Source organism: Apium graveolens, chromosome 10, assembly GCF_009905375.1.
Source record: "Apium graveolens cultivar Ventura chromosome 10, ASM990537v1, whole genome shotgun sequence".
Taxonomy (NCBI): domain Eukaryota; kingdom Viridiplantae; phylum Streptophyta; class Magnoliopsida; order Apiales; family Apiaceae; genus Apium; species Apium graveolens.
Window position 1 is genome coordinate 232706059 of NC_133656.1, and position 72089 is coordinate 232778147.

General features: G+C 35.5%; 3 protein-coding genes across 6 annotated transcripts; 2 read left to right on the top strand and 1 right to left on the bottom strand.

Moving 5' to 3' along the window:
• The first annotated feature begins 31859 nt into the window (after positions 1 to 31859).
• Positions 31860 to 43283, top strand: LOC141693864 (uncharacterized). Of its 4 annotated transcripts, XM_074499050.1 has the most exons (15): positions 31861 to 32407; positions 33490 to 33623; positions 33723 to 33872; positions 33970 to 34081; positions 34203 to 34321; positions 34415 to 34509; positions 39497 to 39710; positions 39828 to 39917; positions 40012 to 40267; positions 40372 to 40484; positions 41982 to 42080; positions 42153 to 42200; positions 42501 to 42611; positions 42685 to 42775; positions 42866 to 43283. In XM_074499050.1, exons 1-15 carry the CDS (start codon positions 32131 to 32133, stop codon positions 42964 to 42966), a joined length of 2010 nt encoding a protein of 669 aa, XP_074355151.1. In that variant the 5' UTR covers positions 31861 to 32130; the 3' UTR covers positions 42967 to 43283. The 4 variants fall into 4 exon arrangements, 2 of the variants coding, with proteins under 2 accessions (XP_074355151.1, XP_074355150.1); XM_074499049.1 differs by having other exon boundaries at positions 34203 to 34509; XR_012563293.1 differs by lacking the exons at positions 42501 to 42611; positions 42685 to 42775; positions 42866 to 43283 and adding an exon at positions 41313 to 41398 and having other exon boundaries at positions 31860 to 32407; positions 34203 to 34509; positions 42153 to 42187.
• Positions 43284 to 43953: 670 nt separating this feature from the next.
• On the top strand, positions 43954 to 44794 carry LOC141693865 (21 kDa protein-like). The gene has a single exon (XM_074499052.1). The coding sequence runs from the start codon at positions 44006 to 44008 to the stop codon at positions 44594 to 44596; it is 591 nt and encodes a 196-aa protein (XP_074355153.1). The 5' UTR covers positions 43954 to 44005; the 3' UTR covers positions 44597 to 44794.
• Positions 44795 to 45790: 996 nt separating this feature from the next.
• LOC141693813 (pectinesterase inhibitor 4-like) lies at positions 45791 to 46619 on the bottom strand. The gene has a single exon (XM_074498983.1). The coding sequence runs from the start codon at positions 46558 to 46560 to the stop codon at positions 45961 to 45963; it is 600 nt and encodes a 199-aa protein (XP_074355084.1). The 5' UTR covers positions 46561 to 46619; the 3' UTR covers positions 45791 to 45960.
• Positions 46620 to 72089: the final 25470 nt, after the last annotated feature.

Sequence of the window (72089 nt, forward strand, 5' to 3'; positions counted from 1 at the left end):
TAGATGATTTGTTGGATCATCAGCCAATTCTTTCAGATGTAGTTGAAGAATCTGTGTTACCTCACTTAAAATCAATTCCCACAGATTCAACAATTATGTCACTTTCTATATCTACATCTTTTCCTTCTTCAACAGATATCTCTCATCCGTTGACAAGTGGTTGTTCTTCAACGGATAAGCTTAACAGCAGTTATCCGTTGATACCATCAGTTTCCACTTCAACGGATACTCCCTATCCGTTGATGGTCTCTACACATATAACAGAAACAATACCAACTGTAGAGGACATGGCAACTGTACAATCACTTTTAGGTTTGAGGGAAGGGAGTGATCTTTTGAGTGAGAGGCTGGGTTGCTCCCAGGCAAAAGGAGAGGTTGAGAGTCACCATATGCATGCTATTTCTTCCAGCATGGCAAAAGTGAGTGAGGGGAGTGCCACCTTAGAAGGTGAGGGTGAGGATGTGAGGGTGTGTGTGAGCCAGGGGGAGCCCCTGATGCAAGAAAATAGAGAAAAAAAGAGAAAGGCAGGTACAGAAGCTATAAGGGTGGATCCAGCCATTGCTAGTGAGTCAATGAAAGTGGATGATGCAGAAAAGGAAAGACAATTTTAGCAACATTTCAAAGCTGCAATTGATAACATTTCCTTGGATGCTGACACTTTTACTCATCCTGTTTCAGCCTATCAATTATTGGCTGCTCAGGGCAATATAGAGGCAGAACAGACATTACACATTGTACACACTTCAGAATCTCTTCTCAGAGACAAAGCTGCTGTTAACAGGCTGCCTTCTCAAGCTGGTGAGCCATCTGAAGAATTTGGAGTGCATTCTAATGATGATGACTCTAATTCTTTGAATGAGAGCATGAACTTAGGGGGAGTAGCAGGCCCAAGTTCTGTTCCTGATCTTCCTGAATGGGCATGGGCAAAAGCCTCAACACCAAGAGAGTTTAGTGTCACTTTGATTAGACAAGTCATGAAAATTCAGCAGGCCCTTCAGGAGACTACAGATGCTGGTACCAAGGCAATTCTTCAAGCTCATCTGGAATCTCTGCATCTCTTGCAGTTGCAGCATTTCCAACAAAATCTAAGTATGGATGAGCTCAAACAGGACATTGCTGATCTGAAATCCTACAATGCTGAGAAGTTGGATTCAGTCATACCTTATGGTACTAAGCAAGATTTGTTGGGGAGACTGAGGAAAGAATCTGATGCTGACAAGAGACTGGCCAGATTGGAAAACAGGGTTCAAATCATTGAAGATTCTATGGTCACAATTCTTCAGAATCAACAAACTCAAACAAATCTACTCATGCAGCTGGCCAATGCACAAGGCTTGACTCCTACCCTTGATGATAACAAAAAGGGGGAGAATAAAGGGAAAGGGGAAGGAGAGCCATCAACAACAATTCAAATTTCTCAAGTGCTAGTTCCTGTCATCACCACTTCTCCAATTATTCAACTCAAAAGAAAGCTTGATGGAATTGATCTAATCCAGATAGCAGCAGCTGAATTGCAAGTCAAAGAGCAAAGGAAGAAGATTGATGAAAAGATGCAACAAATATTTGGTTCTACAACTTCTCAATCACAATCTGTGAAGCACAACACAAAAGTGGAATCAATTATTATGGAACTCAAGCCAGTAGGGAGGAATAAGGTTGGAGAGACTTCTTCCAAGGATTTGAAACCTATGGTCCTCAAGCCCAACAACAGATCCAATAAGGACTCTACAAAGAATCCTCTGAAAGAAGTGGATTTTCCTCTTCCAAAGGCTGATGAGGACAAGTTTTTGGGTAGCAGTATCTCATATCTCAAAGAGACCATGGATGTGGCTGTAAGGAGAAACATGGCTATTAACTTCAGAGAGGGAAAGAGCATATGTGTGATGCAAGGACATCCCGAATTCTCAATAGCCAAGAGGGAAGAAACCAGAAGGTTGAAGGAAGAATCCAAACAGTTAAAGGCTGAAAAAGAGCACAAGCAAAGCTTGGAAAACAGCTAAAGTCAAGTCAGGCTGAAGAACAGAAAGAAATTGAAGACAAAAGTGAAGATGAAGCTATGGGGGACATGGTTGGTACTGAGATGGAGGAAAGAAGTAAGGGAAGAGAAGAATGGCAGAAAGAGAACAGAAAGAAGGTCAATGCAAAGAGAAAAATGGTAGATAAGACTGAAGAAACCCAATCAATATCCAAACCACTACCCTCTATTTCTGAGCCCATTGTGCCTGACCCCTTCATGAACATTCATGGTAAAACAATCAGTCCCAAGGAGGAACCAATTGATTGGGACACCATCAAATTGCCCACCTTCCTAACCTCTTCTCCACCATCAAAGAAGCAGAAAAGAAGAATCAAATCAGCACCCTCTAGAGCCTCAATCAAATTCACACAGAAGCCTAAGCCTAAACCTCAAGCCTCTAAAGATGATTATGTTCACATCTGTGACATAAAAGAATTTTCAGACATTGAACTCTATCTGGATGAGCTGGAGGAAGTAAGGGGAATAGCTGCCTACAGACAGCTACCAGAAAGACTAGTGTTCAAATACAAAGGAGATGGGGAAAAAACCTGACCTCTTTACAGAATTCTGAATGAAGGCTACTCTACCTTGATTAGAGTCTACTCAGCCATACAAAGGGATCCTGGCTTTACCAGGACTGCCAAGACTGAGATTCTCAACAAGATTGCCAACATAAGGAAAACTTGGAGGGAGCCCAATGCTTTGCCTAGAACTTTACTCATTCAAGAAAGAGGAATTACAATTCACAAATCACCTCATTGGTTTATGGATTTCAGAGACAACAAAGGAGTCAGAAGATTTTTCAGAATTGAAGATCAGCTCAAGATTGCCAGTAATGAAACTCTCAAGGATATGCAATCTAAATTAGACATCAATGAAGAAGATGAAGCTGAATTCTACAGACAACTTCAACTTCAAATAGAGGAGAATGACAGGAGGCTAGGAAAGAAAACAAGGAATCAAAGAAAAAGAAACTAATCTGCTCAGGCTAAAGGAGCACCCTTGGAAATAATGTAATTCTTCAATACCATCTCAGCATATACATTTTTGTAGCACTTTTTGAATTTCTGCTTTATTACAGTTTATATATTTGTCAAGTGTTTTGTTATCATCAAGCTAAACCCAAATTTATGCCTACAGTTCTAGTAGACATAAACAGGGGGAGATTGTTAGGAATATGTGTATTAGTTTGATGATAAGTTAAACAAAACACTTAAGTAGAAATCTAGTATTTGTAGCCTCAACGGATAAGACCATCTTGGCTATCCGTTGAAGGAGTAGCTTTACTTAGCAATAAGTTTAGTATTGTAGCACATTTCATTCTCTGGTTTCAAGTTGTAATTCTTAGATATTGTAGGAAATTATCAGTCATGTTGACTACTAATGGATATACAAATAGGAGGGCTAATTGTAAATATTTCATGCCTTGTAATTTTGTATGAGTGAAGAAGTATCAACGGATATTGAAGACCTTCAACGGATAAGAAACAAAGCTTCAACGGATGTCTCTAATGCTTCAACGGATAATATCCATCAACGGATAAGTGCTTCAACGGATAAAGACTTCAACTGATAATGCATCAACGGATAAAGCTTCAATGGATAAAGCCTCAATGGATAAGGCATCAACGGATGAAAGCTTCAACGGATGCTTGGTTCATTAGCAGTTGATAGTGACAATTCACAAGCTGACAGAGGCACATGGGTTGACAGAGATAAACTGGAATGTGGAAGCCTCTAGGAGGAATCAAGAAAATGCAGCATTCTCATTCTGATGCAAACAAGGAAGTATTCAAAGATTCACAGATTATCCTAGATTGCATTAGATAGAGAAATGAAGAAGAAACATGTGAAGAATCCTTTCAATTGTATTTTACAGTTTTGTCTTCACTTGTAAACTTGGTGATATATAAACCAAGTAGCAGCTAGTAATTAGAAGAGAATTTTCCAGAGCTGTTTAGAAATATCAAGAGAGAAAATCATTTAGTTTGTACTAGGAAGCAGCTGTGATTTAATTCTTTGAATCACAGATTTTCTGAAATAACACATCTCTGGTGGAACAACAAATCCACCAGAAAAGTTTTTAAGTTCTTTGTGTTCTTTACATTTGTGTTTGAATATATATCTGTCTGTATCAGCTTCAAGCAATTCACACACATTTGTTCACTTAAACACTTAGCCTTAGAAACTGCTCAAAACTTGAAAAAGTTTTGAGATTTATATTCAACCCCCCTTCTGTAAATCTCATTGTTAGTCCACTGGGAATAACAGTCAACCTCTAACAAATTCTCGTGAGAGCACTGGAGAGCACGAACATTAACTAGAGAATCTGATTCGATGAAAACTGAAGTATAGCGAAGAGAGGATAGCCAAGACAGATCTGCATGAATGGCTACAACCTCTGCTTCAAGTACCGTAGAAATCATCGGATACGACAAAGATTTAGCAGCTACAAAAGCACCGTCATGATCACGAATCACCAACCCTACATAGAAAGAAGAAGCTCCAACTCGAAATGTTGCATCCACATTGAGTTTAAATGACCCAACATCTGGCTTCTTCCATCGGATAGAGTATTGAGAACTCGACTTTTGGAGCTGGTTTAACTGAGGAGCTCGAGACTCTTTAACACGTTTCCAATCTGCAATACATTTGACGCTCCAATCCATTGCCAGAGATGCTGTAACTAACTTATTTTCCCACACCTTATTCTGGAAAAACCAGATGCCCCGTAACACCTTGACAACAGTACTAATCTGAGCCATATCCATTGACGAGAGTCGAGCAAGAAGCCAAGATGGGATAGATTCATCGACCCCTACATCGACAGATAAACCTGCATAGTGCGAGCAACTTAAAAAAAGTTAAAGTAATCGGCATATTTTGTTAGTACTCCTGTTGAATCACATGGATGAATGAATACATTGTTTAATAGCTCTCACAATATTTTGTAGGCTTGTTGCTAAAGTTTATGGAGACACATGTTCTAAAATTTGAAAATTGGATCACTCGGTTATATATCAAAATTTTGGGTAATTAACTGATTTTTTGAATACTCGTTTTCAGTATTATAGTGATCGGCCGATACTCGCTTAAATTTTTAAAAAAAATTAAGTTCAATTTCCGACTACTCGAGTTGACCATTATAAAACAATTTCCTCAATTTGTTGTAGACTTTAGTATAAAATTTTAAATCTACATCATCTCGGCTCTAATCAATTCGTCTCTATTCAATGTTTGGGAAAAAATTTGAAATTTATAATACGATTTTGAAATTTTGAAATTTAAAAGTTTGTTCAACTTAGCAGTGTTAGAGTTATCAAATTAAGGTACCAAAATTTGATCATAAATGACATGATATTTCTGAGTTGACAATTCAAATTACGTGAAATTTGAAATTTATTTTGGATACTAATTTCGTACCTTTAGAATTATTATTTTAATTATACTAGCAATAATACGTTTTTAAATTTTAATAATTATAAATTTAATCTGATTGTATATAATCAATAATATAATCATTTTCAAATGTAAATAATAAATTTAAATTTTGATAAAAATATTATATAAAATATAGCCATACATGTATCTTTACATATATAATATATATTGGTCTAAAATCCGTGCGATGCACAATTGTTTTTAATATTATATAATTTTTTGAATTTAATTTGATGTAAAACCTTTAGGAAATTTATCAAAAATACAATTTTTTATCAAATTATTTGCGACTTTACCAACTTCTGAAAATATTTGCAAAAATATTATTTTACTCTTAAAATATTTGCAAAAATACGGTGTTGCATAATATGTTGAAATTCAGTTTAAATTGTGTAACTGTTTTAGATTGCATTTTTGGTGGCATCTCATGTTGCATTTTAGGTTGTAATTTATGGGAGCATATTTTTGCAAATTTTTTTATAAATTCAAGTTGCAAACGTGGTTGCGAAAATGGTTGAACGTATTTTTGTAAATATTCTTAAAAAGTGATAGTATTTTTTTAAGAAAATATTTGAAAAATTTGATTATTATGAAAAAAACCCCAATTTATGTTATAAAAGTTATTTATTTGAAGTATTTAAATATATGATTTGATAATAGTTATAAATATACACATAGATGTATAAGTGATTGATATTTTAGTTTTAAAAAATGAAATGATTGAAAATTGTAACTTTATTGATATTTTTATGTGTATTTGCAAAAGATAATTATATTTTAATTAAAAGATAATTTTTAGGAAATTTGCCAAAAATATCACTTTTAACAAAATATTAGCAAAAATACAGACGCGGGTTGCATATGAGGTTGCAACGGTTGCATATGTGGTTGCATATAAGGTTGATCCGTATTTTTGCAAATATTTTCTGCAATTTGAATATTTATAAAAAAATCCCTAAATTTTAATTCAGACGAGTAGTATATACAAATTATCTTTAGTTTGTTATATCGAGCAAAACCAAATATTTACATTTTATTTATTTTAATTTAATTCGTTTAAGTCCGACATAATGGTAAAAAAAATATTAATGGTAAAAAAAAAAATTAGCTCGGGCAAAAATACCTATTATTTTATTTTAACTAGTCTAATTATTTTCTTATTTTTATTTTAATTTATCATGAATCAATTTTATAATTTTTTTAGCTCGGATAAATTGTATATATTGATTTATTTTAGTTTTTAGCTATTATACTGATCATCTCTATTTTCGTTTATTAAAGTAGTATGAATATTACTAAAACTGAAAATATCCATAATTATATAACCCAAATATTTTACATACAAATCTATTATCAAACTTTTAATATTTTTGCTGCTATTAGGCTTAGATGCAAGTTATCTCACTTTTCTAAAACTACACTTATACATATTAACTAATTAGATAGAATTTAATTTTATTTTAACCTCATCAATGATATAAGAATTATTTTTATTTCGGATTTAAACCTTATTTTAACGTAAATCAATAATATATATTATATTGTTTTAGCCACATGCCCGTTACATTGTTTGTTTTTAATTTTATTTTAGACTTGGGTGAATATTTTTTTTGTTTAAAATAAATAAATAATATTTATTTTATTTCAGCCTCATGACATCATATCGACCAACGAATTATCTTTCAAATATTTAATTTGTGTAAGTCCGGTTCAATAATGTATTTTTTGTCAAATAAATCAATAGTATTTATAATTTTGTTTTAATACGAGACAGTTAGGCCCGTTATATCAACCAAGTTCAGCTAATTATATTTAGTTTTTTGTTTAATTTAATTTAGCACGGGTGAATATTACTTTGTTTTAGAGCGAACGAATATTATATTATTTTGTTTTATCATAAAGACATTATACCGTCCAAACGAATTTTCTTTCAATTTTTTATATTATTTTAGCCCAATCCAATAATATTAATGTTTTTAACGGAATCAATAGTTTTTTTATTTTGTTTTAGCATGAGAGTGTAAATTCATCTAATTTTATGTAGTTTAATATTATATTTTATTTAAGATTAGATCGATAATATAATTTTTTTTATCCCGACTTGGCTGAATATTATATAGTTTAAAATAAGACCATTAGACATATATTTAATTTTATTTGTATTTATATAATACTACAGGTGAAAGTCCTTTTTACTCATATTTGGACCCGACCATACTAAAATATGCCCGCGGGATACGCCTTGTTCAACGGCGTATCGTCCTTTCACGCCAACAGAGACACCAATGTAGGACTCCAAAATTCATCCCTATACCAGATTGATTGGGGATCATTTTTTATATCTGATAACCCTAAAGAGGGAAGGCACACAGATATATAAATCATAAAACATGATTTTATAATTTCTCTACAATCCATAACAATTTACACATAACAGTTATTTCTACATATTTAAGCATCCTATCATATTAATCGTATTCCAAATAAGCAAAAACCATTTAAACAATTATAAAGTTGATGAATCAAGAACAGCTCACCGGAGTCCCTGGTGAATGTTATGCCCTATTTCGACTTCCCCGTCATCTTGGGCTCTGCAATTTCAGGCATCTCAACGGACTATCTACCGTTCCTTGCTTCTTCATCTTTATAATTATTATAATAGTAGATGTTTATTAGGTATTTGATCTATATGAAATTCAGTTTAAATATATATATAAATTGTATGTTATCTTGTTATAGATTGCAGATGTGAGGTTTTTAACTTGCCATTAATGTATAAAGAAAAGAAATTTGTATATGAAAACTAAGAGAAAATAGCTCAGCAAGTAATGGATTTTTTTAAACTCATAAAAACACTGATAATCTTTTTGTTCCAATCCCCCTCTTTTATAGAGGGAGAGATTTCTCTTAGATAATATGCTTTCCCGACATAATATTCCTTTTCTTTCCTTTGATCCATTCCTTTTTCTTTTCTTTGTCTTCTTTTTCAACGTTTGTCTTCTTTTTCAACGTTTGCCACTTTTTCTTTTGTCTTCTTTTTCTTTTCTTCTGTCTTCTTTTGTCTTCTGTCTTCTTTTTCTTTTCTTATGCCTTCTTTTTCAACTTTTTCCGCTTTTTCTTCTGTCTTCTTTTTTCTTCTGCCTTCTTTTTCAATGTTTGCCACTTTTTCTTTTGTCTTCTTTTTCTTCTGCCTTCTTTTTCAACGTTTGCCACTTTTTCTTTTGTCTTCTTTTTTTTCTGTCTTCTTTTTCTTCCTGCTTTCTCTTTTTATTTCGTCCACTCCTTTTGATGCCAGCTGTCTTTTGTCTTTGTCTAGAATTCCAAGCTGTTTTTTGTCTTTGTCTAGAATTCCATAATTTTTTGGTTGTTTTTATTACAGTCACCAATTTTCATTGGGCCGTAGGATCATATATTACAGTCACCAATTTTCATTGGGCCATAGAATCATATATTACAGTCACCAATTTTCATTGGGCCGTAGAATCATATATTAAAGTCACCAATTTTCATTGGGACGTAGAATCATATATTACAGTCACCAATTTTCATTGGGCCGTAAAAACATTTTCTAATATGTTATGGTCACCAAACTTTATTTGGGCCATAAGATTACTATAATATTACATGTTGAAATAATAGGAGTTATTACAATCTTACTCGAAAGGATTAGAACATGCTCCTTCCTTTACTAAGGGTTTTAAAACTACTACAGTCTTCTTTCTTTGTCCTGTAATAATATCCTTGAAAAACTCCTTGGTTTTTGGTGCATAATTGTAACTTCCACCTGTTATCCTGTTATGCATACTTGCTAAATCACTTGTATCTGTTTTCAAAATATCATTATTATAATATAATGTTAGTATTTCTTCTACGTCTCCCTTCGTACTTGTTCCTAATACGCATGCCTTCCTTCCTTTTATAAGATCTTCAAGTTTGGATTTTAGAACTGATAATCCCATTGCTCTTTTATTTGACATCCATTCTTGAAAGCCTTCTATTGTGCATGGCATAGAGGACTTGAGACTAGTATTATCGCCTTCTATAGTAGTATTCCTTCCATACTTGAATATCTGACATATTATTATTGGTTTTCCTACAAAGTCGGTACAAGCATCAAATACCTGCACTCCATATATTCCTCCTGGTCCATATGATTGCATCATTGCACTAACGCTTTCAACTATTAGTGGTGAAAGTTTTGATATACTTCTTAATGTTTCATCAACCATGATTTTATCAATAAATCCCAACATTAATAAGCTTTCTACCACTTTAGGATCAGCGTCTTCTTTGCAAATATACCTTGAATATTTACTAAACTTTCCAGTTCTGAGGATGGTATTATTGGACTTGTAGTCATAAAATTTTGTTATCTTTTCAAAGGCTTCTATATACTCTTTTGGATATTTAATTCTGTCTGATATAGAAACTTGAGGTTTTGGTTGTTCTGGTTTGGATATTTCTGTTTGGGTAAGGGTTGATATTGTACGAGTTGTAGCTAGTCTTGATACAAAAGTTTGGGGTGTAATATTTTTGGTAAGCTTTATATCTCCTTCAAGATTTTTTATAAGGTTATTGACTTCTTGGGTCAAGGTTGCAATTTGTTCATTCTTCCTCTTGATTTCTTCTAGTATCATTTCCATCGGTTGAATATTCTTGTTATCCATGTCCATTTTCTCTACTAAGAAAATCTGCAAGAATATTTTTAGTACCTGATATATTTTTAATAATAAAATCATAACAAGTAAAGAATGCTTGCCAATTTCTTCTCTTATTTAATTCTGGTAAAGGGTCAATTTTATTGAATATAAATGATCTTACTTGAGTGTTATATGTTCTTACAACAAATTTTACAGGTAGTAAATGATAATGAAATCTTTTAATTCCTAATTTTACCGCTAATAATTCATTTTCATTAATATGATAATTCTTTTCATTGGGTTTCCAAGTTCCAGCTGCATATCCACATATTAAAGAATTTTCTTTATCAATATCATCTTTTTTAAAAGCTACTAATACTGCTCCCCATCCTATATCACTAGCATCTGTAAATAATTCTAATTGATCAGTATATTTGGGTAATCGTAGTTTAGGTAAATTTTCTACCTTTGTTTTTAGTACTCTTATTGCATTTGTATGATTTTCTTTCCACTCAAAAGTTTTATTTTTCTTTATTAAGTCTTGTAAATGTTTACTTAATTTTGGTAAGTCTTTTATATAATCTGAAGCGTAATTTACTATTCATAAGAATTAATGTACTTCTTTTTTATTTTCTAAAGTTTCTTTAAAATTCTTTATTTTTGTTGATATGTGTTCTTGTAATTGAATTCCTTCAGAATCTATAATATGTCCTAAATATTCTATTTTGTGTTTAAATATTTCTGATTTTTTTTCTGATAATAGGATTCCATGTTTTCTAATAGTCTGAATAAATATATCTAGATATTTTGAATGATCTGTTAAATTGTCACTAAATATTAATATATCATCTATATATACTAGGATAAAATCATTCATTTCTCTAAATATTTTATCCATTCTTCTTTGGAATATTTGTGGGGCTGTTCTTAATCCAAATGGTAGTACTATCCATTCGTAATGTCCTTGTGGAAAGCTAAACGCTGTTAAACATCTAGATTCCTTAGTTAATTTTATTTGCCAATATCCGCTTTTACAATCAAATTTACTAAACCATTTTTTATTACTTGTTTGGTTTATTAAATTTCTTTTATATGGTAAAAAATATCCATCAAATTTAGTCTTTTTATTTAGTTCTCGATAATCTATTACTATTCTAGTTTTTCCTCTTTTTACTTCATTATGATTTCTTACTAAAAACGTCGTGCTACTATGTGGACTTTTACTTTCTTGTATTAGTTCTAAATTTAATAATTCTTTTATTTGAACTTCTAACTCCTTTTGATCTGTTGGACTATATCTTATTGGTCTGTTTCTAATTATATCATTAGGATTTATCAGTTTTATTTCAGCGTATATTTTTTCTTTTTCCCATATCTTCATTGGATGTTCTCCAAAATTTATTTCTAAGGCTTTTAAATATTTTTGTTTTAATAGTTCTAAATTAGTTTTTCTTTCTACTTTAATATTACTTATTTCTATTGATTTTACAGGTACTATTCTTTTTAATACTATCCATTTTTTGCAAGGTGTTAACAAACTTATCCTATCTTGTTTTATTATTTGAGTTTTAAAAGAATCTAAAAAGTTATTTCCTAGTAACATTTGTTGTTTCATATTATTTTCTTGGTATATTATAGGTAACCTAAACCTTATTTTTCCTAATATAAATCTTAAATTTTCTGCTATTATATCTATCTCTTTTTTATGGTTATTGAATCCTATTACTATTATTCTATTATTAGTACGTTTCCATTTGTGTTGAGTAAATACTTCTTCTTTAGCTAAACAAATATCTGCTCCGCTATCTATAAATATCTTTTATTTTATATATTTAGTAGGTTTATATTCTACATGTGCTTCAATATATATAGCTACCATTTTATTATATTCAGTAGTTAAACTTTCATCATTACTATCATTTTCATTTATATAATTTATTTCTTCTGGTTCTGTTTCACTTATATAGAATACTTCTTCATCATACCAGTTATTATTATCTTCTCTTATGTATTCTAATTTCATTATTAATTCGGTAGTATCTATGTATTTTACTCCTTTTTGTTGTAATTTAGGACACTTATTTGCATAATGTCCTTTTTCATTACAATTCCAACATTTACAATCTACTATTTTTGTTTTATTTTTTTTTCTAAATTTTCTCTTATATCTAAATCTCTTTCTATTTCAGGAGTAATTCTATATTTTTTAAATTTTCTTCTTTTAAATCTTCGATTAAATGGTTTATAAGGTCTATAGGTTTTATTTTGTTTTTTATAATATTCGTTTTGATTATTATAATCTGTTTTTCTATATTTCCTATATTTCTTTCTAGTTTTATAATTTTGATTATCACATCCAAATATTAATTTTTTCTCTGTAAAATTACAGATTTCTCTTAATCCTTGTTTTTTATCCTTTTTAATTCTCTGTTGAATTCTATATTCCTCACATTTTTGAGTAAAATATGCTCTTAATAATCTAATTCTCTCTCCTAATGTATTTTCCTTAGGTTCTAGATTATTATATTCTTTAGTTATTTCGGTATTATAAGGTGAAGGTAAATGATCATAATGCAGTTGTTGATATACTAAGCTTTCATTAGGTAAAAACTTAGCTTCATAAAAGAATTTAGTAAAACTTATAGTATATTCTGGTAATTTACTAATCCTACAACATTTCATATTATTTAGATACATTGTTATCTCTAATTTTCTTTCTACTGTTATATTTTCTTGAGCTACAAACCATCTTTCTCCTAGAAATTCTCTTTTTAATAATATATCAAATGCGTTTAACGTATCTTTCCAGCTTCTAGCATACGTTCTTACTTGTCCTTTTAATTCATAAATAATATTTTCTAACCAAAATGCTGTTTTTCCTACAATTGTTTTTGATATTAATTCAAAAACATAATCCAGATCTTCTATATTTTTTGAATTCATTAAGGCTATATACATCCCTAAATTCCAATCTTTTATTCTTCTGCTTATTTCTTGATCGTCGTAGACATTATCTAAATCTAGAAAATATCCATTTATATTTATTCCTTGGTTTATTGATCCTATGAAATCTTGTACTTCATTTTGTTGTCCTATAGGTATATTTTCTAGCATTTTAATATTATTTTTAGTTATTATATGATCTTCTATTTCTTCTTCTGGGTATGCATCATTATCCATTATATTATCTGATTCAGTTTCATAATTTGTTTGTTTATGCGAAGTTTCTCTTCCTTCTATATCACTTTCATCGCTTTTTTCTTCATTTGTTATGATTGCATTTACGGTTTTTCCAAGGGCTTCTAATATTTCTTTATTTTCTTTTATTATCATTTCCTTTTCCTCATTATCTGATTCTTCTAAGTAATTTAATCATTCTTCTCCTATATTACTATCTGATTCACTTGTATTACTACTCTCACCTTGTTCTTTATTCGTTTCTGGATCACTATCGTCAGACTTAATAATTTCCTTTCCTTGTAATTCTATCTTTAATTGATTAATCTCATTTTTTAAATTATCTATTTCTTTTAATACATTTATTACTTCTAACATTATTTCTTTTAATTCTTTCTTTTGGGTTTTATATTTTTTTTTATAAAATTTATATTTATTTAACCATTCTATATTGGTTTTAGTTTTTAATATAGCATTTTCTTTTCTTAATTCTTCTAATTCATCTTTTCTTATTTCTTGTTTATAGGTTCATATTTTTGTCTTTCTTTTTCCATTTACTCTTTTCCATATTTTTTAAGAAATGTTATAGCACTATGTTCTGTTATAGACATTCTTCTAGAATTTTCCTGATTTATGAAGTTCTGCTAAACCATTTATTGCTCTTTTAACCCCTATAGTCATTTTAGGTTTCGATTTGCTTATATCCATTAATATAGGTTCTTTAGTTCTTCCTATTACCGTTATAGGTACTTTTTCCGGTTCTTCTGTTTCGTCTTTAGTTATTTTCTTTTCTTTATTTTGTTCTAAACTATTTTGTATAATGGTTAACTTATCTAATATTTGTTTAAATATTGGGATTTCTAACATATTCCATAACACTGTTATTTCTTCCTTAATTATTTTTCTATTAATTTCTTGATTTTCTTCCATCTTTTTCAATATAGCGTTTAAACTTTCTTTTATAAATATTTCATTTCAAATATCTTTTATTTGGTTTTCAGTATTATTCATATTTATAAACTCGTTTTCTCCGTTCTCCTTCAATTATCCATGTTTTTCTTTTCTTACTTTTTATTTTCTCTAATCTTTTTACTTCTTCCTCTAGTTTTTCTTTTTCTTTTAAGTATTGTAGTTATTTTTCTTGAGACATAATTAATGTTTCTTTTATTATCTTATTAATAGTTTCTATTTCATCTTTATTCTCGTTTATCTCCTTTTCAGGGTTCATATTCTGTCTATAAATCTTAATTTATTCTGATCATTTATTTCTATTCCTTCATTTGTTATATTATATTTTATTTCATTTAAGAAATCCATTCCTAATAAAAGTTGATAACTAATGTCATTTTCTATCACTTCTAGACTTATATTATATTCTAAGTCTAAAATTTTTAATCTTAATTTTATACCTTTTGTTATTATTGTTTCTCTCGAACTATTTGTTTCAGTTATTATTTGAGGTTTTATTTCCCCACATTTGTTTGAGTCAACTTCAGTTATATGTATTTGACTTTTTGTTACTCCAGTATTTATTTCTGTTATGACTTCTTTGGCAAATATTCCATTAAATATTATTATTTTTATTCTTAATTTATCTGATTCATAACACGGTAATTTTATTAAATCTAATTTTCTACTGGTCATACTTATTGATCTAACTAATTTTATAGGGTTTTGTTCTCTTCTAAAACTTAATCTAGATCCTTCCAATATTGGTTTAATTCTTTGTGTTGGAATTATTTGTCTATTACTAAAGTCTATTGTAAATTCTTCTGGGATTGTTATTTGAGATTCTTTTTTATGTTCAATTTTTTCTAATATATCATTGTATAATTTTGGTACTATTATTCCTAATTCCGTTTGTTTCTTTACATGATGGTTTCCAGTCATAGCATAAACTATTTTAGTTTCTATACTAATTACTTTACTGCCCTTTTGCATTTTTATTCCATCTAATTTATAATATAATGTTAAAGATCTTTCTTTATTTTCATCTCTTAATGATATGCTAAAATCAAGTTGTATTATAAATTTTAATTTCTGATATATCAAGTTTCCTTTTACTACTGCTATTAATGAATCTTATATATTTCCTATTATTCTATCATCTAGTACATATATCAGTATAGGAGTATCAATATTTTTCTGAAAATATGCTTTTATTATAAATTCTATTGCTCCAAAATAAATATTTTTTAGTTTATTTGCTTCCTTTTGTTTTAATTTGGATAGTTATCCATCTGTTATTAAATTTATTTTTGCTTTTCCATTTATCGTATATATATCTATTATATTTTCATGTTTTTGAGCTATATATCTAACTTCTTTATTTTTTTCAAAATATGAAGTTTTGAATATCTTTTTTATTGTTAGTTCTTCTATTTCACTTTGAATTTGATTATATATATCCGGTTTAAAACTTAGAGTTTGTGATGTTCCTTCTTCGTATTCATCCATTTGATAATATACATCTTGTTTTTCACTTGATTTTTCCAATGACATTTTTTCGAACTGTATTATTATCCAGTTATATTACTTGATAAAATTATTCTTTTAAGTCCTTGTATTCTTAGTTTATTATTTCTAAATGTTATTATCATATTTCCAAGTTGTTGATAACATCTTATTATTTCATCCCTATTTTCTCTTGTCCATTCAATTTCATTTTTTCTTTCTTGCAATTTATCTAGTTCTATTTATAGTTTTTCTTGATTTTTTTATTTATTTTTCATTTTTCTATTATTTCTAGTTATTGCATTTGGATCTATCCAATTCATTTTTTAATATTTTGCCTTAAATCATTTATTAATTTATATTGTTCAGTTAATATTTCTTTTAAGTCTTTTATTTGAATTTCTAAATTAGTTTCTTTAATAAATTTTTCTCGTTTTATGAAAAGATTTTCTTCTTCCGGTCTTCTAATTTTTTCATCTCTTTCTTCCAACATTGTTCGTAACCTAGCTATAATATCTAAGTTTTCATTTATTATTTGCATACTTATTTTACAACTTTCAATATGTTGATTTATATCTTTATTAAAAGTAAAGTTTTTATCTGCTATTGTTATTCCCAGTGGACTAACAATGAGATTTACAGAAGGGGGGTTGAATGTAAATCTCAAAACTTTTTCAAGTTTTGAGCAGTTTCTAAGGCTAAGTGTTTTTGAGAACAAGTGTGTGAATTGCTTGAAGCTAATACAGACAGATATATATTCAAACACAAATGTAAAGAACACAAAGAACTTAAAAACTTTTTTGGTGGATTTGTTGTTCCACCAGAGATGTGTTATTTCAGAAAATCTGTGATTTTAAAGAATTAAATCACAGCTGCTTCCTAGTACAAACTAGATGATTTTCTCTCTGGATATTTCTAAACAGCTCAGGAAAATTCTTATCTAATTACTAGCTGCTACTTGGTTTATATATCACCAAGTTTACAAGTGAAGACAAAACTGTAAAATACAATTAAAAAGATTCTTCACATGTTTCTTCTTCATTTCTCTATCAAATGCAATTTAGGCTTGGCTGTAGATCTTTGAATACTTCCTTGTTTGCATCAGAATGGAAATGCTGCATTTTCTTGATTCCTCCTAGAGGTTTCCACATTCCAGTTTGTCTCTGTCAACCCATGTGCCTCTGTCAGCTTGTGAATTGTCACTATCAACTGCTAATGAACTAAGCATCCGTTGAAGCTTTCATCCGTTGATGCCTTATCCGTTGAGGCTTTATCCGTTAAAGCTTTATCCGTTGATGCATTATCAGTTGAAGTCTTTATCCGTTGAAGCACTTATCCGTTGATGGATATTATCCGTTGAAGCATCAGAGACATCCGTTGAAGCTTTGTTTCTTATCCGTTGAAGGTCTTCAATATCCGTTGATATTTCTTCACTTATACAAAATTACAAGGCATGAAATATTTACAATTAGCCCTCCTATTTGCATATCCACTAGTAGTCAACATGACTGATAATTTCCTACAACATCTAAGAATTACAACTTGAATCCAGAGAATGAAATGTGCTACAATACTAAACTTATTGCTAAGTAAAGCTACTCCTTCAACGGATAGCCAAGATGGTCTTATCCGTTGAGGCTATAAACACTAGATTTCTACTTAAGTGTTTTGTTTAACTTATCATCAAACTAATACACATATTCCTAACAATCTCCCCCTATTTATGTCTACTAGAACTGTAGGCATAAATTTGGGTTTAGCTTGATGATAACAAAACACTTGACAAATATATAAACTCTAATAAAGCAGAAATTCAAAAGTGCTATAAAAATGTGTATGCTGAGATGGAATTGAAGAATTACATTATTTCCAAGGGTGCTCCTTTAGCCTGAGCAGATTAGTTTCTTTTCCTTTGGTTCCTTGTTTTCTTTTCTAGCCTCCTGCTTCATCTTCTTTATTGATGTCCAACTTAGATTGCATATCCTTGAGAGTTTCATTACTGGCAATCTTGAGCTGATCTTCAATTCTGAAAAATCTTCTGACTCCTTTGTTGTCTTTGAACTCCATCAATAGATGAGGTGATTTGTGAACTGTAATTCCTCTTTCTTGAATGAGTAATGTTCTAGGCAAGGCATTGGGCTCCCTCCAAGTTTTCCTTATGTTGGCAATCTTGTTGAGAATCTCAGTCTTGGCAGTCCTGGTAAAGCCAGAATCCCTTTGTATGGCTGAGGAGATTCTAATCAAGGTAGAGTAGCCTTCATTCAGAATCCTGTATAGAGGCCAAGTTCTTTCCCCACTTCCTTTGTATTTGAACACTAGTCTTTCTGGTAGCTGTCTGTAGGCAGCTATTCCCCTTACTTCCTCCAGCTCATCCAGATAGAGTTCAATGTCTGAAAATTCTTTTATGTCACAGATGTGAACATAATCATCCTTAGAGGCTTGAGGCTTAGGCTTAGGCTTCTGTGTGAATTTGATTGAGGCTTTAGAGGGTGTTGATTTGATTCTTCTTTTCTGCTTCTTTGATGGTGGAGAAGAGGTTAAGAAGGTGGGCAATTTGATGGTGTCCCAATCAATTGGTTCCTTCTTAGGAATGATTGTTTCACCATGAATGTTCATGAAGGGGTCAGGCACAATGGGTTCAGGAATAGAGGGTAGTGGTTTGGATATTGATTGAGTTTCTTCAGTCTCATCTACCATCTTTCTCTTTGCATTGGCCTTCTTTCTGTTCCCTTTCTGCCATTCGTCTATTTCCTTACTTCTTTCCTCAATATCAGTATCAACCATGTCCCCCATAGCTTCATCTTCACTTTTGTCTTCAATTTCTTTCTGTTCTTCAGCCTGACTTGACTTTAGCTGTTTTTCAAGCTTTGTTTGTGCTCTTTTGTCAGCCTTTAGCTGTTTGGCTTCTTCCTTCAACCTTCTGGTTTCTTCCCTCTTGGCTATTGAGAATTTGGGATGTCCTTGCATCACACATATGCTCTTTCCCTCTCTGAAGATAATAGCCATGTTCCTCCTTACAGCCACATCCATGGTCTCTTTGAGCTTTGTGATACTTCTACCCAAAAGCTTGTCCTCATCAGCCTTTGGAAGAGGAAAATCCACTTCTTTCAGAGGATTCTTTGTAGAGTCCTTAATGGATCTGTTGTTGGGCTTGAGAACCATAGGTTTCAGATCCTTGGAAGAAGTGTCTCCAACCTTATTCCTCCCTACTGGCTTGAGCTCCATAATAATTGATTCCACTTTTGTGCTATGCTTCACAGATTGTGATTGAGAAGTTGTAGAACCAAAAATTTGTTGCATCTTTTCATCAATCTTCTTCCTTTGCTCTTTGACTTGCAATTCAGCTGCTGCTATCTGGATTAGATCAATTCCATCAAGCTTTCCTTTGATTTAAATAATTGGAGAAGTGGTGATGGCAGGAACTAGCACTTGAGTTATTTGAACTGTTGTTGATGGCTCTCCTTCCCCTTCCCCTTTATTTTCCCCCTTTTTGTTATCATCAAGGGTAGGGGTCAAGCCTTGTGCTTTTGCCAGCTGCATGAGTAGATTTGTTTGAGTTTGTTGATTCGGAAGAATGGTGACCATAGAGTCTTCAATGATCTGAACTCTGGTTTCCAATCTGGCCAGCCTCTTATCAGCATCAGATTCTTTCCTCAGTCTCCCCAACAAATATTGCATGGTACCATAAGGTATGACTGAATCCAACTTCTCAGCATTGTAGGATTTCAGATCAGCAATGTCCTGTTTGAGCTCCACACTTAGATTCTGTCTGAAGTGCTGCAGCTGTAAGAGATGCAGAGATTCCAGATGAACTTGAAGAATTGCCTTGGTACCAGCATCTGTAGTCTCCTGAAGGGCCTTCTGAATTGTCATGACTTGTCTGACCAAAGTGACACCAGACTCTCCTGGTGTTGATTCTTTTGCCCATGCCCATTCAGGAAGATCTGGAACAGAACTTGGTCCTGCTACTCCCCCTAAGTTCATGCTCTCATCCAAAGAATCAGAGTCATCATCATTAGAATTTACTCCAAATTCTTCAGATGGCTCACCAGCTTGAGAAGACAGCCTGTTAACAGCAGCTTTGTCTCTGAGAAGAGATTCTGAAGTGTGTACAATGTTTAATGTCTGTTCTGCCTCCACATTGCCCTGAGCAGCCAATAATTGATAGGCTGAAACAGGATGAGTAAAAGTGTCAGCATCCAAGGAAATGTTATCAATTACAACTTTGTAATGTTGCTGAAATTGTCTTTCCTTTTCTGCATCATCCACTTTCATTGACTCACTAGCAATGGCTGGATCCACCCTTATAGCTTCTGTACCTGCCTTTCTCTCTTTTTCTCTATTTTCTTGCATCAGGGGCTCCCCCTGGCTCACACACAACCTCACACCCTCACCCTCACCTTCTAAGGTGGCACTCCCCTCACTCACTTTTGCCATGCTGGAAGAAATAGCATGCATATGGTGACTCTCAACCTCTCCTTTTGCCTGGGAGCAACCCAGCCTCTCACTCAAAAGATCACCCCCTTCCCTCAAACCTAAAAGTGATTGTACAGTAACCATGTCCTCTAAAGTTGGAATTATTTATGTTATGTGTGTAGAGACCATCAACGGATAGGGAGTATCCGTTGAAGTGGAAACTGATGGTATCAACGGATAACTGCTGTTAAGCTTATCCGTTGAAGAACAACCACTTGTCAACGGATGAGAGATATCCGTTGAAGAAGGAAAAGATGTAGATATAGAAAGTGACATAATTGTTGAATCTGTGTGAATTGATTTTAAGTATGGTGACACAGATTCTTCAACTACATCTGAAAGAATTGGCTGATGATCCAACAAATCATCTAAAAGATGATGATCATCAGGTTTTGAGTGGGGCTCCTCCCTGAGTTTTAATGAGGGAGAATCAGGAATTGATGTGAATATCATATCCACATCCAGAGAGGGTGATGGAGAGTTTGATGATTGGTGTATTTCTATTATGAGAGAATGGGGCTGTGACTCCACATTTACTGGAATCACATCAAGCTGAATTTGAGAAGGCTCAGATACAGGTGGATGTATCTGTGCTGTGTGTGCCCCTTGTGTGGAAACTAGGGTCTTGGCCTTCTTCTTCCTTGAAAAGGCTTTAATTGGTGAATGTGTGGCTTCAGTGTCCCTCCCCTTTTTGTTCTGTGTCCCTGGTTGGGGACTATTTTCAATAGTTACATCCTTTTGGGAGGATACAACTAGGGATGTGTTAGACTCCTTTTGAACCACCACAGTCTTTTGAGAGACTGTGGCTTGGCTGGCTTGGGTACCACTCACATCTCCCACCTTATCCTGGGGGGTTTCTTGATGTTCACCCCTCCCCGCACCACTCACACCCTGTTCACTCCCTTCAGGGTTTATGGTAGTTGTTTCAACTGTTGTCTTTTGAGAAACAACAGAGGTAGTTTTCTTTGACTTGAGTTTTGAAACTTTAGTTTTGGTGGCTTTGGTAGGAACCTGTTTGGACAAAGACACAGATTCCATGGCCACACTAGAAGGCAAAGAAACAATGGGGTTGGAAATAGTAGGAGTTATAGAAGTGTTTACCTCACTTACCTGTGGTGCATTCATGATTGGCAAATATACCAATGATACCTGGCTGTTGAGGTTCATTCTCACAAGGTCTGCAAGGACCCTTTTCTCTTGTGCCCAACATTTGAGTTTATTATTCTTATTTGATATGACCAATCCTTCAGCAACATGGTTAGCCAATAACATAAAGAATCTAGCATAGTAGATGTTATGTGGTCTATTAGCTTTGTTACCTAATCTGGAACCTAATTCTAGCATGACACAGTTGCTAAAATTAAAGTACCTATCAGAAACTAGCATATAGAGCATATTAACAAGAGATGAAGTTATGGCATCAAAATTGCTAATCTTCCCAGAGAAAACCTTGATAAAGGCATCTCCAAGAAAATTCCATTCTTTCCTAAGGCCTTTCCTTCTAATACTACCTAAACTAGCAGAATCAAAAACATAGCCTATGGAATCTAACATAGCAGATACATCTTTATTAGTGTGTGGTGTCATGACATTATTCTCAGGCAACTTAAAGCAAAACTGTATATCATCACATTTAATGCAATAAACCTTACCTTTGAGAGAGAAGGCAATAGTCATCTCTGTGGAGTTGAACTCTGCAGTTGTCCAAATCACCTCACAATAGATGGTTGGGGCTTCCAGCATTGCATAGCTTAGTTTGCAGTTTTTGATGAAGTCCATCATCTTGTGATAATCAGAATGGGCTTCATTCTTTTCAACCAAGGCTACGAAATTATTCTTTTCATAAACAAATCCTGTTTGAGACATAATTTTGACTACCGGTGCCATTGTTGTGAGTAGAGGTTGCAGAGAAAAACTTGAGAATTTTGGAGAGAAGGAGAATAAAAATTGCAAGAAAGCGTAAAGTGAAAATAAGAGTTCAATGGGCTTTTATACTTTCTTGAATTAAAACGTAAATAAAATGATTAAATGATACTTTTAAGTAAATTACAGTCGTTCAAGAATAAATAAAACTGTAGAAATTCTGAAACTGCCTTTAATACAAATACATACAACAGTGTATATCTGTATCAACGGTTAAGTAAAGAAATCAACGGCTGTGACTCACTTAAAGTAACTGATGTGACACTTCAACGAATAAGGTAAATAGTTATCCGTTGATGATCAACACTATTTTATCCGTTGAGGGATAAAATTACCAGAAATGTATTTGTCTTTCAATGGATAATGAACATCTGTTGATAGAACAATTTTGGCTTTCAACGGATAGGGAATATCCGTTGATAGGATAAGTCTTACTTAAAGCCAACTTTGTTCTTGCAGCAAATTCATTTCAGGCTTCAAGACAGATTATATAGAGGACATAAATTTATGAATAATTAAGCATACCTAGCTCACTTACTAATCTTGTGAATGATGATTCATCAAGTGGCTTGGTAAATATGTCTGCAATCTGCTTTTCACTTGGAACAAAATGAAGTTCCACTGTACCTTTCATCACATGTTCCCTAATGAAATGGTACTTGATGTCAATGTGCTTGGTTCTTGAGTGCTGCACTGGATTTTCAGTAATGGCAATGGCACTTGTGTTGTCACAGAATATAGGAATTTTGTCAACAGTCAAACCATAGTCAAATAGTTGATTCCTCATCCATAGTATCTGTACACAACAACTACCAGCAGCAATGTAATCAGCTTCAGCTGTTGATGTAGAAACAGAAGTTTGCTTCTTGCTGAACCATGACACAAGCTTGTTCCCTAGAAATTGACAGGTGCCAGTTGTGCTTTTCCTGTCTATTTTACAGCCTGCATAATCTGCATCTGAGTAGCCAATTAGATCAAAACCAGACTCTCTAGGGTACCAAATTCCTAGATTTGGAGTCCCTTTGAGATATCTGAAGATTCTTTTAATAGCCACTAAGTGAGATTCTTTAGGGTCAGCTTGAAATCTAGCACAGAGACATGTAGAAAATATTATATCAGGTCTACTAGTAGTTAAATATAAAAGTGAGCCAACCATGCCTCTATAACTTGAAATATCCACAGACTTTTCAGCCTTATTTAATTCAAGCTTCGTGGCAGTGACCATGGGAGTTTTTGCAGATGAACAATCCATTAAGTCAAACTTCTTTAAAAGATCATAAATGTATTTGGTTTGACTAATGAAAATTCCATCACTAACTTGTTTAACTTGTAAACTAAGAAAATAAGTTAGCTCTCCCATCATGCTCATTTCATATTTACTTTGCATTAACTTAGCAAACTTTTTACAAAGCTTATCATCTGTAGATCCAAATATAATATCATCTACATAAATTTGAACAAGTATTTTAGAGCCATTAATATTTCTAAAGAAGAGAGTTTTGTCAACAGTACCTCTTGTGAAGTGATTATCTAAAAGGAATTTTGATAAAGTCTCATACCAGGCTCTAGGTGCTTGCTTTAGTCCATAGAATGCTTTTAACAGATAATACACATAGTCTGGAAAGTTTGGATCTTCATATCCTGGAGGTTGGCTTACATAAACTTCTTCCTCCAATTCCCCATTAAAAAATGCACTCTTGACATCCATTTGATAGACTTTGAAATTGACATGAGCTGCATAGGCTAGAAAGATTCTGATGGCCTCAAGTCGGGCAACTGGAGCAAATGTTTCATCAAAATCTATTCCTTCTTGTTGAGAATAGCCTTTAGCAACCAATCTGACTTTATTCCTTATGACAATGCCATTTTCATCCATCTTGTTTCTGAATACCCATTTTGTGTCAATAGAACTCTTGTTCTTTGGCTTGGGTACCAGCTTCCATACTTTGTTCCTTTCAAATTGGTTTAGCTCCTCTTGCATTGTTAAAATCCAATCTGAATCCAATAGAGCTTCTTCCACTCTCTTAGGTTCCTCCTGTGATAGAAAGCTACTATACAGACATTCATCTTGAGTAGCCCTTATAGTTTGCACTTTAGATGTAGCATCACCAATGATCACTTCAAAAAGGTGATTCTTGGTCCATTTCCTTTGAGGTGGTAGATTAGCTCTAGATGAGGTTGCCTCAGTATTGTCATGATGTGAGATAGAATGTTGATTGGTTGAAACTCCCCCTGAGTTGCTGATCCTTTGAAAGGAATTGGGAGCTCTATCAACTGATGAAGTGAATTGATTATCCGTTGACAGACTGTGATCAACGGATGCTTCATTATGAACTTCAACGGATGATGCACTTTGTCTTTCAACGGATGCTGCATTACTTCTTTCAACGGAAGCTGAATTATGACTTTCAACGGATGCATCATTCTGTGCATTATCCAAAGGCAGATTTTGAATTCTTCTTGAGATGCCTTCTTCATCATTCTCATCTTCATTATCATCACAATATATCTCAATGTTGTCAAATTTGAGTCGTTCATGATGTCCCTCATCTGTTAGTCCATCAATCTTTTTATCATCAAACACAACATGCACAAATTCCATGACAATGTTGGTTCTTAGATTGTAGACCCTATATGATTTTCCAGCAGAATAACCAACAAATATTCCTTCATCAGCCTTTGCATCAAACTTTCCTTTGTGATCAGATTGATTCCTTAAGATGTAACATTTGTAACCAAAGACATGCAGAAAGTTTAAAGTTGGTTTTCTTCTCTTGAATAATTGATAGGGAGTCATGCCTTTTGCCTGATTGATTAGAGAAATATTCTGAGTGTAACATGCACAGTTAACAGCTTCAACCCAAAAGTAAGTTGGGAGTTTTGACTCTTCAAGCATTGTCCTTGCAGCTTCAATTAGTGATATGTTCTTCCTTTCCACCACACCATTTTGTTGTGGGGTCCTTGGACCTGAGAACTCATGGATGATCCCATTTTCTTCACAGAACAACTTCATGGTTAAATTCTTGAACTCAGTTCCATTGTCACTCCTAATATTCCTTACTTTGAAATCAGGATGATTGTTGACTTGCTTGATATGATTGATAATAATTTCACTAGCTTCATCCTTTGATCCAAGAAAATAGACCCATGAAAACTTAGAGAAATCATCAACAATCACTAGGCAATATCTTTTCCTTGAAATTGACAATACATTGACTGGTCCAAAAAGATCCATGTGTAGCAGTTGTAATGGTTCATCAATTGCAGATTCAAGCTTCTTACTGAATGATACTTTCTTTTGCTTTCCTTTCTGACAAGCATCACACAGTCCATCCCTTGTGAATTCCATTAGAGGCATTCCTCTAACTAAGTCCTTTTTGACTAGATCATTCATTGTCTTGAAATTCAAATGGGACAGCTTCTTGTGCCATAGCCAACTTTCAACTGCACTTGCTTTGCTGAAAAGACAAGTAATGGATTCTGCATCTGTAGAGTTGAAGTCAGCTAAGTACACATTCCCTTTTCTAACTCCAGTTAGAACCATTTTATTGTCCTTTTTACTTGTGACAATACAGGCTTCAGAATTGAAGGAAACAGTATTCCCTCTGTCACATAGTTGACTGATGCTCAATAAGTTGTGTTTGAGACCATCAACCAATGCAACTTCATCAATGATGACATTTTCTTTTGTAATCAAGCCATATCCCATAGTGAATCCTTTGCTGTCATCTCCAAAGGTTATGCTAGGGCCAGCTCTCTCCTTAAACTCTGTGAGCAGGGTGAAATCTCCTGTCATGTGTCTTGAACAACCACTGTCCAAGTACCATAGATTCCTTCTTTTTTCCTGCACACAACAAAATCAATCAAGTTGATTTTGGTACCCAAGCTTCCTTGGGTCCAGCCTTGTTAGTCTTTTTCCTAGACTTCATTCCTCCTGCATCTTTTGACTTAGGTAACTTTGAGTCATCCTTGATCTCAGATGTGGTTGGTTGAAGTGTAGGGTTAGTCACATAATCATTTAGCACATTTGATTGATAAGGCATAGATTGTGCAAATATGTTATTTCACATAGGCATATTGTATGGCATGTGAGGCATACTAAATGCAGTAAAATAAGGATTATTAATATATGGCATGTTTGCAAAATGTGCATGAGGATTCTGATGAGACATAACAGGCATAACATGCAGAGGTGACATAGACTTGTTAGGCATGGAGGGATTTGAAGACAAGGGAGCATTTTTAACAGATTTGCAATTATCAGATAGGTAATTAACATTTTTACAATACACACAGCTTTTTCTAGGAGCATACCTATCAGGTGTGTAATTGTTATATTTATTAATCCCTACCTTCCCATTTCTTTTAGATTTTCTTTTAGTTTCCTTCTTGTCCTCAACCAACTTAAGCCTATTTTTCAGCTGATCTTAAGTCATGTGTCCTATATTCACCTTACTGACATCTTTGGATGTGCTAGCTCCTTCTTTGACAAAGTTCTTGAGAGTTGAATCATTCTTCTTATTGAGATTTTTATTTTTAAAATTACTTGCCTGTTTTAATTGATGAGCCTTCAATGGATGCTCCTTTTCTTCCTTCAACGGATAACTTTCATCATCCGTTGATTCCACATCCGTTGACAATCCATCAATTAATTCTAACTCCTTTTTGTTTTTCTTCCAGGCATCCTCACAGAATGATTCAATTCCCTGAACCTTGGCAATCTGAACACTAACATCCCTAGATGTTTTCCAGGCCTTGATTACCTCTTGCTCACTTTCTAACTGTTTAGAAAGAATTTCTACTTTCTTAACAGCTTCTTCTAGTTCACTTTCAACAGTCAAGCATTTAAGTTTAATCTTTTCAAGCTCAATTACCTGATTCTCTTACACAATATTCTTATCACTTAAAAACACATTATTCTCTTTGATCCTAGTGTTTTCTTTAGCTAGTGATTTAAGGGAAACACACAAATAATATAATTCATTGGACATATCATTTATGGTTTCATGTTTAGAAAGCTGAGAGAGATCAGTAGTAATTACCTGGTTGCTTGATGAACTAGTTTCATTTTCATCAGAATTAGTCATCAGGGCTAGGTTGACATATTCCATATCATCATCTTCATTGACCCCATCTGCTGCCCAATCATCTTGAGTGAGAAAAGCTCTTTCCTTTTATTTGAGCAAATCAAAATACTTCTTTTTGTAATCAACTTGCTCAAATTTCTTTTTATCAGAGGTTGGCTTCCTACATTCACTTGCAAAGTGTCCACTAATGCCACAGTTGTAACATTTGAACTTTGATTTGTCCACCATGTTTTTGTTTGTCTTAGTGAATTTTATATTTTTCCTGAACTTCATCTTTGCAAACCTCCTGGACAGAAAAGCCAGATGTTCATCAATATCATCAGAGTCATCCTGACTGGAATTGTCTTCATCCTCAGCTACTTGCTCTTTACCCTTGCTTGATTCTGATTTGCTTGTGCCAATTTTGAGACTAGGCATTGTCTTTTCCTCATTCTTGGCTTCAACCTTCTCACTGTAAGCTACAAGTGCAACTGATCCTCCTTTTCTCTTTCCCTTTTCCAACAGCTCATCTTGCTCCATCTCAAGTTCATATGTCTTCAAAATTCCATATAATCTTTCAAGTGTGAAGTCCTTATAATCTTGAGAATTTCTTAGAGAAACAGTCATAGGCTTCCATTCCTTTGGTAGAGACCTTAGAAATTTTAAATTGGAGTCCTTGACTTGGTACACTCTCCCATACAGCTTTAATCCATTCAACAGTTTCTGAAATCTGTTGAAGGTATCATTCAATGATTCTTCTTCTTCAAAGTGAAAATATTCATACTGTTGAATGAGAAGCTGCATTTTGTTTTCTCTAACTTGCTCAGTGCCTTCACAGATAAGCTGCACAGTATCCCAAATTTCCTTAGCAGTTTGGCTGTTGATGACATTGTCAAACATATCTTGATCCAGGCCATTAAACAGAATGTTCATGGCTTTCTTGTCCTTGTGGACCTCTTCAATATCTTCAACAGTCCATTCTGCCTTTGGCTTGGGAATAGACTGTCTAACAGCAACTGTTGCAGTAGCAGCTGTGGCCACCTTGTGTGGGATGTGAGGACCATTTTCAATGCAGTTGATGTAGCTTTCATCTTGAGAGAGAAGATATAAATGCATCTTCACCTTCCAGTGATGATAGTTATCTCTTTCCAGGATTGGAATCTTTACACCAATATCCTTCTTACTCATGATGTTAGCAGAATAGATCTTTAAACTCTTTGTATGTTAAGAGCAGGCTCTGATACCAATTATTATTCCCAGTGGACTAACAATGAGATTTACAGAAGGGGGGTTGAATGTAAATCTCAAAACTTTTTCAAGTTTTGAGCAGTTTCTAAGGCTAAGTGTTTTTGAGAACAAGTGTGTGAATTGCTTGAAGCTAATACAGACAGATATATATTCAAACACAAATGTAAAGAACACAAAGAACTTAAAAACTTTTTTGGTGGATTTGTTGTTCCACCAGAGATGTGTTATTTCAGAAAATCTGTGATTTTAAAGAATTAAATCACAGCTGCTTCCTAGTACAAACTAGATGATTTTCTCTCTGGATATTTCTAAACAGCTCAGGAAAATTCTTATCTAATTACTAGCTGCTACTTGGTTTATATATCACCAAGTTTACAAGTGAAGACAAAACTGTAAAATACAATTAAAAAGATTCTTCACATGTTTCTTCTTCATTTCTCTATCAAATGCAATTTAGGCTTGGCTGTAGATCTTTGAATACTTCCTTGTTTGCATCAGAATGGAAATGCTGCATTTTCTTGATTCCTCCTAGAGGCTTCCACATTCCAGTTTGTCTCTGTCAACCCATGTGCCTCTGTCAGCTTGTGAATTGTCACTATCAACTGCTAATGAACTAAGCATCCGTTGAAGCTTTCATCCGTTGATGCCTTATCCGTTGAGGCTTTATCCGTTGAAGCTTTATCCGTTGATGCATTATCAGTTGAAGTCTTTATCCGTTGAAGCACTTATCCGTTGATGGATATTATCCGTTGAAGCATTAGAGACATCCGTTGAAGCTTTGTTTCTTATCCGTTGAAGGTCTTCAATATCCGTTGATACTTCTTCACTTATACAAAATTACAAGGCATGAAATATTTACAATTAGCCCTCCTATTTGCATATCCACTAGTAGTCAACATGACTGATAATTTCCTACAACATCTAAGAATTACAACTTGAATCCAGAGAATGAAATGTGCTACAATACTAAACTTATTGCTAAGTAAAGCTACTCCTTCAACAGATAGTCAAAATGGTCTTATCCGTTGAGGCTACAAACACTAGATTTCTACTTAAGTGTTTTGTTTAACTTATCATCAAACTAATACACATATTCCTAACAGCTATCATTTTAATACTTTCTAACTTATAATCTTCCATAAATCAAATATTTATTTATTTTATTTATATAAATATATTAACTGTCTATATAGATTTTTCTTACATATTTGTTTTATTTCTTTATTTTCTACTATAAAATAAATTAATAGATTTGCTATTATTTTAGACTTATAACTTTTATTATTATCTCTTAGTATTTTTGCTAGAGGTCTTATTTAATTTTTATATTTTAATATTGATATTTCATTTTTTACTATTCATATTCATAATTACTATTCAATTTTCACTATTCATCGGTTACTATTCATTGGTTACTATTCATTCCGAAATTTTGAAATTTACTACAACCAGTTGGTATCAATTTGCAAATATGCGCCTCTTCCTGGACAACAACCAGTTGGTATGCCTATAAGCACAAAGTATCGGTCTGATGCGCCAGTATGTAAGTAGTGTCTCATTTACACGTCAGAGGAAAAGAAGACCCTGCAAATACTAAATAGAGATACACTATTTGTATAGATACGCCAGCATAAGGTGCAAAAAAGAGCGAAATACGCCTATTACTCAAGCGTTTTGGTGGGATACGCCGCAAACCGAAGAGATCCTCCGGATACGTCAAGGTAGAAAAGAAAAAGTCGGCAGATAAGAACTTCCTTGGATACGCCAATTTTCGTAGTGTGACACCTGATACGGCTCAGCCTGGATATTTCTCTGTTTGATAACACTTGATTATAATTTGATATACATATGGGGTAAGGAGTGAATTGATGAGATGATACTTCAATATTTTGTACAAAAGAGATAGATACGTCTGTTGCAGCTAGTGAGTCATTTTGACTTGCTATGTAGGCTTGTAAATTGTGATCTCAACGACATTTGTAAAAGAAGAAGAAGAATAGTTTTGTGCAGGAGTGAGCATTTTCCGGTTCGGAACCGAGAACCGAGCCGATCAAAATTTGCGGTTCCGGTTTGGTTCGGTTCTTAACTAATTCGGGTCCGGTTTGGTTCTTCTTATTTTTCTAGAAATTTCGGTTCCTGGTTCGATTCGGTTCTTAACATACTAGAACCGTAAGAACCGAACAGTATATAAATGAATAAATAAAAGAATATATATAAATATATGTATATATTACGTATTATGTTTTCTTATTTATAATACTTTAATAAAATTTAAGAAAAATATGATTTTTATTATATTACTCGTTTCTTTAAATATTTATGGAGTTTTGAATATTTTTATAAATAATTTTCTTCTTAAATATTAGAAAGTAACCGAATTCAAAATGATCCACCACTAATAAAAATCTTCTTTTACTAAGTTACCCTTAATAAATAATCAAAACTAGTCAAATTTTAAAAAGTAAGAATATAAAATAATATGAAAAATAAATAAATAAATAATAAAAATTAAATTCGGTTCTTTCGGTTAAGAACCGAACCGAAATTTCCGGTTCGGTTCTTACATATAAACGGGTCCGGTTCGGTTCTTAAAATATTCATATTTCACTTCTCGGTTTTTTCGGTTCCTGTTCGGTTCGGATCCGTTGCTCACCCCTAGTTTTGCGTTGGTAGGTTCTATTTTTTTTTGATGTACGCCGTACACAAAAGCGTATGTGGTGGGTGACAAAGGCAGGCCTCTAGAATATGAGTATATTGGGCCCGCGCAGACCTTAAATTGGTTATTTTGGCTGTTTTTTCTAATACTATTGTCAATATTAATTTATATATAATTACGATGAACAAACGTACTATCAACCAAACTTTCATTATTTCGTTTTTAATATAACTAGTTTAAATCACGTGCGATGCACGAGTTTCCGTTATTATTTAAAAAATTTATTTACTTCTTCATATTATAATTATAAAATATTTATATAAATATATAATAATTATAAATTTATAATAAAAATAATTGGATAACATGTGGTGTGTTTAGTAGAATAAATAAATTATTTCTAGTAGTTTAATAATTTAGTTGTTTAACGAATATATAACAATATCTATTTAATTTTTAATAATATGATAAGTTGTGATCATAATTTAGTATTATAAGTACTGTAAATCTAGTAGTTTAGAGAATATATAACAATATTTATTTATTTTTTTTAATAACTAAAATTAGAGGATAACCGTATAACCAAATTATACATCATTTCAGATAAATTTTTACTCTAACTCAAATCTTACTCGAAAGTTAAAAATTCCAACCCTAATTTATATTTTTATAAATTGAATTCGTGTCGAATTTTGGGTGTGGCGTGATTTTACCACCTCCGAAGTTGAACCCATTTACGCCCAAATTGAGGGGCACCACTCGACAAGAATCAGAAGTAGACAAAGGATTCGTAGATTGTAACTCAAACCAGACCAAACCAAACTAACCAGAGTGGGAGTGAGACAAAGGAGTCAGCTTTCAGCTGTCGTGGTCCATTGCTCTCCTCCCACCTCCCACCACTCCTCCGCCACAACTTTAAACACTCCGCCCCCTAACCTAAACTTAATTAAAAATCTAAAAAAAAATCAATCTATCCTCTGCTAATAACTCGAACTTAACTCGGCTCGAGTCTGTTCGTTTAGTGCTTTCGTAATGGCAACACCTTTGCTTTCACTATCTTTCAACAACCATTCCCTTTCTTTCCTTAAAACCCCAGCACTCCCATTTTCTTGTTCAAATGTACGGACCTCAATTTCAGTTTCCTGTTCGGTTAATTACGCAAACACTCAAGCTAATGTTGATAAAGACGGTACAGCAGTTGTGTGGTACAAGCAAGATCTCCGTGTTGACGATCATCCTGGCCTTATGTCTGCTTCTCGTTTTCGCAACTTAATTCCGGTTTATGTCTTTGATCACCGCATTCTTTCTTGTAAACTCCTCATTCTTTCCTTCCATTTATATTTTTTTTTGTATTGTATGTATTTGAACAATTGTTCTGCATTTTTAAAAATTTGCGAAACTGTATTCCCCTTGAAGTTTGAACTATATGGTTAAATTACTTGTTAGCAAAATAATTAAACAGCCTATATGTCGGACCTGAGGCACTATATAACACGAGGGTACAAGTATATGACTTTTGTGAGTGTCTATGTGTGCAAGTGTAGTAGGAATTGTTTAACTTGTAGTATTGGCAAGTAGCTGGCTGAGGATATTAATTTGATGAATGCTTGTTTTGGAATCTGTATTTACTATATTACTCCCTCCGTCACAAATCAAAAGGATTGGACATGGAGATTAAGAAATATGTATAAAGTAGTGAAAAAGAGAAAGAAAAGTGGGTAAAGTGGCGGGACCCATTGATTTTTAGTGTATAAAAGAGAGATAGTGGGGTAAAAGTAGTGTGGAAAGGAAGAAAAAGTGGGGAAATAAGGGGACCCATCGACTATTTTTGGTAAGTTTTGAAATGTAAAGAAATAATTGGGACATCCAAAAAAGGAAAGTGTAAAGAAATGAAAAAGACAGAGGGAGTACAATTTAGTGAATTAGCTTTAGCTGTAAAATACTCATTCTTAGAGCCTGAGGCAGCTTACTGTTTATTATCGTCGACCTTTTTTCAGAACATAGTCCTTGAGTTTTGCTGGACTGGTTCTTGTGTACAAAGATTTTTTTCCTAATTATCCAAGGATAACCAGTCACCTCTCTAAGCTAGTTTAATGTTTGAACCATGATGTACACACGAGGTAGGATAACCATAGTTCCATTTCCTAAATTTTGACATTATCCAAGGATAACCATAGTCACCTGTCTAAGCTATTTTAATGTTTGAACCATGAAGTTGGCGATCACTTTCCACTTGGGTCATTTAAGGATTATTTCTCTGACTGCTGTGTTTATTAAAAAAATTAGGTTGAGCACTGGTGCCTTTTGTGTTCTAGCCTCATGTATTAAAATGTATGACCTGGTGCCTTTTCTTGTAAAATCCAATCTTGATTATTTTCTTTACTACTACAGTGTATTCTGAAGAAATGTTTCAACTGCTAGTCTTTGCTGTGAAGGACTTAAAAAAGTCATTGAGGGATCAGGGATCTGATCTGATGATAAGGATTGGGAGTGCTGAAAATGTCATAGGAGAACTTGTAAAAGAGGTTGTTAAACTTTAGGTTTGTTTTGTGTGATACTAATAGTCAAGGAATTTAAGGAGCTTCAAGCACTCATCAACTCACTTTGTTAGAAGATTGGAACAGGTCAAGGCTACCCATATATTCGCAGAAGAGGAGGTAGAATATGACTTGGCGAGATTGATGGAGACTGTTAAAGGAAACCTAGCAGCATTGTCTGTTAAAGAGGGTAGCCCAAATTTTTTAACATGGTCTGCTCCTTTTTATGATATGAAGGTTATATGCTTTAACTTTGTTCGCTTATAAGTTATAAACCTTTAAATAGCCATATTGGATTTATAAAGTTTGGATTTATATTCTTTTATATCTGTAGAATGTAGGGGATCTGCCAGTATCACACCAGGACTTCAAAAAATTAAAGTTGTCAGTACTTTCTCCTCTCTCGCCCCCCAAATTTCCTGTTGATAAGATGAATATATGCTGGGGTAAGTTCATAAGGTATATGCAGTCTTCCAGTAAATTTCTGTTTAAAATGTAAGTTTCGTTTACTTTCTACATATGATGGTGATTTAAACATAAGACAGTGATAAGTGCTTTATGGATCAGGTACATTTCCGACAATAGAAGACTTGGAAAGTTTTAGGAATGAGCTCGTGAATGAACCAAAAGATAAATTGATGTTGATCAAGAAAAATTCAGCTGAAGATATATTAAGGAAAACTCAGGTTCTTCCAAATAATCAGATTGAAGGTTCTTTGAGTAATCCTTACAAGCCAGATAATCGCAAGAAACGAGGAAACTCTGTATTTGTAACGCAGGGGAGTTCAGTAGGAGGTGGAACTGGTGAAGTGTTAAATGCATTGGCTGCATATTTGAGATACTTGGAGGGTACTATGCGAGATGACTGGCAAGAGTATGTGCCTAATAAACTGAAATTACTTTTTTTTGTGAACTCATTCAATTTTCTCACCTACTACATGAATTCATAAAGGTATTACATCAAATGCTTAATCCTCATTAATCCATGTTCAACATATTAGTTGTCTGAGGGAAGATTTTAATTATGTTCCCTAGAACTTGTGTGTTATAATTGCAGGTATTATGTATAGGGTCCTGTTCCCTGACAATCATGTGTCAGGGAACCGTTAACCAACACATCACTTCCTGGCCGTTGGATGAACAATCCAACGACCAGGATTTAAAAAAAATAATTCCCCTGTCCGTGTAAAATAACTGCGGAACGCTGCCTTTCCGCGTAAAATAACCGCGGAACGTCTTTCCCTTCCGCGGTTAATAATAGCGGAAGGACTGTACTTGCAGTTTATAACCCTAAAACGATCACACTTTCCTTTTTGTGCAACTTTTGTCAAATTGGAGAGCAAATTTGGGGGAATTATTGGTTTTGTTCATCCTTACTCACTAATTACATTTGGTAAGCTCAATTTCTTGCTTTTTTCTTGTTGTAATTATGGATAAGATGTTTTCTAGGTTTGAAAGTAGAAAAGCTTTGGAAAAAAGTGATAATGTTGTAAATAGTGAGGTTGTTGATGTTAGTGGTAGTTGCTTACGTAATGATAATGTAGATTATGTTAACCTTGTTGATGATTGTGATGAAGATATTTTTGTTAGTGAACATAGATTTGAAAATGAAGATTTGCATGAAAAAAGTGAGTTTATGCATGATAGTAGTGAGACTAGGGATAAGAGTGTTGTTGGGGAAGAAAATATTGTAATTCCTTTCTTGAGTCAAAATTTCCCTAATTTGGTAGCCGCCGAAAATGTATAAGGCCTACGCTTTGAAAAATGTGTTTGCAATTAAGATCAAAAATACACAGGCGTGTGGATAAAACAATATATGCCCGTACTTATGTTTGTAATTTAGCGGGAGAAAACCGCGATAAAGAACCCGTAGAGGATGAAGAAGTTTTGATAGGAAGTGTCGATAGTGAGAAGAAGAAAAGGCGTAGAGATAAACTTCCTAGAAGTAGATGTAAATTTAGGATTTATGTGATTAATAGGCGAAATACAAGGCATTGGGAGATAACATCGTTGGAGTTAAATCACAATCACGATGTTGTGTCGCCTTCTAAGATGAGTTTGATTAAAAGGTAGCGCCATGTAACCGCCGCCCAAAAGAATTTAATTAAGAGTTTCCATGTTTCGGGTATTGTGCCTAGACAACAAATGAATATATTTGGAAAAATGCATTGAGGAGAGGAGCAAGTAGGGTTTCATGCCCAACACTTGAGAAATGTCGTGCGTGATTTTAGAAAAGATAATTTGGGTGTGAATGATGCTCAAGCGGGATTGGATTTATTACATCGGTTAGAAGAGGAAAGTGGAGGAATTTTTTTTATTCGGACTCTAATTGATGAAGAAGGAAGATTGAAGTGTCCTTTATGGGTCGACCCCCGGTCGTTGTTGGCCTACAAAAATTTTGGCGATGTGGTTGCATTCGATACAACATATCAAACAAATAGGCATGCTATGCCGTTTGTGCCTTTCACTGGGGTGAATCATCACTATCAATCGGTTCTCTTTGGATTTGCACTAATGCGTGATGAATTGAAGACTACATTTGAGTGGATTTTGGGTACTTGGTTAGAGGCCGTTGAAGAAAAAGCACCTTTGGCTATTATCACCGATCAAGATCAAGCTATGGCGGGGGCAATTCAATCTCAACTACCAAACACGACACATTTGTTGTGCTCGTGACACATTAGTAACAAATTTCCGGAGAAACTCTCAACCTACTATGCAAAGGAAGAATTTAAAGGTCACTTCAACAATTGCATATATCACTCGTTGACCGAAGAAATTTTTGAGGATAGGTGGAAAACATTGATCTTGAAATACAAGTTAGAGGATAATACATGGTTGCAAGGCTTATATAATTTGAAGCATAAGTGGATCGATGCTTATACACATAACAATTTTTCCGCGGGTCAAAAAACAACATCGAGAAGCGAAGGAATGAATGCCTTTTTTGATGCTTATATAGGGTCTTGCACGGGGTTGAAAGAGTTTGTTGAGGGTGCACAAAAAGCTTTAGATAGACAATTTATGCGTGAGAAAGAAGAGGATTATAATACACGTCACAAAATTCGTTGCATGCGAATGAAGACCGCCTTGGAGCACCATGCCGCTTCCATTTATACCAAAGAGATGTTCAAAAAATTTCAAGACCAATTGGTTGATGCCGCAAAATACTTTATGGAGAAGGATGGAGATCGTTCCTTAGAAGATGCGGAGGATACGTACTACAAATGTTATTGACCATTAATGGTTGAGTCTAAGAGAACAACTTATCTTGTTACCTTCAACAAGTTGTCATTTCGGGGTTCTTGTATATGTACAATGTTTAAGCATTCGGGAATGCCGTGTCGTCATATTATTGTCGTGTTGACAAAGAGGTGTGTAGCCGAATTACCGGAACATTTTGTGAAACGGAGGTGGACTAGGGATGCCAATAGAGTTGATGGTGTGTCGCCATATCACATGCCTGGAGATGATGCCCCATCCCATGATTTGACTCCAACGGAAAGATTTAATCACATGACTTTGCCTAGTATGAGGTTTAGTCATAGTTGCATGACATCGAAGAAACGCTATGAGTATACCGTGAGAGTTATTAATCGAGAGACCGAAATTATTGAGAAAATGGCCGTTCATGGGGTGGAAGGTGTTGGAAGTGAATTTGATACCAAAATTACTCAAGAAAGTGGAGAGAAGTTGCATGAAACTATTCTTGACCCCGTTGTTTCCAAAACCAAAGGGCGCAAGAAAGAGCACCGAATTAAAAGTCCCGTTGAGGAACTTGCAAGGAAAAAAAAGGAAATGCGGACATTGCAACATTGAGGGACATGATGCTAGAAAATGTTTAGTGAAAATGGAAAAATTGAGAAAAAGTCAAAGTGACCAATTGTAATTCAAATTTTATATAACACTCTCTTATATATTGTTTTGTCGTGCTTTACAATTATATTGATTTTAGTAGTTCTACCTCATGTTGCTAAATGCATTTCTTCTTGTTATATGTAGGTGAAATGACCAATACTTCGGATGACGAGTCGGTGTCTCACGTTAGCAACACATTCTCGGACTTAGACTCCGAATTCGAGGATTGTATGTCACCAACATTTAGCGAGTTGGATGTAATCGCTCGTGAATGGAGCGAGGAACTAGCACGGTTTAACGAAGGACCTCCCCAAGTGGAGGAAGAAGACCCGGAGTTGCACTCTCTCGAAGAAGAGGCATACCGTTCAAGGGTTTGGGCCGAAGTCTACCATTGGTTAACCCTTCCTTGCAAGTTTGTAAGAATGTGGAGCAATGTGCCGCCTTACTTTCTCCCCTATTTGAACTTGGGTAAGGAGTCCCTCGATGGCCCATGGAGACTATCCGAATGGGATGGCGGTAAAATTGTGAAATATGATAGGATCGAAGACATACGTAAGTTGAAGCCTCGTGAGGGTGCCAAGTACGCATTGATCACGTCAAGGGTTGGGTGTCCCACCTACGTGATGACGATACCACTGCTCTTGGAGGCGTGCACGATACCACCTACGTATCGTCACCGCGTAGGTTGGACACCCAACCCCTGACGTGATCAATGCGTACTTGGTCCCGGGTGGCACCCTCACGAGGCTTCAACTTACGTACTTGGGTTCTTTATCGCGGTTTTCTCCCGCTAAATTACAAACATAAGTACGAGCATATATTGTTTTGTCCACACGCATGTGTATTTTGGATCTTAATTGTAAACCCATTTTTCAAAGCGTAGGCCCTATTACATTTTCGGCGACTACCAAATTAGGGAAATTTTGACTCAAGAAAGAAATTACAATATCTTCTTCCCCAACAACACTCTTATCCCTAGTCTCACTACTATTATGTATAAATTCACTATTTTCATGCAAATCTTCATTTTCAAATCTATGTTCACTAAAAAAAATATCTTCATCACAATCATGAACAAGGTTAACATAATCTATATTATCATTACGTAAACAACTAACATCAACAACCTCACTATTTACAACATTATCACTTTTTTTCAAAGTTTTTCTAACTTCAAACCCAGAAAACATCTTATCCATAATTACAACAAGAAAAAAGCAAGAAATTGAGCTTACCAAATGTAATTAGTGAGATCGTTTTAGGGTTATAAACTGCAAGTACAGTCCTTCCGCTATTATTAACCGCGGAACCGCGGAAGGGAAAGACGTTCCGCACTTATTTTACGCGGAAAGGCAGCGTTCCGTGGTTATTTTACGTGGACACGGGATTTTTTTTTTAAAATCCTGGTCGTTGGATTGTTCATCCAACGGCCAGGAAGTGATGTGTTGGTTAACAGTTCCCTGACACATGATTGTCAGGGAACAGGACTCTTATGTATAAACCAATCTTCTCTTTGTAACAGTAGGTCGAAAGTTCAAGTCTCATTCGAGGAGTGGGTGTGGTAGTTTTGAAAAGTTGAATTGAATATTACCAAGAAAACAAACAAACATCTCTCTATATGTAAATTTAAATATAAGTTGGTCTGTATTTATTTGTTTTTTAGAAAGGAATGAACCAAAGAACCGATTTTTTATCTTTGACAAAATTGCCAGAAATGTCCATTTAACATTGTCTTCTTCAATGCATTATTTTAGAGCTTGTATGAAATCTGCAGTACTATGGTATACATGTGATTTAGTCATTTAGTTGCTTGGCTGCCAGTAAATTGGTACATGGCCCACACTTCCTTGGCTTAGTAAGAATCTGGTGCTATTTACCGTCAATTTGCCATGTAATTGCTTAAGAAGTAAGATTGTATGCTTCATATCGTCTTTACTCTTTGTTATATTGTACTATTTATGTTTTAAAATATCCTGACACCTTCAAAAACCTTAAAACTGCAGAGTACATGAAAAGTTGCGTAGAGCTGAAATTCGGGAAGGGGCTTCATTTGATGCTCTTTTTGGGTCTGCCCTTAGTCTTGGAATCATTTCCAGACGGAGAGTCTATTTTGAAACTATCAAATACGAGAAAGAACGAAATGCTGGATTTCTCTCACCCTTTGGCTACTCGGCCGCTACTGTTGCAGCAGCAGTTGACAGTGTTTGTTCAAAGGAGGTAGTCCTTCTACATGTTGGCGCTTTACTATTACCTTTGATTTGATATGGCATGTTGAGCTTTAAGTTTAATATATTTACTTAAAATATTCAAATTTCTGTCTGGTGTTTGCCTCAGTGGTATTGGCTCATGGCTTTAAGAAGCAGAATAATTAACAAAGGAAATAACAATACTAGAATCTGGAGATGGAATGGCTATCTAATACAGGCAAGCAAGTTTAAATTAATTTGTTTATTGTCCTATATGAATCTGGTTGTATGCTTCTTATTATTTTGAGTTAAAATTAAAATTGTCGTTACAGTATACCGTATCCGGTCGTGAAGGTCCTGCAATTCTTCTTGTGCATGGTTTTGGTGCTTTTTGGGAGCATTACCGTGACAATATAAATAGTATAGCTAGCGACATGAACCGGGTGTGGGCAATGACCCTTCTAGGATTTGGCAGATCAGAAAAACCAAATGTTGTATACACTGAACTAATGTGGGCCGAGTTGGTAAGAGACTTTATAATTGAAGTTGTTGGGGAACAAGTGCATCTTGCTGGAAACTCACTTGGGGGTATGTGCAGCTTATTTTTTGTACATCCTAATGTTCAATTGGGTGTGGTTGTCGATCTTTTTATGAATTTTTTAATCACCTGAAAAGTCAATATTATTTCACAGGCTATTTCGTTGCTATTGTAGCTGGTCTATGGCCTGCATTAGTTAAGTCCTTAATTCTTCTAAACAGTGCTGGCTTTGTCATTCCTGGATATTCTTCTGCGACTTCTTCCAGAGTAAGATAAATTTCCATTTTCCAATAGCTTTATATCCCATTTATCAACTTTGCAAATTGTTTTCGTAATCACTGGTATGGTATCCGTCCATATGTTTTGTTGGTGTTAGAAATTGCCGTGTTGTCTTGATATATCCTGGATTTTGTGCTTTTCGGTTTTTTATTTGGTATGTCGCACCTGTGCATGAGTGGAGATTGCAAAATACTTAACAGTAAAAGGTTTACCAAGTGAATATAAATGAAAAATCTTCTGCACCTCTAATTTCCCGAGAAATTTTTAAAATATAAATTCCTTAAGCGTGTGGTCTCCCATTCTGAAAACTAATGCAAAATTAAGCTTAATGATATTTCTACAAGCATCTACTTCTCATTATCATGTAATGTACAGGAATAGACAATTTGATATTTTGTGTTGATGATATCATGATCCTTTAGTGGCTTATCCCGACACCTTAACTTTTGAGAGAGATGGTCATCTAACAGGGTCGAGCTCAGGTGATACCGAAAGTGTTGAGTTTGCCTTCATACCCTGGTACCCCTCTTATACTTAAATATAATATGGACAGCATAATTTGTTGCTCCTTGGTGAGATTGTGGTTTTTGCTCCTTGGTGAGATTGTGGTTTTTGCTCCTTGGTGAGATAGTACCCCTAGTAGTCTCACCCTTGGGGGTGAGACTGTTATAGTAATAATTGAACACCTTAAGGTTTTGGGCTGAGATGGTCATCTGACATTTTTGGTTCGAAATTTTAGCACACCCATTCTTTCTTTTGTCTTGTTTTTTTTAATCTTTTTATATTTGTCAATTATCTAGTTTATTTTCCTCTTAGAAGTCAATTTATGGACGTTCACATCATATTAGCCAATGAGGGAGACAAGAGCCAGAGCTGGGTGGTTAATTATGATTAAAATTTAGGTACGGTAAATTTGCAATGTTTTGTATCTTGCCCCTGTTTATGTTTTGATACATGGGAAGCTATATCACATGATTCAACTTAATAAAACGTAGTAAAAGGTAAAACTGAAGAATATAAGGCCTTTTAAAAAAATTAGTATATTGTTTATGGATTTTCTGGAGCAGTGGAAGTTTATTATTATTTTATATGATTCAAGCTTATGCCTTTCTGACTAAATATATTTAATCAAATTTTTTTATACAAGATTAGTGCGTCCACAGTAACCTGTGCATAGTTGGATCCCCGCTCTCCTTGTACAAAAGTAATCAGTTATACATAATTTCTCCCGTCTTAATGAGGTTAAAGGCGTCAGGCGGTGTTGCAGTGGCGCATTGATAATGTGACTTCCCACTGAGATTGGGGTTTTTGTGTAATATACTAAAATTTTATGTTTTATAAAGTCATTTCTGGTTTAAATACGAAGATTCAGTCCGGGTGTATTTTGAGACTGAGAGCTTCATATCCACTTGTCCTTATCTGTATAGGGAGATGTCCTTTGACTATAAATATACATAATGGTTGCTCTATATATAAATATATTAGGAAAGACGGATTTCCGGGCCTGCACGGTTGGGTGCTAGAGTCCTCCTGCTTTACTTGAGGTCAAGTATCCGAAGTATAGTAAAGAAATGCTACCCAAATGTAAGTACGCTAACAATTTTGTTAAGCTACTTATTTTATATCATGTTGTTTTTATGACATTATGATGTGCAGAATCCGGATCGTGCTGATGATTGGCTTATCAACGAAATGACTACCGCTGTATCCTCATGTTGCAGTAATAGTTCTATATTAAACTTTAGAAACCTCTTTCTGGTTCAGTTGCTATTTTGCATAAAAATATAGTATTGTTTATGAATAACATTACCAACACTTCACTTATCGTTTGCCATCTCCCATGAATTGAAGTATTATGGTTCCCGAGCCTAAAATTTTAAAGCCCCGGCCTTCCTAAATTGAGGGTTTCGAGCAGGCCTTTAGCTGTTGGATAATTGAGTAAATTACATATGGTCAGTACTTGCTTATCATGTAAAGTGTGTTTAGCCTTGACAAACACTAAAGTCATACGACCCTGGTGTGGTCAGGGTCCTAGAAAGCATCTTCAGCTTTGATCTCTCTATTCCTTTGAACTATCTTGTAAAAGGACTGGAGAACAGAGTCCTTGTAATACAGGTGAGATCTCTTTATACAAGATCACATTGGCGTGTCTTTAAGATGTGCGTGTAATTAAGTTTAATTTGAACAGGGAATGAATGATCCAATCTCGGACTCCAAATCATTTTTAGCTATGCTTACAGAACACTGCAGAGGAATAACAACCAAAGAAATTGATGCTGGTAATTACTAAGAATTAGTACTCTTTTGGTTACCCTCATATCAACTTTATTCCAGTATGGATATGTAACAATTATTTGTCGTCGTTACAGGACACTGCCCACATGATGAAATACCAGAAAAGGTTAATTTTATCATCCGAGAATGGGTTGTTAATATTGAACATGATAGCTATCTTTCAAGTGCAAGGTAATTGAAATAAAGAGGGACAGGTAAATACTGTTAAATATATCTCTAATCTTGGGAGTCGGTTTCAGCCTGTAGAAGTGTCGTCTCACATGATGGTTGATAAATATTTGTAATTATATTGTCGAGCAATATATGGTAGGGGTCATGGAACAAATGTAAATAGAGATGTTACAGTTAAAACCACCCGTGAAGCGAAGAGCAAGTTTTAACTGTTTTGTTAATCATGAGTTGGTTTGTATGTCTACACTAGACATGAGTAGTAGTTGTAGGATGTTATGTGGTATATGATTTAAGAAATGGAAATGAATTTTTTATTCTTGCTTTTGCTGCCGTCAAGTTAGTTTGTTAATTCATTTAATATTAATGTTTAAATGTTGATTTAGCTGTGGTTTTGGTAGTTGCCAAGGAAACTGTTAGTGACTAATGGTACTAGTACAGTTGGCATGTGCCTCTCGCGCTAAACACCTGGTTCAGCTTGTTTCATGACAACATGTTTTGCGTTTTCGAACACTTGTCTCCATTTGATTGGTACTTCAGAGGAATGAGATAAATGTTTAGCAAGTAGAACTGAGCATTTGAGACTCAGCTTTAGCTTATATCTGTACGAATGGAACAGAACGATGGAAACAATACATATAAAACACTAAACCAAATCATATGAAGAACTTACAGAAATCCAGAAAGGGGTATTGAGGTATTTGAAATTTAAACATTTTTATACTGATCAACTATACCAATTAGTTATAGTGGTTTCAAATTTCAGTAGAAATTAATGATTTTATCTACTGCACTGGCACAGGCACTGGCACTGGCACACTGTAAGGTGCCCAGAATGAAATTGTGGCGAGACTGGTGCATTCATAAATCTTATATAGGTGGTTTTGTTTTGTACCAAATCATACAATGCACGTCTCTCTCAGAATAAAGCTTTTGCCATAGGTGTGGCCCCTCTAACATGTGATATGCTTCTAATCTTTTGAAACTGTATATGTATAAAATGTCTGTTCTTGAACCTCCATCTTTCATTCTTCACTGCTGCCGACATGACAAAATCATACTTCCTCATCTCCTTCTTTCTTCTCCTTGCCCTCCATTCTCCGGCAGGCTCCTCAGCTACAATAGCTAACCAAAACTTCATCGTGTCTTCGTGCAAGGCTACAATGTATCCCGACCTGTGCATTAGATCGCTCTCCCTCCACGCCACAACCATTCAAAATAGTCCACATCAAATGGCAGTGATCGCATTGGAGGTGAGCCTGAACCAGACCAAATTAACTCAGACTTTCATGCATCGGCTCACCAAGTTCAAGGGCCTTCTAGCTAAACAGCAAGCAGCTATTAAGGATTGTGCGGATGAGGTTGAAGATAGCTTGGATCGGGTTAACAATTCCTATACGGAAATGAAGAGTTTAGGTCAGGCCACGGGTGAGGAGTTCACGTGGCACATGAGCAATGTAGAGACATGGATCAGTGCTGCCCTTACAGATGATACTACTTGTATGGATGGATTTTCGGATCCAGCTACGAGTGGTAAAATAAAGGAATCGGTTAGAGCACAAATTACTAGCGTTGCGCATTATACCAGTAATGCTCTGGCATTGATCAACAGTTTTGCTGCAAAGCATAACCAATAAAAGCATGATTCAAGTAGCATATGTATATGGAGTGTTTAAATTTCACATAGAGGCTAGAGAATGCTTTAAAAGCTTTATTCCTTCCTCTTGCTTTTTCCTTTCTGTTTTACGTATGGAAGATAAGATGTTGTAAACTTGTATGATTACTTGAATAAAATGTGTCTCTGTCTAATAAGAAAGTATCCTGTTTGAAGTTTAGCTGGAGATGAGGTTCAATATACATCTTCAGCAAGCAAGTCTGGCCCCTTCGCTTTCTGGCATTTATATTTCAAAACTGATATATCCCAATCCAGGATAACTCCCGAAGTTTCCGTGGCCCTAACGTATATACACACCACATATCTTATATTCAAAATGTCGAAGAGTATAAGATCATGTTGTGATCTTCCTCTACTACCTGAAAGTTTTAGATAAGTTGGTTATTTAATATGATATCAGTGCTCGATTTAGGAAGTGAAATCAGGTTTGAGTTAAATAATCTGGCACTGGCATATATATTACCACTCTAAATTTACCTCTCTGTTTGAGCATTTGAATTTCTTATTTACTACAGTTTTTTTTTGGGTTTAAATTAGGATATGACAGTGTGCTATCTATCTATCAAGATCGCCCATTATCACCGGAAATCCTGGTAGAGAATGATGAAATCAAGTTTTACTTGAACAGCAAATTAATCTATGATTGATTTATTAGTTGAAGTTCTCTACACATGCTTTTGATTCCTAGCAGCTGTATATCAGTAGTTCACATCATGATCTCAGATTCAATTAAGCATCTTAATTAACAAGATCTCCGCCATGTATCTACATACAAGTCATGTTTTTAGAGTGTTAAATTATATTCAGTTGCTGCGTGAAATCCACTCGATTTCTCGAAATTTATTAGTTTATAGCGTAGATATTAACCTTTTGATTATTATTTTTTTTTCTGGCAAGCAATAGTTTAATTTGAATGGATCATGGTTTTGATACTCACACATTTTAAGCCTTTGTTCTCCCCGAACGTTTAAGTGGTCATTTGGATCATGAAATTTCAACTCTGCAAATGAGTTTCAATACAAAAATGTATTAGAAAATCATTCTCATCCTCGTTAACCGGGTTGAAATCTCATCATCCAAACATCCCCTTCTTAATAGTAATAAAAAGGCTTTTGACTAATATCTAATCCAAAATGAAGATTTTGATGTACTGAAACATAGCTTCACTGAAAAATTTGAAATGTTACAGGTGCAATTTGGCCCCCTTTGATATCATTTTCGGATAGCCATGCGTGATAGGCTATCATGATACCAAAGTATTTGAACAATTAAGGCCAAAATTAGCTAGGAACAAAATGATGCAGAGAGAACTAACGTTGACATTTATCAGTATATACGGTTAATGAGGGATAAAGCGTTACTATTAAGTTTAGTAACAGCCAAAATGCTCTTCTTAACCCTGTTCTTGACACTAGAACTCACTTTCCGACCCGAAAATCCATCCATGCAAGTATCCTCATTAGTTATAGCAGCACTAGTCCATGTCTTTGCATTTGATATCTGAAATGCTCTGTCAGAACCCTCAAGATTAGCCATTGCCTCGAGCGTTTGTTGAAGCTCATCGACAGTATCTTCAATATTCTCAATGCAATCCTTAATTGCTGCGGCCTCGGGTTTTGTCAGGCCCTTCTGTTGCGCTAGATTTGTTACCAAAGCCGACGTCTTCTTGGCTGCCTTGATGGTGACGGTGAGGGCCGCGGAGCAAAGCTTGATGTAATTGGTGTTGATGGAGGAGGCGTAAGGTGATAAAGATTTGTAGCAGAGTGAAGGATAGGTTGTGGTGTTGCATGAAGTTTTGATGAAAGTTTGGTAGGTTTTCGGAACATTTGTAGCTGAAGTTGGAGTTGGTTTGAGAATGCAAGATACGAATATAAGTGTGACAATGAATTTGAGACCAATGTGGTTTGTGCATGTGTTTAGTTCCATGTCTCTTGTTTTTGTTTTGGGAATGAAAATGAGAAATTTGTTTGTGTGGAGTTGGAGAATTAAGCAGATCGATGAGAAGTGATGAGATGAGATGCATTACTACGTGTAATGTTCATGTTATATATAGGGAAAATGCTAGATATCCCAAATTTTTATTATAAAAAAATTCTTCAAATTTGATGTGTTATATGAATATTTGAGAACCTTCCTAATAATAATATGAAACCCCGCGTGTATTTATATGCGTCCACGAATTAAAATCAGCCATGTGTCAGCCACGTCATTTGTTAAATTTTTTGGGACGTGGATGCATGGATGGACACTGACATTCAGAATGATTTGTTTATTTTAAATATAAATAAAAAAATATATGATGATATTATAGTTATTAAATTAGTCACCGCGTAATCAAATGATGCGTTATTGATGGCGTGGGATTATGAAATAATATCATGATATTGTTTTGAATTTTTAATGCATGCTTTCATTTAAATATAGTCTATCCACATATTTTTATATCATTTTGAATGCACACATGTTCTTTTAAATATAATCGATTGATATATTTTGAATTTCTGAATTTGATTCTTCAAATTTTTTAAAAAGAATACAATACCATATTGATATATGGGATTGTTGGAAGGTCATTAGAGTAAGCTTTAGATTGAAGAAATACACTTACTACTTCATTAGTAACGGATTAGACCGATAATTATCCAATTCACATGCAAACAACACCAATGTCAATTGAATTTGAGTTAACTACGATGTTAATTACAGTAGTTTATTAAATCATGGTCCAATATTTGATTGTTTGAGGGAGATCATGCGCATTTGATGAAGAAGTCCCGAGAGGTCTATAAGAGAGGCCCACATGGCTAACCTATGTGTACAGGTCTTTCAAATCTCGAGGTAATCTGTGATCTCAAAGTCAATTACAGTATGTCTTTTACTTTCGATCATTTTCCGGTGTTTATGTATTAACGGGACTATCAATATATCAACGGTATAACCGGCCAAATTTCCCAGACCAACAGGTTTGGAAATTATCACTATTATGCTGAAACAGATTTGTAACTTAGAGAGCCCCCCGGACGAACTCCATCGAGCCGGTTCGATACACGAGCATTTATTCGAATTCGTTTAGTTAAAAGAACTGAGTCGAGTTGATTATATATTATTTTCGACTAATTTTAGCTTGAAACTCAAAAATGCGGCTAAACTCGAGTTTCAATTCCACCTTATTTATAATTTACATCAAATTATTACTATTTTTATTTTTATTTATGTATAAATTGAAAATTAATTTAATATTTTAAATTGACGAGCTCGCGATTATAGCCTACTAGCACTGTTCTCGTTTAAACCCAACACAATTAGCTCGTGAATAAACTCAACTCGAACCTTTATTAAACAAATTGAGTGCGATCATAGATTTCAGTTTGTTTAAGTTAAATGAGCGGCTCAACTTGTTAGAAGTCGAGTCGAGTTCGAATTTAAATTTGTTTCTAAATCTCTGCTTAGGAAACAATTAACTTCAAAATGCTTTAAATGATATATAATTCTGGTTAGAATCATACATGCATGCATAATACAGGCCTACGCTACAAAAATGAGCCAGAGTGGAGTGCATGCACATCAACCTTCGAGGATTAGATTTGCAACTAAAGATGCTTCACCCAAGGCGCTATTTCCGGCTTGGTGGCGTGGCTGTGGCCTGTGGGAGGGTCAATATTATATCAATCAATATATTTTAATTGATTATTCTTTTTTTAATTGATTATTCTATATGTATAGTATATTCTACTCTACTGCTGCTCAGGGCTAATCTGAAAATCAGTATCCTCAGTTTACCCGAGGGCCTGAAATAAAGTTCTTTACTTTTTCTTGAACCCTTCGTGAAAAAAAGTTATGGGAATTTTTATGAGAGAAAATTGATTATAATATTTCGGATTTATGGTAATTAAATAACATAATTATTTTTGGTTTTCATGTAATTGTAAGCTGCTACAGCTGCTGAACAGAGGTTAAACAACAGAGATAAAACTGTATTTTTGTATAATTAACGAACTGAGTTAGCAAAGTATGGAACAAAATGACTGAGAAATGTCTTCTCGAATCCTGCCAAATATATTTGGAAAATAATCACAATGGTTACACGTGCCGATATGCAAAAAGTGAACACCCGAACCCCTTTGCCAATTGTCTACATACCCTATATATAGGGATCAAGTTTAATGTATTTCCCAAGGGTTGGACTCCATTCCTTCGCCAATAATCCACATGATACGCCAAAACCAGCTCCCACAGTTAATGCAACTGTTTCCAAATGAGGTTCAGTGTCCAGGTGCGGCTGGACATTTAGAGACCTACTTTAATTCATTATCGAGACATGATTCCCATGAATTTATGTGTTTATCATATGATTATTTATGCTTATCACGATTTATGGTGATAGAATCCCATTAATAATCTATTCCATGAAGATAAAGGTTGTTTTCCTTTATTGTAGGAGGTACAATCCTAATTTAACACTACCACTTCCAGTCGAGGTTAATTATTCCTGCCAACTGAGGTATGCTGATACTCCTGTATCAACACCTCACCATCCTTTTACCCATCCAGATGCTTCCAACACCTCATATGTCCATCCAAGACTTACTTATTCTTGATTTATTCCAACACCTTCCATGACCATTTAGACATGCTAACAACCAGCTTAACCTCGCTTCTGTTAGACCAAGATCCCTGCACTTTGGTGCAGGTACCTCCAAAACTATGATCTTTTGAACCAAGAACCTCATCAAAAACTTATATTATTCCATAACACTCAATCCCAAACAATTTATGGGCTTTAAATCTAGTCCATGCAAGATTTTGGGCATAACAGTAATAGTAATAATAATTCTAGTAATGAAAGAAGTCATACATATCCCTCAAATTAAAAAAAACTTAAAATTAACTTTCCGAAAGATATCTGGATACTAAGCAAGCGGCGGATCCAGAACATTTCTTCGTTTGAGGCATGGGTGCTTAAATGAGTTCTATCACGAGTCGGTGATCCAATTTCAAATCTTTTTCATCATTTTTTTTATTTTTTTTACATTTAAGTGCTAAAATTAAGTTTATTACTTGAACCATTTTATCTTTGATTTATCATTATATAACTATAAATAAAATAAATAATAATCTAAATTATGATAAATTTACTAACAAATGCATTCTTTTAGTGGGTGTACTATATAAAATATACCTATTATTATTATTATTATGATTTTTTACTAAAAAATATTTAATTTGTGTTGCACCGTAGGCCATGACATGAATCCACCATTAAGTACACTAATTAATGTTCTAAATGAAGCGAGACTAGTAAAATGTAGAAAATTAACAAGTTGTTGAAGTTAAGTTATTTACCTCGATAAAATATTAAATTTGTTATATTTTTTATCAGTTCCAAACATAATTTACACAATGTATTTTTTAAAAGAGGTTTAACTGTAGTAAAAAATTGACAAACTCAACATAGATATTTGGACTTTGACTGATTTTTGAAAAATAATAGCATTCTGAGAATAATACCAACGTGAATCCACGAGGATCAACTCCGTTTTATATTAGTACCGGCTTGAGATCTTTATCCTGTAAATAAATTGATCCAAACTTCTGAAACTCAACATGTTATTATGACATTTGAAGTAAATTTCAGTGTAACAATGACAACATTACATGAATGACTAAGCTTCTGCTCATATACTTTCAAACTTTGAATCAAGCTAGCCATCTATGTGTATGTGTATCAATTAATTTCCATTAAATTAAGCTAACAGGCCTACAAGAGGTGCATTTACATAAGTAGCTGGCTCAGACTGGCCAAGATTATTTCAATCATCTGCAAAATAATCGTCCGGGCCTGGTCCCCCGACAACAGCTCCCGTTAGCAAGTTTGGATTATACCCTTTGTCGCATATATAATAAGTTATTCCGTCTTTGCACTTGATGTGATTCTTGTGAACTTTAATCGACAGTGGGGAAGCCCTGACCTGTTCCTATGATGAGAAAATAGGGAGACCCGTATGGTACGAGGTTAAATAGTGAGACCTGTATGGTACGAGGTTAAACTTTTGAGTTTTTAATGATTTTTTGGCGAATACATGGAGTTCAGGAGTGAACGCATGGAATTCCGTTGAGTAAATACTGGTTACTCTATAAGATAAAGATCACCTATGTGGGAGAGAAATGGGGCCGCTTCAAAGGAGAATTGCGAGGCACAATTCTTTAGAAACTCCTGCAGAACCAGGATGATGTTCCATGGAAAAAAATAGACATACTCATGAGAACTGAACGAGTCAGAAAGGATATAGTGATAAGTATATAATCGTTTACACAAACGGTCGAACAGTTCAAGGACAAACACGTCTACTGTCTACCAGTAAAGTCTGTATGCTTATTCGAGCGAAGATTCAAGGAGCATTCTCTACCTATCGTATGCTATATCTGATCGAAGAAACTATCACCAAGTCAACCTCCGTTTCTGTCTATCTGGTGTGTGCTACTGAAACGTCAATATCATCCATGTGGGGGATTGTTGAAAAATGTGGGTTGTAGTACCACATTGTCAAGTCAATTTGAGCCATATTTTGAGTAGACGAATGTTGCGTGTGCGCAACGAGTGACACTTGGAATGCGTTCTCCTTCGAGAGAGCTTTCCGAGGCACTTTGAATCACTCAAAATGACTAAGAGATGGATGAGATATGATCATCCAAAGTTGGTCTCTTAGTAGTGAAAATTTGTAGAAGAAAAGAAAGTCCCACATTAATTTTGTAAAGGAGCATACATAGCTTTATATAGCAAAACACTTATGTAGTGTTCAAATATGTTATTTATTTATTGCTCAACACCTACGTGCGCGAGCAGGGGGTGCAAATTATGGGCTTTCGAGGGATAATTAGAGGCTTGCGAAGCCTTCGAGCTTGCCCGTGTGTGCGACGTGCGAACATGAAAGTAGCAGAAAATTGGCCCAAATAATCACGGACTAGTTTTGCTAATTTAATTTCCACTGAGCTAGGGCTTTAATAATTTTAATTCATTTTGACTACGGATTATTATAATTGATTTGACGTAATAATAATCAAATTCAATTATAAATTTGATTGATTAATTAACGCGGTTTAATTAATTACGCGTGGAGTAGCGCACACGTTTTCTCGAGCCTATATAATATCACATTAGGCTTAGGGTTAGGTATTCATTCGATATACAAAACACATCCGCCGCCTAAACACAAACCCTACGATCTCTCTGTTTCGGTGATAGTTTCTTGCTCTGTTCTAGTTCACCGAAGGCGTTATATGCGCAACACCGCAGTTTTCTCGTTTTATCCTGGGAGGCTAACGACTCGCACATATGGTAAGAGCCGTAATAGTTTTAAGGAGACAGTTATACGACTGGACTCGGGAACGTCTCATTCATATCCTTTTGTTTATTTTTCACAGTTTATTACTCTGTTATTCGCACACACGCACTTATATTATTTGTATTAATCGCATATTGTGGTAACATTTTTAAAGCTATTATTATGTATTATTTGTGACTAGTACATCTGTTTTTTCCTGTTTTTGTTGAGTAACAGATCTATGGGCAATAACACTGTGAATAATACGATGAACACGACGGCTGATCCCAACGCACAGATCGCTGGATCTGATGGGGTTCACCAGCAGGCGCCTAACCCTAACGCACCGATCATAATATCTGATGGGGATCAGACACATGTTGGACATGTGCCTTCAGGACATGTGCTTGTGGGACACACTGTCATTGGACATTTTAGTGTGCCTCTTGGACAAATGTCGGTAGGATCCGTTCCTCCGATTGTACCTGTGGTGCCTATTAGTGTACATACACCTGTAGTACAGGCGCACGTACCATCTGTCACACCTGCGGTGCCTTTTGCACCTGTTATGCCAACTGTGCATGTTGCACACGCTGATAAACCCAAGAAGTTCAACGGAACGAACTTCAAATATTGGCAGCAAAAGACGCACTTTTATCTGACCACGTTGCATCTGGATCACTTCTTGAAGGAAGAGGTGCCATTGCTCACTGGCGAGAGCAACGCGCATGCTTTGTATGCTATGGATGCTTGGAAGCACTTCGACTACATATGTCGGAATTATGTGCTGAACTGCCTGGCTGACTCGTTGTATAATGTGTATAGCTGGAAGCCAACAACTAAGGCCTTATGAGAGTCACTTGACCATAAGTATAAAACCGAGGACGATGGGGCAAAAAAGTGGATTGTTGGTTGTTTCTTGACTATAAGATGACAGATTCTAAGACCGTGGTCAGTCAGATACAAGAACTGCAGGTGATCATTCATGAAATTCATGCTGAGGGAATGGTCATTAGTGAATCTTTTCAAGTTACTGCTGGGATTGAAAAGCTGTCACCTGCATGGAAAATGTTCAAGAACTACCTTAAGCACAAGTGAAAGGAGATGACCATGGAGGATCTGATTCTCAGACTTCATATTTAAGAAGACAACATAAGATCTGAGAATAAAATAAATGTTGCTACTGAGAAGGAAAACGTGATGGAGCATGTTGAAAGCTCCAAGCCCAAGAAGACCACTTCTGGTAAAGGGGCAAAACTGGCACCCAAGGGAGGGATTTCGAAGTCGAAATTTCAAGGGAAGTGCTACAACTGTGATAAAGTGGGTCACAGGTTTTCTGATTGCAGGAAGCCCAAAAAGGCCAACAAGAAGAAAGAAGCAAACATAGTCGATCATATCTCCAACGAGATGGGTGACATAGACCTCTGTGCTACGGTCTCTAAAGTGAACCTGGTCGGCTCTAATCCGCGTGAGTGGTGGATTGATACTGGTGCTACAAGGCATGTTTGCTCAAACAAGGCGATTTTCTCTAGCCTCAAAGCTTCCGATGCTAGTGAGAAGTTTTACATGGGGAACTCAGCGACTTCTACCATTGAAGGTGAAAGCACGGTGATTCTGAAGATGACCTCTGGGAAAAATCTAACTTTGAAGAATGTACTATATGTTCCTGATATTCGCAAGAACCTTGTGTCTGGTTCTTTGTTGAATAAGCACATATTTGTATTGTAATTGAGTCAGATAAAGTTATTTTGTCTAAGAGTGGTATATTTGTAGGCAAGGGCTATGTAACTGATGGGATTTTTAAGCTCAATGTTATGTCTATTAAGGACGATAATGAAATGAAGAATTCTTCTGCTTACTTGCTTGAGTCTCCTAATTTATTGCATGCTAGATTAGGACATGTTAATTATGACACTTTACGAAGGTTAAGTGTAAAAGAATAGATACTAAAATTAATAATTGATTCAAAACATAAGTGTCATACTTGTGTTGAGGCAAAAATAATGAGATCATCATTTACACATGTGGAAAGAAACACCAAAGTGTTAGACCTAATACATAGCGATATATGTGATTTAAAATTCGCTCCAACAAGAGGAGGAAACAAGTATTTTATTACATTCATAGATGACTGTACAAAATACTGCTATGTATATTTGTTGAAAAGCAAAGATGAAGCTATAGATAAATTTAAAATCTATAAGAAAGAAGTTGAGACACAATAATCTGAGAAAATCAAAACGATACGAAGTGATCGTGGAGGTGAATATGTTGAACCCTTTGGGGAATTCTGTTCACAACATGCTATAATCCATGAGGTCACTGCACCATACTCCCCTCATTCAAATGGAGTGGCTGAGAGGAAGAATCGCACTCTCAAAGAGATGATGAATGTAATTTTGCTAAGCTCTGGATTTCCGCAGTCGATGTGGGGGGAAGCCATCTTAAGCGCAAATAATATTTTAAATATTACCATGCGTAAGAATAAAGATGTAAGTCCTTATTAAATGTGGAAAAAAAAGAAACCAAGTTACCAACACCTGAAAGTGTGGGGGTTCCTGGCAAAGGTACTGATCCCTACACCTAAGAAGGTGAAGATTGGTCCAAAGACTGTAGATTGTATCTTTATCGGATATTCACCACATAGCACTGCATATCGGTTTCTCGTGTATGATTCCAAGATTCCTGACATTTAGAAGAATACGATTATGGAATCTAGGTTCGCCTCATTCTTTGAGACGGCGTTTCCTTGTAAACCAGGAAGTGAACCTCCTACAACGCCTAAACGAGATCATGAGTCTATTGAATGAAAATAATGAGAATGAAGAAAGTGAGGACGAGAATGTGGGGGTAATGAGAAGGAGCAAAAGACAACGTACGGAGAAATCCTATGGGCCTGAATTTATGACCTATTTGCTCGAGGAAGGTGACCCGAAAACCTATAAGAAAGCGGTTACCTCACCCGATGGCCCCATGTGAAAAGAGGCCATTGAAAATGAAGTTGATTCAATTCTGCAGAATCATACCAGGGAATTGGTTGATTTGCCAAATGGTTGTAAACCGTTAGGCAACAAATGGGTTTTCAAAAAAAAAGTTGAAAACTGATAAGACTATCGACACGTACGAGGCAAGAATTGTAATTAAAGGATACAAACAACAAAAAGGTCTTGACTAATTTGACACATATTCTCCAATAACGAGAATAACGTCTATAAGGATGATGTTTGCTATCGCTGTAATGCGAAATTTAGCAGTACATCAAATGGATGTGAAAACGCTTTCCTAAATGGAGATATAGATGAGCAAATCTATATGGAAAAACCTGAAGGGTTCATTGTCCCTGGACAAGAGAGGAAGGTCTGTAGACTATTGAAGTCACTGTATGGCTTGAAGCAAGCGTCTATGAAATGGCATGAGAAATTTGATGAGGTCGTGTTGGAAAATGGCTTCAAGATCAATGAATGTGATAGTTGTGCCTATTACAAAGATAACGAGAGCAGTTATGTCAAGGACAATGACAATGGTTATGTCAAGGACAATGACAATGGTTATGTCATGATGACATTGTATGTAGACGATCTACTTATTGCCGGAAGCAATGATAAAGTGATCAAATCTACAAAGGACATTTTAAAGGCAAGATTTGACATGAAAGATATGAAACTAACAAACGTGATTCTAAGAATCCAAATTTCTAGAACATCAGAGGGACTCGCATTGAGTCAACCTCATTATGTTGACAAAATCCTTGAGAAGTTTCTTAAGGATGACTTTGAGAAAGCTAGGACACCTGTGGACATAACTTTACATCTATCCAAGAACAAAGGTATAACGGTTTCCCAGTTGGAATACTCGAGGATAATTGGAAGTCTGATGTACCTAATGAGTTGTACCAGACCAGACATTGCATACTCAATCAGCAAGTTGAGTAGGTTTACGAGTAATCCGGGAGCCGATCACTGGAAAGCGATCAAAAGGGTACTGAGGTACTTGAGAGGAACTCGAGACTATGGACTGCACTATGACGAATATCCAGCAGTATTAGAGGGATATACTGACGTGAACTGGATATCTAGCAAGAAGGCTCTAAAGTTTACAAGTGGCTATGTGTTTACACTAGCTGGCGCGACAATTTCATGGAAATCCTCAAAGAAAACTGTGGTAACTCATTCCAAGATGGAAGCTGAGTTTGTGGCACTAGATAAATGCGCCGAAGAGGCTGAATATCTACGCCAATTTTTAGAGGATATTCCAAGATGGCCAAAGCCTGTGACTGCAATAGGGATATACTGTGACACTTAGGGATGGGCATTTCCCCCGTCCCGCCTGACCCCGATCCGATCCCCGCCACGAACGGGGTGGGGAATCGGGGATTTTTTCGGGTACGGGGTGGGGATCGGGGAGATATGTACAAAAAATTCGGGGATCGGGACGGAGCGGGGATTAGTGTCTCCCCGCCCCGATCCCCGACCCCGAATCGTATTTTAAATAAAAATAATATTGTATATATATAAATATCTCAAATAGATATTGAAATATATAAAATATATTATTATTTTCAATTTCTTATCTCTAATATGATTTAAATTTGCTTATCGTGATATTATTTCATTATAATAATATTATTTTTGTTTATTATTATACTAGAAATAAATATTAATTCACATTAAAGTTAAATATTAATATTAAATTTAAAAGAAAATCTATATATTATAATTTGCTATGTGAATTTTTATTGAAAAATATTATTTAAAATTTATTTTTTATTAAAGAAAAAAATAAAAAAAATTCCTCGAATCCTCGTGGGGATCCCCGTTCCCCGTTTGGGGCGGGGAACGAGGAGTAAAATAATCCCCTTTCGGGGATCGAGGCGGGTTTGGGGATCGATTTTGGGTTCGGGGATCGGGGGCGGGGATAGCACTCCCCGACCCCGAAGTGACCTGTTGGCCATCCCTAGTGACACTGACAGTCAATCCGCTACTGGTAGAGCACAGAGCACGATGTATAATGAAAAGTCTCGTCACATACGACGACGACATAGTTCCACTAGACAATTGATCTCAACCAAAATTATCACTTTTGACTATATACCGTCAAAGGATAATATCGCGGATCCGCTAACCAATGGGTTCTCAAGAGAAGTGGTTGAGAAATCATCGAGAGGGATGTGCCTTAAGCCTGTTGCTTAACGACATCATGGTGGACACCCAACTAATGCTGACTGGAGATCCCAAAAACTTGGTTTAATGGGCCAACTAAATCATGATGACCAAATCACTGTGGGGGAACCTATGGCCTGTTCCTATGATGAGGAAACAGTGAGACCTGTATGGTACGAGGTTAAGCTTTTGAGCTTTTAATGATCTTTTGGAGAATACATGGAGTTCAGGAGTGAACGCATGGAATTCAGTTGAGTAAATATGGGTTACTCTATAAGATAAAGATCACCTATGTGGGAGAGAAATGGGACCGCTTCAAAGGAGAATTACGAGGCACAATTCTTTAGAAACTTCTGCAGAACCAGGACGATGTTCCATGGCCAAAATGGACATACTCATGAGAATTGAACGAGTCAGAAATGATATAGTGATAAGTATATCATCGCTTACATAAACGGTCGAACAGTTCATGGACAAGCACGTCTACTGTCTACCAGTAAAGTCGGTATGCTTATTCGAGCGAAGGTTCAAGGAGCATTCTCTACCCATCGTATGCTATATCTGATCGAAGAAACTATCACCAAGTCAATCTCCGTGTCTGTCTATCTGGTGTGTGCTACTGAAACGTCAATTTCATCCATGTGGGGGATTATTGGAAAATGTGGGTTGTAGTCCCATATTGTTAAGTCAATTTGAGCCATATTTTGAGTGGACGAATGTTGCGTGAGCGCAACGAGTGACACTTAGAATGCGTTCTCCTCCGAGAGAGCTTTCCGAGATACTTTGAATAGCTCAAAATGACTAAGAGATGGATGAGATATGATCATCCAAAGTTGGTCTCTTAGTAGTGAAAATTTGTGGTAGAAAAGAAAGTCATACATTGATTTTGCAAAGGAGCATACATAGCTTTATATAGCAAAACACTTATGTAGTGTTCAAATGTGTTACTTATTTATTGCTCTAACACCTACGTGCTCGCGCAGGGGGGGTGCAAATCATGGGGTTTCGAGGGACAATCCGAGGTTTACGAAGCTTGCCCGCGTGTGGACGTGCGAGCACGTATATAGCAGAAAATTGGCCCGAATAATCACGGACTAGTTTTGGTAATTTAATTTCCATTGGGCTTAGGCTTTAATAATTTTAATTCATTTTGACTACGGATTATTATAATTGATTTGACGTAATAATAATCAGATTCAATTACAGGTTTTGATTGATTAATTAACGCGGTTTAATTAATTACGAGTGGAGTAGCGCACACATTTTCTCGAGCCTATATTATTGGGTTCCGAAGGCATAAAACGCAGCGGATAAACATAAATAAAATAAAAATTTCGAAACTCAAAAACATGATCCATGTATAATTATGGGCAGATTATGGAGAGCTTAACTTTCACGAACTCAACATGTCGCACAAGATCAAACTCTTCTTTTGAGTATGATTTTGCCCTTAGTGGTAGAACCTGGTGAACCGGGCGTAGTACTTCCCGACCTTATATGAACTTTGCTTCTCTTATGTAATTGTAATAAGAGAATATTTCGAAAAGTCTTCTTTATCTATGATGATTCTGATTCGACTAGGCTCAACTAGGTGACTCCTGTATGCGGCGAGACTAGAGACACGAAGTAGAATGTTCGAACCGAATGGTATCCAAGGGAAATGAACAACCTAAGGGAGCGCCATCTTTCTATTAGGAGATTGGCCCCAAGTCTGACCCTCGCCATTACTCTTAAGGTTACAGCCTCTTACTCAATTGATTAGTTCTACCACCCAAAGGGTTTAGCGTGGACCAAGTGTATTTGTTGAAACCATAAAAAAATGCGCGAAAGAGCTCTTGACTTATTGTATGCACTTTACTGATGAGCGAAGGGGCTTTCAAGGAAGGCTATTCAATAGGGTCAACCGGAGATCGACTGAGTTGGAGATGAAGAATTCAATCCTTTTCCTTCTTCTTGTTGCCGGATAGTGCATCAAGCTGTTCGCAAGGCCAACTTGATCCTCTCGGAAAAACACCTCTATGGTATCAACACGAGCATCTTCAAGAACATCTCACGAACTTGACTACGGAATGGATGTACTAGCCTCCTTCTTGACGATCTGAATTGCCTCTGTCTCTCTTTGCTGCTAGGGTTTTCTCAAAAACGTACAAGCCTCTTTAAACTATCATTATGTATTTATAATGGCTGATTAAAAAGGCCCATAACAGCAAAGCCCAACCCTAGTAGGTATTGGATTAAATAATAAAAATGAATTTCTATTATTTAATTAATAACTATGTCATACTTAATTATTATGGGCAAAAACATTCCTTTTAATTCGAATTTATATTATCTCAATTAAGTCTTACTTAATTATAATAAAATTCAAATAATCATCAATTAATTTAAATACATAATTTAAATTAACTATTCCATTAAGTGCTCTATTTGTGCGACCCTATAGGCTATTGTTTAATTGACAATAATTTTATTCTCTAATAAAATTATAAACAATGAGCGGTATCTAGTAATACATCATTGTTACCCAATTAAACAATAATTAAATCGTGATTAGATAAAACCTTTCGTGATTAATATTTTTCGTGTAATATAATCCCTTTAACCATACATATTATAGATTAAACTCGAGGCATGTATTTAGTCATCCTTTTCAACATTTAATCCGGGTTTACTTGATCCATGAGTAGATTATCAAGACAAATCATTATTTGAGCATGGTCATGCTTTTATAATCTCACTCAATCAAGAGGCCAATAATATTTCTCCTAATTATAGGAGGGTTAAATCCTTTATCTATCACTCATATTTATCATACGACTCATGATATACCCGATGTCCACTTTTATCATCACCCGATCAAAAGTAACTTTTAATGTAGTCAAAGTATATTAATCCTCGTATAGAAATATAATGATTTCAAGTCAAAGGATCGTTACACCATTATCACTGTGAGACTTTCTTATGACTTTATTAAACATGAAGAATCTCACTGTGGGTCTGTCCAGTACCATGTACTCTCACATGTACCTATGTATTGACTTTAGTATCCCCATACTTATAACCAATGAGATGTGGTTATCTTGTCAAACAACATACTAGTCTATCTATGTATTATTATTGTCCTATATAATAATACTCGACTAGGGACCTTTAAGAATATGATATATTATATAATCTCAAGTTCAAGTCATGTACTTAAACTATACAATTTGTATCATGATTCTAAGGACATTTATTATGCTAACAAAATATCGCAGTAATTAAGGTCATAATAAATACATTTATTGAATGATCAACTAACATAAAGATTTAAAAGAATAATGTATTGCCTCTAGGGCACCTACACTAACAATCTCCCACTTGCACTAGAGCCAATCACCCATATATCTAATACCCATGGAACTAGTGTGACCATCGTGCTTCTGCTGCGACAAGCCTTTGGTCAGTGGGTCTGCAATGTTATCATTTGTGTGCACTTTACATATGTGTATATCACCCCTTTCATTAATCTCTCGAATAAGGTGAAATCTCCTGAGTATATGTTTAGCCCGGGAGTGTGATCTAGGTTCTTTAGCCTGTGCAATGGCTCCATTATTATCGCAGTATAGATCAATGGGATCTGCGATCGATGGAACCACTCCCAAATTAGAAATGAACTTTCGAATCCAAACGACCTCCTTAGCTACTTCACAAGCTGCAATGTACTCAGCCTCCATTGTAGAATCAGCTACTGTTTCTTGCTTTGAACTCTTCCAGCTTACAGCACCTCCGTTTAGATAAAACACAAAACCAGACTGTGATACAGTATCATCTCTGTCTGTTTGGAAACTTGCATTGGTGTAACCTTTTACAACGAGTTTCTCTTCACCTCCATACACCAAGAATGAATCTTTAGTTCTTTTCAGGTACTTAAGAATATTCTTAACTGCCGTCTAGTGACCTTCACCCGAATTAGACTGGTATCTGCTCGTCATGCTCAAAGCATACGAGACATCTGGGCGAGTACATACCATTGCATACATGATAGATCCAATTGCTGAAGCATATGAAACTTTATTCACGTGGTCCCTCTCATCCAATGATTTCAGACACTGGTCCTTAGAGATCATTATCCCTTGAGACACGGGGACATATCCCCTTTTTGTATTTTGCATTCCAAAACGATGCAAAACCTTATCAATGTATGTGCTCTGACTTAGACCGATCATCCTTCTAGATCTTTCTCTATAGATCCTAATTTCTAGAATATAGGATGCCTCTTCTAAGTCTTTAATGGAGAAATTGCTCCCTAACCAAGTCTTAACAACCTTTAGAGAATGTATGTCATTCCCCATTAGTAGTATATCATCAACATATAGTACTATGAATGCCACATAGCTCCCACTAACCTTCTTGTAAACACATGGTTCATCTTCGTTTTGAACAAAGCCATACTCTGTGACTATTTCATCAAAACAGATATTCCATCTCCTAGAGGATTGCTTCAATCCATAAATGGATCGACGCAATTTACATACCTTGCCAGCATTCCTTGGATCGATAAAACCCTCAGGTTGTGTCATGTACACATCCTCTTCAAGGCTTCCATTAAGGAAGGCTGTTTTGACATCCATTTGCCAGATTTCATAATCATGGAATGCTGCAATGGCAAGTAAAATTCTTATAGACTTAACCATAGTCACTGGTGAGAAAATTTCATCATAGTCAATACCATGAATTTGTTTGAAACCTTTTGCAACCAGCCTAGCTTTATAGGTCTGAACATTTCCATCCATGCCCTTTTTCTTCTTAAAAACCCATTTACACCCTATGGGTTTTACCCCTTCAGGTGGATCAACCAAAGTCTATACTTGGTTTTCGTACATGGAATCTATCTCGGATTTCATGGCTTCAAGCCATCTCTTAGAGTCTGGACTGTTCATAGCATCTTGGTATGTGAGAGGCTCATCTTTATCTATGAGCATCAAATCACCACACTGAGTCATGAGAAATCCATATCTCTCTGGCTCATGGCGAAATCTACCAGATCTACGAACAACCTGTGTTTGTTGAGCATTATCATTATTCTGCTCTTGTTCCACTTCAGGTTCAATGCTATTTTGCGGTTCTCGATCTTCATCGAGATCTATAGTTCTCCCACTATTTCTTTTGGATACAAAATCTCTTTCCATGAAGACAACATCTCGAGCAATAAACACTTTCTGCTCAGAAGGACTATAAAAATAATACGCCTTTGTTTCATTAGGGTATCCTACAAAAATGCACTCTTCGGATTTAGGTCCAAACTTGTCAGATTCTTGACGTTTCACAAACGCCTTACATCCCCAAACTTTCATAAAGTTCATGCCTGACCGTTTCTCCTTCCATATCTCATATGGAGTCTTTTGAACCTTCTTAGTAGGAACACGGTTAAGTGTGAAAGCCGTTGTTTCTAGAGCGTAACCCCAGAAACTAATTGGAAGATCTGCATGAGTCATCATCGATCGCACAATGTCCAACAAAGTGCGATTTCTCCTCTCTGAAACTCCCATTGAGGTGTTTCTGGCGGAGTGAGTTGTGATACAATACCACACTCTTTCAAATACTCTCTAAATTCGGTGCTTAAGTATTCACCCCCACGATCAGATCGTAAGATCTTAATACTTGCATCTCCGCCAATTTGCTTCTCTACTTCAACCTTGTATTCTTTAAATTTTTCAAAAGAATCGATTTTGTTCTTCATAAGATATACATATCCATATCTACTGAAATCATCAGTAAATGTTATGAAGTAGTAGTAGCCTCCTCTAGCCATTACACGCATTGGGCCACGTACATCACTATGTATTAGCTCCAAACGTTTAGTGGCCCTTACCAGTGAAAGGGGCTTTAGTCATCTTACCAAGCAAACAAGATTCATATTCTTGGTATGATTCAAAATCAAACTTATCCAAGTATCCATCCTTATGTAATTTGGATATACATTTCTCATTTATGTGGCCTAGACGACAATGCCAGAGGTATGTTTGATTTGAGTCATTCATTTTAAGTCGTTTGTTTTCTATATTACAGATAGGGTTATTTAAATCAAGAACATATAAACCATTAAATAAACACGCAACACCATAAGTTAAATCATTCAAAGCAAAAGAGCAACTGTTGTTCTTTATTGTAAACGAAAAACCTTTCTTGTCCAAACAAGAAATAGAAATAATATTTCTGCGAATCGCAGGCACGTAAAAATAGTCTTCTAGTTCTAAAACAAGCCCAGAGGGCATAGATAAATAATAAGTCCCTACAGCTAAAGCAACAACTTTTGCTCCATTGCCTACTCTTAGGTCCACTTCTCCCTTAGCTAAAGTTCTACTTCTCTGCAGACCCTGCACATTTATAAAATGTGAGAAGCACATCCAGTATCAAATACCCAAGATGTAGAAATAGACAAATTGACTTCTATAACATAAATACCTGATCCAGAAATCTGAACTGCTTTCTTTTTCTTCAGATCCTCCAAGTAAATTGGATAGTTTCTCTTCCAGTGACCATCTTTCTTACAGTAGTGACATTCACCCTTGGCCACACTACCTTTAGGCTTTAAAGCCTGTTTGGGACCTGACTTTGGCTTGGGTGTAGAATCAGATCCAATCTTCTTCTTACCCTTCCATTTGCCCTTCCCTTTGGCCTTACCTTTATTTCCCACCATCAGTATGGGAGCAGGTTCAGCTGTCTTCATGGGTCTCATATGTTCTCAACATATGCAACAATTCAGTAGGTGTTTTGTTAAATTCATTCATATTGTAGTTCACAACAAACTGAGTGAATTTGTTGTTCAAAGAATTCATGATTAGGTCAATACCAGTTTCCGGACCAATCGGGAAACCCAAAGTTTCTAGGTACTCAATGTAACTAATCATCTTCAGAATATGTGGGCCAACTGGTTCACTCGCCCCTTGTTTGCAATTAAAAAGTGACTTACTCGTGTTGAACCTTTCTTGACGAGTTTGGCTTGCAAACATGCTTTGCAAGTGCTCATTGATAGTATATGCATCCATATGCACATGCTGTCTTTGAAGCTCAGCACTCATAGTTGCCAACATAAGACATGCAACATCATTTGCATCATTCTCATCCCTTGTGCGTGCTGCTCGTTCATCAGTAGTAACACCCTCAGGAAGGGGGCCTGGAGGAGGAATATCAATGACATGAAGCTTGCGCTCCTGCCTGAGGACAATCCTCAAATTTCTCTGCCAGTCTAGGAAGTTATTTCCTCCTGTCAGTTTGTCCTTCTCAAGGACTGAACGTACGGATAGTGTGTTTGTGTTGTTTGCCATTACTCAATATATATAATAATAAAAGCGCAAAATAAACATTAGATTGTCTGAGTTAAAATTTTATGTTCATATGATTATGATATATTCATAATATATCTCCCACTATTTTTTTATCAAATTAGTAGCCCTAACTATTAATTCGGAAAGTATATCCCATAAATCTTTCTAGTGAGCCAATATCCATATTTCGTCATGTTCTAAGTCAACCACTGGTATCCTTAAAACATGATTATTTAGATAGACAATAGTTGTCAATTATATCATATATAATTCTTGGATAATTTGGTGAACAACAATTGATCTTATCTATCTAATAGATTTTTAACCAAACTCTATGCTTCTAAGTTCATAATAGTTGAATATAACCGTTTATATTCACCTTATTATGATGACTCAGTTAAGTTAGACCCAATGATATAACTTCCGAATATAACCGTTTATATTCGTCGCATTTCACCACGATAGATAGGAGTCCCCTGCCACTGACAGCCCTTCCCCTTATCGATCTAGGATTTAATGAGTGTTCATTCATTGGAAAGCATTTGATTACAACTTAATATTTTTACTTAGGGATTTTTAATTTAGAACGATCATGATCCCATCATAAAGAGATTCCCAATTTTTCCTTGAATAAAATACTTCAAATCAATACTCGTCAATGGTTTGATTTCCAGGTAGTGGAGGAGTCACATCGGTCTCGCTTAAAACCCACAGCCTTACAAGTTCTATGAACCCGTTGTTGACAAAATCGCCCCATGTCAGAAATAAAGAAAATTGGTATTTTATTCTGTGTTTCATAAACACGAGAATCTCATGATCGTTTGTTAATTTTAAATCTTGAGTCGTTACAGATTTTATCTTGTTTAAAGGCATGGCATGGGTGATGTATCTAATACATACATGCATCATTAATCTAATTAAAACATGCATTTTCTACTCTACACATACTATTTATACATCATATGAAAAGTGCGTAAAGTAAACGTGTAATAGTTATGGCCCAATCCTATGTGATCTTTTCAGGCTAATGAAAAGATCAAGGTCAATATATGGTGTAAAAATAACTATTACATATGTCTTCTCTATTGCTTCCATTGTCTCCTTGGCCTCCATGGAATGCCTCCTCTTTCCCTTGTCCTTCTTGGATGTTACATTAAGAATTATACTAATGAACTTACAAAAGAACTCGAGTTACATTCGAGATAAAACAACTACAAATAGAAAATGACATGCAAGTCATATTTATTACAAACCAAAAGAATAAACCATTACAACTAAGGTCTTAAGGCCATAACTATGCACCATGCTCAAGTAACCATTAAAGAACATGATAGATCATATAAAGATGACATACTATTTATCACTTATCATGATCCAATCAAGAATAATAAATAAGTAAAGCATATGTCATAAGCACAAATTAAAAACGAAACCCTAAGCACGCAGATCGACCTAAGGTCGTTGGGAGGGTTTGGGGGGTTCGGGGGGGGGGGGGCAGCGAGCCCCCCGATGGCGGAAATTTTACAAAAGCAAGTATCAGAATACTAGCAAAACATGTATCAGAATACTATTCCAGAAGCATGTATCAGTATACACACGATCCATATCCCAGTTACCAAAAACATGTATCAGTATATATATTTTAAGAGATCGCATACATATGAGTTATGGCAGATCTTAAACATACTAGTATCATCATATACATCATTAACAGATTCATCATATCATTCATATAACATAACTGTTATCATGGCAGACTCATATAACATAACTGTTATCATGGCAGACTCATCACACATGCATACTTGTAAAAATACAGTAAACACATAACCAAATCAGCCCCTTATACACGTAGCTCTGATGCCATTGTTGGGTTCCAAAGGCATAAAATGCAGCGGATAAACGTAAATAAAATAAAAATTTCGAAACCCAAAAACAGGATCCATGTATAATTATGGGCAAATTATGGAGATAACGAATCATACCTTTCAAGAGCTTAACTTTCACGAACTCAACGGAGATCCTAGCTATCACGCTTTGTGCCTATCTCTCGGAAAAACACCTCTATGGTATCCACACGAGCACCTACAAGAACGTCTCACGAACTTGACTACGGAATGGATGTACTAGCCTCCTTCTTGACGATCTGAATTGCCTCTGCCTCTCTTTGCTGCTAGGGTTTTCTAAAAAACGTACAAGGCTCTTTAACCTATCATTATGTATTTATAATGGCTGATTAAAAAGGCCCATAACAGCAAAGCCCAACCCTAGTAGGTATTGGATTAAATAATAAAAAATGAATTTCTATTATTTAATTAATAACTAAGTCATACTTAATTATTATGGGCAAAAACATTCCTTTTAATTCGAATTTATATTATCTCAATTAAGTCTTACTTAATTATAATAAAATTCAAATAATCATCAATTAATTTAAACCCATAATTTAAATTAACTATTCCATTAAGTGCTCTATTTGTGCGACCCTATAGGCTATTATTTAATTGGTAATAATTTTATTCTCTAATAAAATTATAAACAATGAGCGGTATCTAGTAATACATCATTGTTACCCAATTAAACAATAATTAAATCATGATTAGATAAAACCTTTCGTGATTAATGTTTTTCATGTAATATAATCCCTTTAACCATACATATTATAGATTAAACTCGAGACATGTATTTAGTCATCCTCTTCAACATTTAATCCGGGTTTACTTGATCCATGAGTAGATTATCAAGACAAATCATTATTTGAGCATGGCCATGCTTTTATAATCTCACTCAATCAAGAGGCCAATAATATCTCTCCTAATTATAGGAGGGTTATATCCTTTATCTATCATTCATATTTCTCATACGACTCATGATATACCCGATGTCCACTTTTATCATCACCTGATCAAAAGTAACTTTTAATGTAGTCAAAGTATATTAATCCTCGTATAGAAATATAATGATTTCAAGTCAAAGGATCGTTACACCATTATCACTGTGAGTCTTTCTTATGACTTTATTAAACATGAAGAATCTCACTGTGGGTCTGTCCAGTACCATGTACTCTCATATGTACGTATGTATTGACTTTAATATCCCCATACTTATAACCAATGAGATGTGGTTATCTTGTCAAACAACATACTAGTCTATCTATGTATTATTATTGTCCTATATAATAATACTCGACTAGGGACCTTTAAGAATATGATATATTAAATAATCTCAAGTTCAAGTCATGTACTTAAACTATACAATTTGTATCATGATTCTAAGGACATTTATTATGCTAACAAAATATCGCAGTAATTAAGGTCATAATAAATACATTTATTGAATGATCAACTAACATAAAGATTTAAAAGAATAATGTATTGCCTCTAGGGCACCTACACTAACATATATAATATCGTATTAGGCTTAGGGTTAGGTATTCATTCGATATATAAAATACAACCGCCTCCTAAACACAAACCCTACCCTCTCTCTGTTCCGGTGATAGTTTCTTGCTCCGTTCTAGTTCGCCGAAGGCGTTGTTCGTGCAACACCGCCATTTTCTCATTATATCCTGGGAGGCTAACGCCTCGTACATACGGTGATGGTCATAATAGCTTTAACGAGACAGCTATATGACTGGACTCAAGAACGTCTCATTCATATCATTTTGTTTATTTTTCCGCGAAATAGAAAACCTAATCCACACACAAAGTAGTAAATCAGTACATATATTTTTATCCAAGATCAAACACCGACTTGATAAGTAAACAGAGAGTCCTCAAGTGGTACTTTTATATGCACCCATGAATGGCTTTGATTCATCAATTCACTGATTAAATTGATGGATCCAATTACTTCATAATGAATCAACTATTTTACTCAACTTTTATACAGCCATATAACTCAACCAATTCATGAGTTACTATTTGATGAACCTAAAAAGGATTTTCAAGAGAGAGAATGGAAGAAAAAGATCGACAAAACCTTAAAATAGATTGAAACAAGTTTATTTTAATGTGAATAGTAATTAAAGTCCGACTCCATCAAAAATCAAATAATAGCTTAATGAATTGATGGAGCATCACAAATTGATGGAGTCAATTTACTCCGGTGTATAAAAATAATGTTAAGCTCTATTGATTCATTTCATGAATCAAAGTTTGAAACTTCCCGGTGCATATGCTCTTAGAGCCCGTTTGGATAAAAAAATTCTAACTTATAATTAGTCAAAATTCGTTATCATCAGAACATTTGATCACATTATCTCCAATATGCTTTGTAAATAAGTACCCGTTCAGCTCTATTGAGTAACCAACCAGAGTACTCTGGCAGAGATTTCCTACACACAATCGAGGATGCTGCCTGATAACTCGATTTCTTCCCGGGTCTTCTCTTTTCTCACATGAGCTGGGACCCAGCTTCCGTAGCGGTTGGAGTGAGGTTAACCTGCTAGGTAGGGGTCTCTGCAAAACAGAACCGGAGGGGGGTTGTTTCCCGCGACAACTCCGGTGTGAGAGTAAGAAATGGGTTTTCTTGAAGAAGAAGAAGAGGAGGGAAGAAGGAGCTATTCAAAATATATGTGATGGTGTGTGTATAGGTGTGTAGCAGTCAAATGTTTTTCAACCCCTAAAACCCTCTTTTTGGGGCCTTTTATAGGTCCCAAGATTTAGGGTTTTTGGGGTTTGTACCTTTTCATCCTGGCATTTGATCATTCTTGGTTGGTGATTGGTTGGACGGTTCAGATGGACTGTGTGGTCATGTGTCCTTTCTCCATCAGAGTTGCCTTGGGATATTTACCAATGGACGACTGGGATGCAATTGTTCCATTTTGGGTAACAAGAGACAGTTGACTCTTTTGTCCTATGCCACGTGGCACCGGGGACCACCCCGGCTTGGGCCTGGGGTGTTATCTCTTTTGGGCCTCTGTTCCTTTATTTGGGACTGGTTACTTCTGACCTATCATTTGCCTCCCACTCCCTTATGCGGGTTTTCCCGGATGGGAGAGTAGTTATCTTGGAAAAAAATTATCACTCCTTTGATTTGTGGCCCCTAACCCCGGGGTGTTGTTGGATACAAGTCCCCGGGGTTGTGTGTGGGTAGGCCTTTTGGTTCTTGGCACCTGGAATTTTTTTTATCATTTTTCCTTTGATTTGTGGCCCCTAACCCCAGGGTGTTGTTGGGTACAAGTCCCCGGGGTTGTGTTTGGGTAGGCCTTTTGGTTCTTGGCACTTGGATTTTTTTTTTTATCATTTTTCCTTTAATTTGTGGCCCCTAACCCCGGGGTGTTGTTGGGTACAAGTTCTCAGGGTTGTGTTTGGGTAGGCCTTTTGGTTCTTGGCACTTGGAAATATTTTATCATTTTTCCTTTGATTTGTGGCCCCAAACCCCGGGGTGTTGTTGGGTACAAGTCCCCGGGGTTGTGTTTGGGTAGACCTTTAGGTTCTTGATACTTGGATTTTTTTTATCATTTTTCCTTTGATTTGTGGCTCCTAACCCCGGGGTATTGTTGGGTATAAGTCCCCGGGGTTGTGTTTTGGTAGGCCTTTTGGTTCTTGGCACTTGAATTTTTTTTATCATTTTTCCTTTGATTTGTGGCCCCTAACCCCGTGGTGTTGTTGGATACAAGTCCCCGGGGTTGCGTTTGGGTAGGCCTGGGTGTAGATGTGACAGGTGGGTAGTACTTTAGCGCTTTTCCCGGAGTGTCAGGCGGTGGTTGAGCTTCTTGTACGAATATATGTGTGAGTATATGTATATATACGAAACATTGCAGTTTTCCCCCCTTTTTCTCATCAAAAGTCGCGCCTATTAAATAATTACAGCGATGTAATCATTAACTGCGGCGGTTATTTTCTGGACGCTTAGGATTGCGCCACGTGTCTTCATTCGACGGACAGGATTGCGTGGTAATCTAGTGGATTACTTCTTCATTTGTGCCTATAAATACTCCATCTCTGTCATTTCTTTTTTCTTTACGTAATTGCAAACACAAAAACTTTCTGCAACTTTTCTCCAAGGCGAATTTGGGAGCTTTTCTCTTTGAAGCCACCTTATTTCTCCTGCTTTCTTGTAAGTTTTCGAACTATTCTTCGTTCACTTTTTTTGTGATTGTTTAACGAATATTTATATTTTAAGTTCTTAGAATGCATGCGTGTCCAAACATCTGAATTAGTTTACTTTTGTTGTGTCGAGTTTTGGTGAATTGAACAGGTTGTTGTTTATTGTTTGGATTTATAATTTTTGTTTGCATAGAAACAATTGATGCTTGTAGTGAATTTGGGTTCGTGTTTTGGTGTCTGTATTTGCACGAATAAGAGGTTTAATTTATGCAAAAATCTGGGCTTGTTCTTTGTTTTGGTGATTGTTCGTGATATGTGTTGTAAGCGTATATATGTACGTATAGGTTGTGTGATGTACTTTGGTATTTTAATTTTGAGGTTAACTGTTTCTGAGTAGCTTTTGTATTTCTTTCTTTTTCCTTTTTTTCCAGAAATGGCATAGACTCCAAGGTTAGATGGTTAGAAGGGGTAGAAGGAAACAATTGGCTAACCTAAAACGTAGACCTGACCGTCCCCATTTTGGATTTCCCGAACATTCTTCGAGTGACTCTTCCCCGGAACCAGAAAATATGCCTCCCCGTCGCCAAGCTATAGTTGAGGAGTTGCCTACCTTCCTATTAAACCCCGGGAAAACTTTGGGTAGGAGAGATGGGTCTTGGGTAGACATAGATCATTACTTTGTTCAGACCCGTGAGAATAGTCCTCCCCACGATTACTACTTTAGGGACCTTACGACTGCTTACAGGCCCGGGGGCATAGAACCTTATGATGGGGCCCATATGGATCAGCTTTTCTACAATGCTCCTGGGACTAGGTATGTTCCAGCTCCCCGTCATCCCGACCTCTCCGAGTATACCTTTCAGCAGATAGATGATCTGGTGAAAGCCGTTTTCCATTTCGGGGATGATATGGAGTGGAGGTGGCTCGAGCCTCACGAGAGGGTTTATCACCGCCCCGTTGGTGGTTGGGTAGGAATTCCTTTAGAGCATCCGCGTAGTATGAGGCCCAACCTTCATCAATTTACCAAGTCTCTGTGTCGCGATGTCTACGGGATACCTTTCACCCAGTTGGCCCCGAATTCTGTTAAATGGGTTTCTTGGTTCCTTGCCTGCTGCCATGTAAAGAAGTATCTTCCCACGTTTAAACTTTTCCACTACCTTTTTAAGATTAAGAAGTCCACCTTGCCTCCCCTTTTTGAGTTTACCTTTAATATAGATGGTTGTGGGCTCCCTTCCGATGCCAAAAAGCTCCCGTCTTTATATTGAACTCACTCCGGGGCTGGCACCAGGAGTTCATCTTCGTCCAGGGCTGGGACCTGAAGTTTATGCCTTTGTACAAAACTATTTTGAAAAATAACAGGTTCCCATCCGAGGGCTCGGTGGAGATGCCCTGGTGAAGATGTATGACTTTGTGGTTGCTCTTGGTGCCCAGTGGACCCGGGATACCTTTTTAGATAACTAAACATTGTTTAATGTTGGCTGTAAGTGCTTTACATTAGTAGTTTTTCCCTTGTACTTTTCTTGATGTGTATCTTTGCCCTGTTGCTCCTCTTTAAAACCGTTGTTCCTTGTGCAGGTCTTCCCTTCCTTAATCCTTTCCATTACGCTATGT

Bases quoted from the DNA above. Each gene is read 5' to 3' on its own strand.
- LOC141693864 (XM_074499049.1), top strand. From the start codon at position 32,131: ATGGCAACACCTTTGCTTTCACTATCTTTCAACAACCATTCCCTTTCT. The intron at 42,081-42,152 runs GTAAGTACGCTA...TATGATGTGCAG, and splicing joins TAAAGAAATGCTACCCAAAT to AATCCGGATCGTGCTGATGA. The intron at 42,612-42,684 runs GTGAGATCTCTT...TAATTTGAACAG, and splicing joins ACAGAGTCCTTGTAATACAG to GGAATGAATGATCCAATCTC.
- LOC141693865 (XM_074499052.1), top strand. From the start codon at position 44,006: ATGACAAAATCATACTTCCTCATCTCCTTCTTTCTTCTCCTTGCCCTC.
- LOC141693813 (XM_074498983.1), bottom strand. From the start codon at position 46,560: ATGGAACTAAACACATGCACAAACCACATTGGTCTCAAATTCATTGTC.